The 71,727-nt window shown below is 32.9% G+C and overlaps 2 protein-coding genes, 1 long non-coding RNA gene, 1 other non-coding gene and 1 pseudogene across 10 annotated transcripts; 3 read left to right on the top strand and 2 right to left on the bottom strand.

The window, feature by feature from the left end:
* The first annotated feature begins 12,265 nt into the window (after nt 1-12,265).
* On the top strand, nt 12,266-24,723 carry LOC114175198 (dirigent protein 24-like; annotated as a pseudogene).
* A 2,169-nt stretch (nt 24,724-26,892) lies between these two features.
* TRNAT-UGU (transfer RNA threonine (anticodon UGU)) lies at nt 26,893-26,964 on the bottom strand. Its single transcript has one exon. It is a non-coding gene; the product is annotated as a tRNA-Thr (tRNA).
* A 2,362-nt stretch (nt 26,965-29,326) lies between these two features.
* On the top strand, nt 29,327-30,632 carry LOC114177187 (uncharacterized). 2 transcript variants are annotated; one of them, XR_014993601.1, is made up of 4 exons: nt 29,327-29,546; nt 30,164-30,248; nt 30,409-30,434; nt 30,565-30,632. It is a non-coding gene; the product is annotated as an uncharacterized LOC114177187 (long non-coding RNA). The 2 variants fall into 2 exon arrangements; XR_003603105.2 differs by having other exon boundaries at nt 30,127-30,248.
* A 6,292-nt stretch (nt 30,633-36,924) lies between these two features.
* LOC114177186 (uncharacterized) lies at nt 36,925-38,466 on the top strand. The gene is made up of 2 exons (XM_028062442.2): nt 36,925-38,020; nt 38,122-38,466. The coding sequence occupies exon 1, from the start codon at nt 37,610-37,612 to the stop codon at nt 38,009-38,011; it is 402 nt and encodes a 133-aa protein (XP_027918243.1). The 5' UTR covers nt 36,925-37,609; the 3' UTR covers nt 38,012-38,020; nt 38,122-38,466.
* Nucleotides 38,467-49,932: 11,466 nt separating this feature from the next.
* On the bottom strand, nt 49,933-62,504 carry ATG2 (autophagy 2). Of its 6 annotated transcripts, XM_085670748.1 has the most exons (16): nt 62,103-62,483; nt 60,167-61,248; nt 59,443-59,591; nt 59,027-59,199; nt 55,708-58,866; nt 55,494-55,606; nt 54,914-55,130; nt 54,504-54,617; nt 53,884-53,991; nt 53,662-53,794; nt 52,064-52,266; nt 51,523-51,719; nt 51,363-51,438; nt 51,124-51,224; nt 50,645-50,766; nt 49,933-50,326 (listed from the first exon to the last, which is right to left on the bottom strand). In XM_085670748.1, the coding sequence occupies exons 1-13, from the start codon at nt 62,307-62,309 to the stop codon at nt 51,369-51,371; spliced, it is 5,925 nt and encodes a 1,974-aa protein (XP_085526874.1). In that variant the 5' UTR covers nt 62,310-62,483; the 3' UTR covers nt 49,933-50,326; nt 50,645-50,766; nt 51,124-51,224; nt 51,363-51,368. The 6 variants fall into 6 exon arrangements, with proteins under 6 accessions (XP_085526874.1, XP_027920033.1, XP_027920032.1 ...); XM_028064232.2 differs by lacking the exon at nt 50,645-50,766 and having other exon boundaries at nt 51,124-51,172; nt 62,103-62,484; XM_028064231.2 differs by lacking the exon at nt 50,645-50,766.
* Between the last annotated feature and the right edge of the window lie 9,223 nt (nt 62,505-71,727).

Raw genomic sequence — 71,727 nt, 5'->3', positions numbered from 1 at the left:
TAAAATTTATTTTATTAATTTTAATTTGATCTATATTTTATATATTTTTTAATTGGATATCCATTATCTGAATCCAGATTTTTAAATATATATAATCCAAAATATCAATCCAAATTTTTAATCTAAATTTTTAGTTGGATTAGACTTAAGGTCAAGATGGGTTGACCTAAATTGAAGGTAGAGATCGGTACAGAGACGAATCGGCCTAGATGCAAGGTCAAATTAGGTTGGTCCAAGACGAAGGTCAAGTGGGCCAATCCAAGCTAAAGGTAGAGACAAGCTGGCCCTATCTAAAGCTCGACTAAAATTCGACTGAGTCAGCTTCGACCAAAATTTGGTTGTATTCAACCCCGGCTGAAATTCAGCCATATTCAGTAGAGTTGGTTCCGACCGAAATTCGGCCTAATTTGCTAGAGTCAACCTCAACTGAAATTCGGTCGACTTTGGTCTAGTTGACCCTGGTCGTATTTGGTCGAGTCAACCCCATCCGAAATTTGGCCGGATTCGAATGAGTCGCTCTGGCTAAAATTGGTTCGAGTTGGCTCCAAACGAAATTCAACCGTATTTGGTCGAGTCAGTCATAGTCGAAATTTGATTGAATTCAGTCGAGTTAGCCCCAATCAAAATTTTCCAAATTCGGTCAAGTCAGACCTGACATATAAATTTGATCGACTTAGAATTAGTCGACCCCGACCGAAATTCAACCTAATTGGTTTGGCCGAAAATGGGTTGAGTTAGTCCTTGCCAAACTTTTGCCAAGTCATCCCTAACCGAATGTCGGTCATAGTCAATCAAATTTTGTCAGCTAAAATTCGGTCGAATTAAATCGAATTGGTCTCAACTTCACAACTTTTAAAAAATTTAATTTAAATTCCTTTTATAAAAAATAATTCTGAATTTTGAATTTAATTCAAATATTTAGATATAGATTTAAATTTTGATATCAAAATATTTAAATCTAAATTTTAAATAAATTCAAACTAGTTTTATAACAACAATAAATTTGGATCCAATATTTATATCTAAATTGGATCTATAAAAATCCAATCTATGATGACCTGTTACATGATACATCTTGACTTGGAAATGGTCAAGAACATCATATTCATTTTGATAGAAGTGTGAATACAGAATAGTTTATCATTTGCTATGATGCAAGCTGAAGATTTAGGCACCAATGATTACTTGGCACTTGTATAACATACGGATCAAAACGAGTTGCAAGAAAAGGATAGTGATTTAAAATAAATAACAAGTCAATGCAATATAAATTATTTAACAACCAAAAATGTTATAGTATGCTCAACAACCCAAGGTTGTAATTTACAGTGTTTTATTTAAAAACCAAACGAAATTAAAATATGTGCAACATGTGGCAGAGGATAATTAAAAAGAGCAGGAAAAGAAAAACTAAAGATTGTCTTGAGAAGTGGGATTTGAACCCTGAAAAAAAAACTGAAAAAAAAACTAAAATTAAAACTGAAAAAATTATTTTAAACACTCTTGCATCTGTATTATTTTCTTTCTGGCCTTTTTAGTATATCTGCAACCACAGGAGCAGTTCACACATTGACTTCAATAAAGATTTGTAATAAATTATAATTGGTATGGAAAACCGTATACCGTAAAGTTTCAAACCCAGACATATATATTCAACTAGATTTCAAAAAGATTTCAAGTGATCATTTTTTAAGAAAATATTATCTTATTCAATCAAGATTTTTAGTTTTAAACATTAAAAATAAAATCTAATTATATTTAATCAAAGATTGTCATTAGAAACAACACAAATTTGATATATTTAGGTGATATAAAAAAAAATCGGATATCAAAACTATACAAATTTCAATACATTACTAAAAAAAATTCATGCCAATTTTGTTTTAATTTTGTTTAGGAAATACTTATAAATTTTATTATGAAAAAATATTTGCAGAAATTTTTTATCAATTTTTATTTTTTAAAATATTTTATATAAAACACTTCTCACAACAAATTTTGTAGAAAATACTTGCGAATTTTATAATTTTGTAGGAAATAATTACTCACAAAGGAATTACCTGTCAATAAAGATTCTTAGTAAAAATAGAAGAAAAAAGTATTTTCTTACAAAATTTTTAAATAAATTTGCAAGAAAAATTTCATGTAATATGAGAATTTTTAATAGTGATAGATTATTTTATTTATTGAATTCTTATGAATTTCACCTCATTTTTTATTTTGTATTTATAAATGTCATTTTCATTGAACAATCTTGCTTAATTTTTTTTGGGTTAAATATGTTTTTAATCCCTCAAGTTTCAGCGAAATTTGGAATTAGTCCCTCATCAAAACTTTTAACCAATTTAGTCCTTCATCTTTCAAAATGCATGAATTTAGTCCTTTTAACCAAATTTTGTTAAGTTTATCTGACGTTTCAAGCGCATTTCATGATAGTATTTAAATTATTTACACTATTTGACACATTTTTGCTTCAATGTTAACTTAAATACTATCATGAAATGTGCTTGAAACGTCATATAAACTTAATAAAATTTGGTTAAAATGACTAAATTCACGCATTTTGAAAGATGAAAGACTAAATTGGTATAAAATTTTAATGAGGGACTAATTCCAAAATTCACTAAAACTTGAGGGACCAAAAACATATTTAACCCATTTTTTTTTTTGTTACTTTTATTTGAACTTCTTTTTTTTCAATCTTAATTGTGATAACATTACATTTAAAAAAAGATTCTCTTTAAAAATAATCCTAACCTTTTTAGTTGCAATATCTTTTAGAAATAATCCTGACCTTTTTAGTTATAATGACTTTTGATAATCCATGCTACCTGTGTTGATATATGTTTAAAAATTACCCCAAGTTGTTTTTATATCCAAAGGTGGAGGTATATCCATATATTTTTAAAAACTACTGTAAAATATAAAAAAAATATCAACAAAATTATTTATAACTTTTGAACAAATAAGCATATGGCAAATATTATGTATATGTAGATTAAGAAATGTTAAAAGTAATCGTTTTGAGCATGCGAATATTATCCGGACCAATTAGATATGTTTAGAATTAGAAGTTAACAAATATTATAGCTTAAAATTTATTCTTTGACATAAGAGCGTGAAAAAAAAAAGTTAACATTATGAACAAGCACACATTATAAAAAAGTTAACATTCTCCAGAAAACCTATTATTAGGTTTTGATGATAATAAATATAATTATAATTTTATTATTACCTTATATCATAAAGACAGGATTTTGTTAAATAAATAGTATATAATAAAATGAAGGTTAAATTATACCTTTGATATATATTTTCGTAGCAAAATATTAATTTGGTTCCTCTATTTTTTTTATTTTAATTTGATCCCTATTTTGAGAAATTTGATGCAATTAAATCTTTTCCGTTAGTAGTATAGTAACAACGTTAAAAATGTATCAGATGTCAATTCTTGGAATTAAATTCAATGGAATTAAATTTAGAATTACAAAAAAATGGGATTTCAAAAATCAAGCAATTAGAAGCTAGGCATAACAAATATGCAAACCTTTAAGGCAAGCTCTTTTGTAGTTTGTATTGCCATGGAAACACTACGCTGCACAATACTAGTCATTATCTCTTTGATAGCTCTATCCATTGCAATGGGTACCACTTTATAATAAAAAATAGTATCCAAGTCATGCATAGATTCAAACAAGAAGAACATAGCGATATCACTATACCTCTGAAAATGCATTTACAAACCAAAACCATTGAATTTTAGATTAATAATAACATGTATCCCAATGTTAGGTATTTGTTATTTGTGATCGCATTTGTAACCACAAGAAGCAACAACTAGCGATGCTTGAAAATAACATGATATTAATCTATATATAGTCCATCAAAGAAGGGAAACAAAATTTTGGCTCCAAACTTGTCTAAGAGAAAATGGTGTTGGGAAAGAAGTTGCTTGAACAAAGGGAAATTGATCGGACAATCCCAAAGGAGTTACTTTTTCATCTTCCATCAATGCACCCTAGGACATATGAAGAGGACTTGGATATTATCCACCAAGAAATATTCAAAGAAATAGTTAGAAATCAACAGACCATAGCACTCTATAACATTGACGCACCTAAGGAAATCACAAACACACCATCTACACACACAACAACTATTTTTCACTTGTTGTAATAGCTTTAGGTTAAGTCAAGTAGCAAACTTGTGGAACAACTACGAACACATGAAGCAGTTGTCAAGCAACACGAACAACCAAACCTACAATGCATAAACCAAAGCCATTGAACCTACAATCGCACAATGCATAACAGATTTGATGAAAGAGGGAAAGTGAGAAATTAACATGAAACTGAAAATAAAAAATCGAAAGTCATTAATTACCAATTCGAAGTTGCGATTCACCAACGATTAAGATTAGAAAAAAGAAATCCATAGAAATTGGAAGGTTCGATTGAGAGAGGGCAAACGAAAGATCTTTCATTGAGATTGAAAGAGGGCAAACGAAAGTTTTTGAACTGAGATTAGATAAAAAGGATGTAACGTGGACTCTTAGGTTAGGCAAGAAGAGAATGATCATATTTCATGTTAGATCACATGAGCAACATAAATAAGTATTCAAAAGGTGAGAAAAAAGGTATTATGAAAAAGTAAGAAGGAAATGAATTTTTCTTGCGGTTTAGAAAAAAACCTCTAGCAATTACCTAGGGTTTAAGAAACTATATCTACATGTATGAACTACTTAAGTTTATTCTAACCTCTCCTAATAAACCTCCGTTAAAATTTAGAATTTTTGTAGTGATTCCTCTTAATAATACAATACTAATATAGAAAATTCTAATATATATATCAATATTAAAATGAAGTTTCAAGCTTAACAATCATATTCATTTAAGAAGAGGAAGAATGCATAAAAGAAAAACACAATGATCATATAGGCTTATATACATATTTTTTTCTCCAAGTTTCTTAGATTAGAGAATAAGTATTCTATAATCCCTCATTGTGCAAAATCGTTTGTTTATAAGGAGTGCTTATTGTATTATGTTTTTGTTGGGGAGTTGTCATTCAACTTTTTTTTTGTCTTATAAACTAGAAGTGACAATAATACTTATAATCCATTATCTTATGATAATGTTAGTACAAGAGAGGTGTACATTCTAAGTTGTAGTTTTCATGCATTTCTAATTTAATTTTAGAAAACTAGTCTACAAGATCTTAAAATCTATGATTCTCACACATTCGTAATCTTATGATAATGTTGGCACAAGAGAGGCATACATTGTAAGTTATACTTTTCATGCATTCCTAGTTTAATTTTAGAAAACTAATGTACAAGATCTTAAAATCTATGATTCTCACACATAAATTATAATAGGGAAATTTGATCCATGAGAGACCCAAGATATATTCTTCAATCTCCTTTTCCCAATTTATCTCTTGGTGTTTCTTTTCTTCACTCACTTTCTAATGGTTACGCTAGACAGATAACCTTAGATTCTTTTAATAACCAACTTCCATCAAGTTGGTTATTGTCAATTTTAACACTTTGGAATACTTGTCGTTCTTAGAAAAGAAGACTATTGCAAAATTATCATAATAAATTTTTAGCAGCTTGGCAATATTGTTGACTACTCCAAGTCCTAAAATAAAATTTTGCAACAAATTAGCTTGAATTGTGGCATAATACCAACTACAAAGCTAATATCTAGCAATGTTCATGTTTCATCTGTTTTTGTTTAAAATCATTCTTTGGATATTGCATAAGACTAAATTTGTCTCTTTTTGTGTATTGGAACGAGAGATGTTGAACATTTATCCATTGTAAATCTCTTTAAAATTTTATTTATATATGCTTTCTAAGATAAACCTAATAGTCCTTGTGATCTATGAAAAAAATATTTTTATTCTCGTTACATAATATGTCTTACTCATATCTTTCATTTCAAAGTTGCTAGAGAAAAACTTTGTAGTCTCACTTAATAGACCAATATCGTTAGTTGCAAGTAAGATATCATCAACTTACATGATAAAAAATATAAATTTTGTCCCACTAACCTTCTGATATATACTGATCAACATTGTTTTTCTTAAATTCAAAGGACACAATAATATCATTGAACCGTTGAGAAGTTTGTTTAAGTCCATATATTGACTTAAGTTTACACAACATGTGTTCTTTTTCTTCTTCAATGAACCCCAATGGTTGGTCTATATAAACATCTTCTTCCAAATTGTCATTCAAAAAGGAAGTTTTAACATCCATTTGATGTAACTCAAGATCACAATGAGCTACTAATGCCGTAATAATTCTAGAAGAATATTTATTAGAAACAAACGAAAATGTTTCCTTATAATCAATGTCATTTTCTTAAGTAAACCTTTGACAACAAGTCAAGTCTTATAACGTTCGATATTGTCACATTTAGTCTTAAAAACCCATCCACTCCTAACTCTTTTACATGCTTCTAGATATCAAAGTTCATCTTTCACGACATCTACCCACTTGTCATAATTAACACCATTAATGGCTTCTGAAAATGAAACTAGATACACTAACACAAAAATGCCTTATAATGTCACCTGTTTTATGTCAGCGTACTAGAAGCCCACGTAAAAAATGACTAGTGACATTTTTGTAATTAAGATATCAAACTCGGCGTCGGCCTATGAAAAATCTAACAACAGTGGACATCGGTCCTCATCATCTCTGACATCAGAGTAGATAATGACGTTGGCCCATCCAAATATGACTTCAATGAACTTCGGTCCAGCCCACGTCCGATGTCAATAAGCTTTTTAAATAGTGCCAACACATTTTCCCCTTCATTGTTCTTTTGCATGACCTTCGAACATTCATCAACAACGACAACGCCGAGATCCATATGTTAGTTTTGCTTCATTTACCACCATTGAACTTGTTGGGGTTTCATCTATGGATTCATTTTTGTGTTTTACACCAATTGATTTTCGTTCTCATCTTCATTTCATTGCGTGGTGCATTTGGAAGGAGTAAATGCATCGTCAATGACGCTTTAGTTAGCATTGCAACGACGACAATGAAGCTAAGGCCACATTCCACCAGTAGCGACGACTAGGGCCCTAAGGCCACCCTCCATCCAACTTCATTCTTGATTTCGCTACAAGATTATTTTTCATTTCCTCCCATTGCACTTTTTCTCTTGTTCATTGTATGTGGCATTGGTTATATTTTGTCTTTTCCATCATTGTTTTTATCTTAGGCAATTTTTTTAGTTAGTTCTTTTGGCATTTTTTGTTTTATTTTAAATTTTATAATATTTGTTACGAAATTTAGATTTATTATTAGATGTTGCATGTTTAAATAATTTTAATTTTATTGGATTTTTTAATATTATCAGTGCATTGTTATTCTACATATTAAGATATATTATAGTTTTAGTTAAACATCGAATGAACTTTATTTCCAGTTTGAGATTTAGTACAAATGATTAAAATTTAATTATTTTGTATTAAATATTCAATTTAATCAAATATGTCAAGACTTAGGCACAATACGTGATCATCTTCTCATCTACAATATAGTGATGAGTTATATAATTTGAAATTGGCATGGAGAAGTATTAAACAAGCCTACGACGTCAAGGGGAACATATTATGTAAATGAATTGATGAGTGATCCTTTAGAAGACATGGTACATGATGTTGGTGAAGAAAATTTTGGAAGGGCTCCTTTATATGATTCTCTTAAGTTTGATTCAGAGGAAAAGTTGTACCCTAGATGCGTTAACTTTACACGACTGTTGGCAATTTTGAAAATTTTCAATTTAAAAGAAAGTAATGGATGGACTGATAAAAGTTTCACAAAATTGTTGAAGTTGATGAAGGAGATGCTTCTAAAAAATATCATGTACCCTAACCGTAATTACGAAGCGAAGAAAATTCTATGTCTAATAGGTTTGGAATACCAAAAGATGCATGCATGCCCCCAATGATTTTGTATAGTACAAAGGCGAGTTTACTTCACTGAAGGCGAGTCCAACATGTGATTTATTGCGGTTTGAAAAGAAAATTGATGGAAATAGTGGTGATGATGACAAAGATGGTCCACCTGCTAAGTTTGTGTGGTACTTGGCTACAATACCTAGGTTGAAACGATTGTTTGCCATTAAAGAAGATGCGAAGAACCTAAAATGGCACGTGGAAGAAAGTGTGATAATATTCTTCGACACCCAGTTGATTCTCCACAATGGAAGAAGATTGATGAAACATGTCCAAAATTTGGTGTAGAACAAAGAAACTTAAGACTTGTACTTGCTACAGATGGTATGAATCTTTATGGGAACTTAAGTAGCAAACATAGTTCAAGGCTAGTTTTGTTGATGATTTGCAATCTCTCTCCTTTCTTGTGCAAGAAGACAAAATATATGACGTTGTTTATGATGATATTGGGTCCTAGGCAACTTGGAAATGACATTGATGTGTACCTGAAGTCGTTGATTGATTATTTGAAACTATTGTTGGAAGAAGGCGTTGATGTGTTGGACTCATATTGTCAAGAAATTTTTCGCTTACATGCGATGAATTTTTTTCACAAGAAATGATTTCCCAACATATGGAAATTTGAGTGGTTACAATGTTAAAAGGTCGTTGCATGTACCATTTGTGAATAAAACGCAAATTATATTCAATTGAATCATGGTCAAAAAATTGTGTATACAAGACATAAAAAATTCCTTCCTTGAAATCATTCTTACCGTAGAATGAAAAAAAAAATTAATAGAAGTCCAAAGGATGAAGTTATGTCAAGACCTTGCAATGGTGAAGAAGTATAAAAATAGGTGAAAAACATTGACGTTGTGTTCAGAAAACGTCAAAAGAAGAAGACCACTGAGAAAAACATTTGGAAGAAATGATCAGTATTCTTTAATCTTCCATATTGGTGTAAACTTGGTGTACGACATTGTATAAACATGATGCACGTTGAAAAAAAATGTATGTGATACTAACATCAAAACTTTAGTAAATATAAAAGGAAAGATAAAAGATGGAGTAAAATCACGACAAGATTTAGCTGACATGGGCATCCGTTCTAAGTTACATTTACAATCAATTGGAAGACACACTTACCTGCCCTAACTTGTCAGACCATTTCAAAAATGAAAAGCAAATTTTTTGTTAGTGTTTAAGTAGTTTTAAGGTTCCACAAGGTTACTCTTCAAATATTAGTAGTCTTGTTTCTATGCAAGATTCAAATTTAGTAGGTTTAAAGTCCCACGATTGTCATGTGCTGATGGAACAACTTTTACCAGTAGTTATTCGACTCATCTTACCTTCTTTTGCTAGAGGTATTTTAACATGTTTCAATATGTTCTTTAATGCCATATGGAAGAAAGTTATTGACCTTAGAATGTTATATGATTTGGAAAATGAGACCATCAGACTATTGTGTCAATTGAAAATGTATTTTCCACCCTCATTTTTCAATATCATGGTTCATTTGATAGTTCATCCTGTGAGGGAAATTCAATTATATAGGTCAGTTTTCTTGAGATGGAGGTACCAAGTTAAGAGATACATGAAGATCATAAAGTGATATGTCAAGAATCAATATAGATTACAATCTTCAATTATATAGCAATACATTGCAGAAGAAGCCACTAAATTCTTCTCAAGTTATATGCCAAGTTATAAACTAGTAGGAGTTTCTAAGAGTAGACATGAAGGTAAATATGAATGTAAGGGTACTTAAGGAGTGAAGATTGAAAGTGTTAATAGAAAAGAAGTTGATCAAGCTAATTTGTATGTCTTAAACAACACTATTGAAGTGATTCCTTATATTTCACAACACCCACGAATGAGTGAAAAAGAGACACTTAATGAACATAACAAAATTTTCTTACCATGGTTTAAAAAAAGGTTTACGTGATTCCAAATGTTTATGAAACTCTAATGAGGCTAGCTCGTGGGCCTAACACTAATGTGATCACATAGGAAATCTACTAGATAAATAATTACTATTTCTATTTAAAGATGGAAGATGACAAAAGTAGAGTTCAAAATAGTGGGGTTATACTTCAAGCTGAGGCTGTACATTTTGCCAGTTCTAAGGACAAAAATATAATTATGACATGTGTGAGTTATTTTAGAATAATACAAGAAATATAGGAAGTTGACTATATGCAAGTTTTAGAGTGTTAATTTTCAAGTGTAAATGTGTTGATAACAATTCCGTTGTGGGTACAAATGACCTCGACTTCACTTTGGTAGATATTAACAAGATGAGTTATATAGCTGAACCATTTACTATGGCTAGTCAAGTAGGACACATATTCTATGTCACTGATCTAGCCAATCAGAAATGGCCAGTCGTATATGAAGGAAGAAGCATGCACAAAAATCATGATGAAGACTCTCTAAATACATTAGAGATAACTTCTTTCTCATCAAGAACCATTCAAGACAAGGTCGATGGCATAACTGATGATATCCATGCCATTCAAAGTGAACACAATAAAGACATTTGGGAGAAATAAATACCTTAATAGGTGTTTATTTATTAATATTGCCATATTTACAATTTTTTATTTTTCTTATTCTAACCTTATAGAGCTAATATGTTATGTTTTTCTTATCTACATTTACTAACGATGTGTTTTCAGGTATGACGAACTATGGATTGTAAAAGAGCAGACCTGGTTGATCCTCGATCAGGTACATCTAAAGGCCCATATGTAGAAAAATTTCGTAGTTATTTGGAAATGTTGGCCGAAACACATGTCTCTATTGTGATTGCATCTTCGGATGTCCTCCCAAAGATAGAGAAGAGCCTCCTATAATAAGATATTCTAGTAACTTTACTTAAAACAAATATAGTGTTTAATATGTTTACTTAAAACAAAGATAGAAAGGAGCCTCCAAATTTTGGCATTCTTAGCATTGAGCAAATTAGGAAGAATATGTTATCTCACATAGTCATCAGATGGAGGGATTCAATACAAGACTCACACGTCTTTATGTGTTCGGAGAGAAGCAATATCACATTCCTTGTAGTAAGTACAAAATAACCGAGGAGGAGTGGATGTAGTGTTGTGCATCTAGAGAGTCTAGGGACTAGTATGTTTGTTTCTTAATTTTTTATATAGTCATACAATTCATACATTTATTAATTTATGTTATGTGTGACAAGAAAAAAGGATAGTGATAATGTCCATTTTTACCTATTTTTGTGCATCTATTCTCATGAATAAATCAACTTTTTCCTAGATTTTATCTTGTTTTAACCTCAAGTTAAAATTAGGGGTGGCAATGCGGGCCGACCCGCATAAGGCCCGCACAACGCGGGCTGGCCCGCCCCGCTCCACATACTTTATGCGGGATGAAAACACTGGCCCGCCCTGCATACTTCTTCGCCCGCGGGCTCGCAGGCCGGCCTGCTTTTTTTTTAACTTTTTTTAATTGTTTTTTAATTTTTATGATAAAACTTTCAATGTTTAAAAATTGGGAAACTTTAAGAAGTTCACAAAATTAAGTAAAGACTTTGGGGAATTAGATGATAAATTGATAATTCAACATTTTCATCATATTCATACTATGACATACACAATGTATTCTTTAAAATTTAGCAAATTAAAAATTACATAATACTTGTCTTTTCCACTTATAAAAGAATTTGAAACGTTAATGCAAGAGTCCATAAAAGAAGTAATTAATATACACAAGTGCAAGTTTTTTTTTTTAAATTTTACGCGGGCTTGCGGGTCGGCCCGTGCGGGCCTATGCGGGCCTGCGGGCTCACTATCCTGGCCTGCCCCGCATTTTTTCTACGGGCCAGGCCCTAATTGCCATCCCTATTTAAAATGTGTTTTGTATTGTTTTGTATTTTAGTTGTTTTATGCCTTTTTTACTTCTAATCTCTTTGTTTAAGTGCGTGGACTAAATGAATAGGGACAAATTCTAGTGGAGGAAAACAAGCAAGAACTCAAAGGATCATGTTTTGCACAAGAAAAGATCAATTTGAAGCAAATACCCACATCGACCGCCACTAGGATCACACCCAAAGCTTCAATTACAAAATATTGTAAAACTGATTAGGATAAAGCGCCAAATTTTTAGGGCTAAATGATGTAAAAGTGGCAATGAGCACCATTCAATTCGCAAAATATAGCGCTGAGCAATACTAAGATGGCGTTGAGCGATAAAGTCGTTGACATGTAAAGATTGGGTAGTTATTCATGTTTTCCTTGAGGTTTTGGGGCACTCTCTCCTTCAACACTTCATTATCCAAATGGAGCAACTAGGAGAGGACCTTGGAGGCTATTTGGAGTATTGGTAAGCAAATGTGAATAGGAAGTACAATTAGAGCATGGAACAACTGCCAAAAACCTTGGGAAAGGGATTGCTTCTACTCTTTGGTTCAAATTTCTTCCGTAACTCTTCAATTTTTTAAAACCCTAAGTTCTCCACCATGAAGAGCTAACCCTATTTGTTGATATTAGATGTAATGAATTGAGTTCTTGTGTAATTTGTGTTATTAATACATATGCTTTTACATTTCAATGTTAATATTTGATTTTCATGCTTAATGCTTACATGATTTGTGGTTCTTGAGGTGATGGAAAATGTCTTTTGAACATAGAATTGAAACTGAATACCTAATGAAGCTTGTATTTAGGGATAGAACATGATTCATTAGTAATCTTAAGTCTCTTGAACCTATTGCATGGCTGCTTGTTGAAGATTCAACGAATTGGAACTTGATGAGTTATTATAGGCTCAAAGTCACTAGGAATTGGATTTGAGTATTCTTGTGAGTTTATTTTGACATGAAATTGGAATTGAGATGTTTGTGAATGCATGAGAATGAAGTGAATGAAATCTAGTCTTGGCAATTGTAAAAACTCTGTGTTAAATTTCTGTTGAACACCAATTGTTTGATAAAATACCAAAACGAGTTTCTGAGTGTTTATGTGAAATTTGTTGTCTAATTGAGTTATGAATTGCGAGAGTTGTCATGTGTTGCATAAGTCCCTATGGAGAGAATGATGTTTATTACTTGCTACATGCGACCGATAGCAAGTTTTTGGTGTGTTGTCGGGAACTTGTGTTTCAACACAAGGCAATTTGAGCATTTTTTTTACCCTTTTAGACTTTGTTATGTGTTTTTTTTTGTTGTGCTTTCTTTTATGCAGTTTGTCTGCATATGTTTATGCTTTCCATTGGTTGGGTTTGTTCTTAATGCTTGTCTCTAGGTACGCCTTTGAGCTTGATCTTGTTCTTGGAAGGTCCTGAGGATGAGATTTCAACAGACAAACAAACCAAATATTACAAGTCACTAGGGATGAGAATGTGTGCTTAGCCCCCACTATTCTACTTCTTAATGCAAGCTTTGATCCACGCCTATGCCAAGGGATGGGGTAAGAAGTGTCAGGTTTAGAAAGACACAATAAGAGGAATATGCATGCTTTTACCTTAGAGAACAGGGAAAATAGTATTCATCATGTTATGAGAGTATTGAGTGATCTTGTAACAAGAGGGATCTTAGTAAGGTTATTTAGGAAGTCTATTCTAATCATTCTAAATATTGGAACTTTTGTTTCGTTGATGTACTTATGTTTTGTAAATTGTTTCTTTGTTTCTTTTTTTTTTTCACTTTTCTCTTTGTTGTTTTTATCATAATGTTTTTCAATTTTTAGGTCTCAAATATTAGTTTCTTAATAAAATTAGGCTAACGTGTTTGTTCAAGTTTTTTGGTGATCTTATGAGTGATAGGTATGAGTGTTGATTTTCATGCTTAACGCTTGCTTCCCTTTGGCCATCCTTGTATGATTTGTGGTTCTTGAGGTGTTGAAAAATGTCTTTTGAAACTAGAACTAAAATTGAATACCTGATGGAACTTGTATCTATGGATAGAACATGATTAATTAGTAATCTTAAGACTATTGAATTTAATGCATGGTTTCTTATTGAGGATTCAAGGAATTGGAACTTAATGAGTTATCACAAGCTCAAAGTCTCTAGGAATAGGATTTAAGTGTTCTTATGAGTTTTATTTGACATGAAATTGGGATTGAGATGTTTGTGAATGCATAACAATAAAGTGAACGAAATCTAGTCTTGAAAGTTGTAAATACATTATGTTAAATTTATATTGCACACCAAATGTTTGATAAAATACCAAATTCTTAGTGTTTTTGTGAACTTTGATGTCTAATTAAGATTTGAATTGTAAGAGTTGTTATGTGTTGCATAAGTCCCTATGTAGAGAACGATATTTATTACTTGCTACGTCCGACCGTGCACTTGCATTTTCCAATAACAGATAACAACTCAACAAAGACAAAAGCTTAACAATGCACCACATATACTTTCGTGAGGTGGCTATTGATAAAGATTTATTAACAATTAACTCCAACAAGTGCACTAGGGTGTTGAAGTACAATTCAAATGTGGTATCCACAAGGATTTGTTAAAGTTTACCAATATTTATACTACAAAAATACTATTATTGATTGATGTTTCAATTAAGAAAAACTAGTAAATGTGATAAAATTTAGTGACAAAGTTGAATGTTTTTGTCCTTCCCCAAATTATTTTTTAATTTCTCCTCTTTCACCTAAAGTGTATCAAGAATCATTTCTCTGGAAGTACTCTTTTGGGTAGATATAAATGCATCCCTGTAGTCTAGAACCAAGGGAAATTTAGACCCAAGGTGATTCCTCTACTCTTGGTAGAATAAATCCCTACTTTAGTGCTCAAGAATTTTTTTCCAGCATCCCCTTTAGCTACTAAATAAGCACTAGTATGGGTATATTGTTTGGACCACAATTCAAACTAGTTTCCCAACACAATTTGAACCATTTAAAATAACAACAAGAAATAAAACAATTCACAATCTAATGAATCAAACAACAATAGATGCATCAACAAATAAATTGCAACAAAAAAGGAGAAGTTCAATTACATCCAACTTTGCTTTGGAATTTAGCCACAATCTGAATTCACCCATTAATACACACGAATTCACCCAATCCTCCCTTTGTCTCTCCATAAACAATATTTCTAAAGAATTCACAATTGGAGGACGCTTATTCCATCCAGATATAGTGATCCGACCAGAAGAGAGGATATTGTTTTATAAGCTGAAATGGGCGATGCTTAGCTAAGTTTTCTAGGTTCAACCATAATAAGTCCCCTAACCTAGTACCTGCACCTCCTAGGTAAGAGATGTGGAAGGTTGTTTGGACTAAGTATGATGGGCACATGACATCACAATCAAGTCAAATGATATATGAAAAAATAGTAACTACAAACCCTAATCCCAAAATAGTTCATATGAAGTGCTTTATGATTAAACTTGACTATGGGGTGCATGATGAGTTAGTTGATCAAGAGACTCAATGTTTGTTTGTTGGATATGGTTAGGACGATATACTCACAAAAACCATTGGAAAACCAAAGCACCCAAGTTGCGAGCGTGGCTGTCGCAACCGAGATCGCGGCGAGACGGAAAAAATAATTTTAAAAGGTACAAAGGAGTCGCCACCATAGTTTATTATGGAAAACTATAGAAAAACCTTAAAAAGAATGGTCTTCGAAACCAAATTTGGATTCGGGAGTCGGTTATGTGTGGGGAAGGTATTAGCACCCCACACAATGCCCGTCTTAAGACGGTTCCCTCTTTAATTAAGTGTGCAAGGTAGAATGTTGATGTTTAGAATATTTATTATGCCCCAAAAAATCAAACAAAATAAAAAACACATACAAAAATATTAAAGATTAAAACAAAATTTATTTTTTTTTATTTTTTGGCCCGACGAGGATTGTACCTCACTCCTACGTATTTCCATTTTGGAAAATCAGGGATAACATTGTTCTTTATTAAAACATTTGTTGTTTGATATTATTATTTTGTTTTTTAATTTTTTAGACTTTAATATATATTTTTTTGTAATAACATAAAGAGAACCTGAGATTCTACTAGATAAAAGATTTAGTTATCAAGCAAATCCGAGATGTGACATGATATTTAAAATGATTTTATAATTTTTTATTTTTTTATTATTATTAATTAAAAAAAAATTAAAAGCCTACGCAATGGTGTTTTCATTATCAAGCAAGTCCAAGACTTGACATGATATTCAAAACTTATATAAAAGAAATAATATAATTTTTATTTTTTTAAAATTATTATTAGTATTTTTTAGAGAATTAAAGTCTACGAAAAAAAACACATTTTTAATTACCAAGATAAAAATAAAGGGAAAGAGAAAAGTTGAGCACATCTATGACAAATCCAAAATTATCTAACATGAGAACCACAAACACACTTAATCATACAACAATTCAAACGATCATATATTTGATGTTATACGAGAGTAATGAAAAGCATTAGGTACAAAGAGCATTTACCTTAAGGTGACTCCCTTTTGTGCGTGCTCTGGTAATAAAGAAGGAGAGGGGTTTTTCTAATTTTTTTTTCTGTGTTTTGCATTGAAGAAATTTTGCGCTTATATAGGGTCCTTGGGGTACCATTGAGGTCCTAGTCTTTAATTATAATAAAATATATGGGGAAGAAATTGATCTTATTAAATCGTTGCATAATATCCACGATATTGATTATAATTATTAACGAAATATTGTCCGTAATTACTAGAATCATATTTTCTGTCACATAAAGATCGATCGTGATCAAATCATAACATAATATTTATATAATTGATTCTAATTATTACCGGGAATATTTTCTTCTAAATATTAAAATCGTACCATTCTGTAAAAGCATTATTATCGGGAATATTTGCTTCTAATTAAAATAATACCTTCCTAGATTGACAACGCAAGAAGACACATAAGTGTAAATGCAAGATATTTATTCAAATTATTATAAAAAAATATTGCTCCTAATATTATACCCTTATCTCAAAACAGAAATTATGAAACGTCCTTTTTTGACAGTCATGTGGAGAGTGTAAATAGCAAACAGTAGGGTGAAAATATGTAAAACATTTGGGCTCATGAAAGGAGTGTGATAATTAAAAATAAATTAGATTCTCCTTCTCTTGGTTTTTTCTTTTCTCCTTTTTTTCTTTTTTCCCATGGTACAATTTAAAGTTAAAAAAACCTACCATCAATCAAAACATATTTATTTATTTATTATTATTATTATTATTATTATTATATTATATATTATTTTTATTATTATTTTTCTTTTATCAAACAAATACATTTACCCGGACGAAATTGGGTGTTGACAATTGCCCCTCTTTACTTAGATTTGACTAGATAATATGAAAGTGAAATTTTCATATTATCATAGTAAAAGATAAGTAAAGATAAAAACACTAATTTTGTTCGGGTTTCAAAAATGAAAAAAGAGAACTCAACCATGGCCAAAAGAAAACCTGCACTTGACCATTGCCTCGCAGAGGGCCGAGATACCAACAGAAAACCTGAACTCGACCATTGCCTCGTAGATGGCCGATATATCAAAAGAAAACATGGGCTCGACCATTGCCTCGCAGAGGGCCGAGATACCAAAAGAGAAATTGAACTCGACCATTGCCTAGCAGAGGGCCGAGATACCAAAAGAAAACCTAGGCTCGACCATTGCCTCGCAGAGGGTCGAGATACCAAAAGAAAACCTAGGCTCGACCATTGCCTCGCAGAGGGCCGAGATACCAAAAGAAAACCTGGGCTCGACCATTGCCTCGCAGAGGGTCGAGATACCAAAAGAAAACCTGGGCTCGACCATTGCTTCGTAGAGGGCCGAGATACCAAAAGAAAACCTGGGTTCGACCATTGCCTCGCAGAGGGCCGATATACCAAAAGAAAACCTAGGCTCGACCATTGCCTCGTAGAGGACTGAGATACCAAAAGAAAACTTGGGCTCGACCATTGCCTCGTAGAGGGCCAAGATACCAAAAGAAATCCTGGGTTTGACCATTGCCTCGCAGAGGGTCGATATACCAAAAGAAAACCTGGGCTCGACCATTGCTTCGCAGAGGGCCGATATTGAAATGAAAGTTTGTAACCATTCTGTGAAGAGGGTTCTAATATGTGAAAGTCGAATTGAATTTTATGAATGCATGAATGAATGAGAATCATATTTGTTCTTGACAAATCATGTGATAAGTGTATACTTGAATCTCTAGATGGACAAATAATATGAAACCCAAAATGTTGCCCCAGGTTATATACATGAAGCAAAATAGATGACTCAAATGAATTGGTTTGGGAAATAAAAATGTGTATAAAAATCGATGGCAATGTGTGAAAACTTTGACTAGCATAGAAATAATATGTAGAAACATTAGCAATGTGTGGAAACCTTGGCTGACTTAGAAACAAGGTGTAGAAACCTTGGTAAGGTGTAGAAACCTTGACTAATGTAGCTACAAGGTGTGGGAACCTTGGCAAGGTGTAGAAACCTTGACTAACACAGCTACAAGGTGTAGGAACCTTGGCAAGGTGTGGAAACCTTGACTTAGTTAGAAACAAGGTGTAGGAACCTTGGCAAGGTGTGAAAACCTTGACTCACATAGAAACAAGGTGTGGAATGGCAAGGTGTGGAAACCTTGACTCACTTAGAAACAAGGTGTAGAAACCTTGGCAAGATGTGAGAACCTTGACTCACATAGAAACAAGGTGTAGGAACTTTGGAAAGGTGTGGAAACCTTGACTTATATAGAAACAAGGTGTACGAACCTTGGCAAGGTGTGGAAACCTATACTCATATAGAAACAACGTGCGGGAACCTTGGCAAGGTGTGGAAACCTTGACTCGCATAGAAACAAGGTGTGGAAACCTTGGCAAGGTGTGGAAACCTTGACTGACACAAGAGAACCATGATGATTAAAATTAGGTATATTACTATTTTTTCATTTTTAGAAAGAAAGATTCAACAACCACTCATATGAATGAAGATGGTTTCGATTCGCAAGAGTGATAAGAATTTTTTCATTTCATGAAAAAGAACTATGATGCATGTACGTGATGCATGATGATTAAGACATGTTATGAAATTTTCTTTTTGAGCATTTAGATGATTTATGTATGCATGAATATGCTAATATGATATATGCATGAATATGTGGGCATGTGTGTGACTTTTTTCTTTTTGAACCAAATATATAGAACCTAATTTTTCTAACACATGTTTGGATATTTTTTGTTTGACAATTGATGTCATGTGTATGAATGCATGCAGATGCTAACACCTTGTATGAATTTTCTTTTTATGAATGCATGAGTATGTTGATGCTTATTATGACTTTTGTTTTAACATTTACATTATATGTGCATAAAAATGCTGACACATGCTATGTATGATTTTTTTTTAACATTGATTATGATGTGCGATAATGATGTTATGTTTATTTTGAGCATGCATGGTGAATGATAATGTTCACATGACTTGTGGATTTTCTTTTTGAACACTAACAATATTAGTTTATGATGCACATGTTATGATGTTTTTTTTTTTACATGAACAAAATTTGAAACTTTGATGTATGAATTGATGTATGAATGCATGATGAAAGTTCCTTTGTTTGTTTTTTTTTTTCACAAAAAGTGAATGATGTATGTATGATTAGATATGAATCTATGCATGAAGCATACCCTTGTGTATTTTTCACCTTTTACATTGTATCAAACTTATTTCAATTGATCCCCAATTTGTTGTTATTTTTAGATTTATGTTGTTTTGATTTTTTCCTTGAAAAATATTCTTTGATCTAATCAGTTTATTGAGAAACCCTTTTCTGTATCATTACTTTTTGAACACTATTTGAGTGACATACATGAAATTGCCAAATCTCTTGGAAGGGATTAGATAAGGTAATTGACTAAGGAGTTGCCCCAATTTGATAGTTAAGAGTTAACTTCAGGACATGAGGTGTGTTTGGGGTTGTCCCAGTTATTGATAAAAAAAAAAAGATGGAGACTTCAAAATTTGCCCCAATTTGAGGATATGGATTAGTCTTAGGGTGCAAAATGTGTTTGAGCTTGCACTAGTTGTTGATAGCATGAGAATGTTGAAAATAAAGGGAGACTTCATACTAGTTGCCCCAATGTAAGCCTGATAATCAAAGTCAATAATTGTCCAAATTCAAGATATCTGACTATAACGTAGGAACAACAAGTGAAACGTCTCCTCAATTAATTTCAAGGTGAGAATAATGAGTAATGGTAGGAGAAATGTAGATCAAAGTTTAGGCTCAAAGCAAGAAATATGATAGGAAACACATGAAGAATGAAAGAATGAAAGGGCATGACCTTGATTTAACTTGACTACTCGGGCTAATTTTGATCTCTATGGAAACATGTCAACCAAAAATAAATTGCCCCAGTGTTTGAAAGCAAATCTTTGAACACTTTTTCAATCTTTTTTTTTACAAACCTCTTAACATGACAAAATATTTTCCTCTAAATTTAAGTTCTGGAAAACCAACAACCAATAATTGATTTGTGTGGACTTTATTAGACTTGTATTGTGGCCAAGGCTAAGGGATATAAAAAAAATGGATAATGAAGGCTCAAAGTAAATGGTATAGAGGTTATTTAAAACAAGGGTCTTTATCTAAGGTTGCACCTAAAATTCATTTGACTACCTTTGTTCACCCCTTTTTTTCACTTTCCAACTCTTGTTTCTCTTTTCTTTTTTGCATAACCAATTTTTTTTGTCTTTCCAAACTTTTTTTATTTTTTTATCGGTGAATTACAAGTCAAATGAAATAGATTCAAACATCATGTTAACTTTAGTGGGAAGGTGACCCTTGTTCAGGGTAATTAAAAAGAAATTTTAATTTTTTTTATCGGCTCAAAATGGGTAACAAAGGAATATCATTTTTCTTGATAAAGAAATATGACCACACACAACTCATGATTGTTTTAATTTCAAAAGCTTTAATGCAAAAGGAAAAAAAGAATCAATCACATTAGAGGTTGCCCCTACTTTGCCCTTACTTTTTTTGTATTATTTTCTATTTTTTTGTTGTCTTACTTTTTGCCTAGACCGCCCTTTTGGGTTTTCAGTCTAGCGGACTTTTCTTCATTTTTTCCTTTTTTTTTGTGTTCAAAGACTTACTTCAATTTTAAATCATTTTAAGGCACATGCCCCTTTATTATTGGAAAAAGGTGATGGGAAATGGGATGGGAAATGAAGTGTATTTTAGCAATTCCATGTACACAAATTAGAGCAAAGTTTCAAAAGTGTGTCACTTCTCATAAAAGTTATCCATTTATTCAACAAACTGATTTGACTAAAGAATAATTTATTTTCTCTTTTTTTTCACTTTTCGCAGGATTCCATGAATTTAAAAAATTGGGAAACAATTAATTTTTAAAATTATTATAGTGCAACTTTTTTTCAAGATATGTTGATGCATGTTATGTGTTATGCAAAGTAACATGAAAATGCAAGATGCTACAAATTTGGAAACTACCTATACACATGCATGTGAGTGTATGTATGGTATGTACTATGCAAGGTGGCATGAAAAAACAATGGGATGAATATTATGCATTATACATTGTGACATGAATCCAAAGTGAATCTATGCTACGTGTCAAGTGAATGTAAAAATGTTAAAATCGTACCATTCTGTAAAAGCATTATTATCGGGAATATTTGCTTCTAATTAAAATAATACCTTCCTAGATTGACAATGCAAAAAGACACATAAGTGTAAATGCAAAATATTTATTCAAATTATTATAAAAAAAATATTGCTCCTAATATTATACCCTTATCTCAAAACAGAAATTATGAAACGTCCTTTTTTGACATGTCATGTGGAGAGTGTAAATAGCAAACAGTGGGGTGAAAATATGTAAAACATTTGGGCTCATGAGAGGAGTGTGATAATTAAAAATAAATTAGATTTTCCTGCTCTTGGTTTTTTCTTTTTTCCTTTTTTTCTTTTTTCCCATGGTAGAATTAAAGTTGAAAAAACCTACTATTAATCAAAACATTTTATTTATTTATTTATTTATTTATTATTATTATTATATTATATATTATTATTATTATTATTATTATTTTTACCAAATAAATGCATTTACCTGGACAAAATTGGGTGTTGACAGTGGCATTGGAGGTGCAATTAGTCTTCAAGATTACTTTTATCCTCCATAAGGAACTAAAAATCCTTGAGTTAGGAGGCCTTGAGGAAGATGGAGCTCCAAATGAATGAAAAAATCAATTAACACATGGTAGTTATGGAGAAATGCTTCATGGAAAGTTCAACAACAACAACAAATATAAAGAGCACTTGAACAAAAGCTTCAGTTTATGTAGCAACAAATAATGGAGTTACCCACTTAAGCTCCAACAGGACGTCGTGTGAGCATAGAAGGTTCATGCTCTACTCCATATCATACTAACTACACAAATCAATATGAGTTATTGGTTGTTGGAGATCCTACGTGCGTAGTGGCTGTAGGACGACAGGTTGAAAGAGGCCAAACTATCCATGGTGCTTCTCTACTAGCCCAAAACTCGCATGTGACGATTGATGAAGTTCGAGATCCCCATGCTCGAGTGCTTGTTCCAACTTCAGAAATCCAATTCATGGGTGAGGCCTTAGACACATTTATTTTTTGGCCTCAAACATTGATCATGCCATACTTTGACCCACCACATGTACTATAATTTTATTCTTAGTATTTTTGTCTTACAGTTTACAAATAAATGATTCATACCTTTGAAAATCTTCATTTCAGTTCTCTCGTCCTAAAAGGCAGGTCATCTATGAACCTGTTATTCATGAAGATGATGACATGGTAGAAGCAAAAGGTGATCCTTTAGGAAAGCTCATGACGAAATTAAACAAGTTGAATAGTAAACCGCTAGTGTTATAGTGGAATTAGGAGTATTTGGCCTCCAATGTCACGTCCCATTGTACATTAATCTAAATGATGCACTAGAGATCATTGGGGGAGATAGTATGATAGAGGACTATCTCCTGAACATATATAAGAAGAACTTGAGGAAGAACATTTGCAATTTAAAGGATCTATGACAAGATCAAAGATTAAAACACGTCTCCTTGAATCTTTAAATGTTCCATGAACAAGGGAAGTTAAAAAACATGAAGATCATGAACATAATTGAAGAATAACTTAGGAAATTAAATAAATTATGATTTTATTTTTATTTTATAGAATTTTAAATCCGTTGGGTGAATGAATCTCGCTAGATGAGCAAGTTTGTGTTTGTTGGACGAGCGAGCCTCACTAGGCGAAAGTTAGCATTTGTAATTTTTTAGGGCTTTGGGATTTCTCTTAGGGTTTCTAGGTTTTTCTTAAACTTTCATGCCTATATAAAGAGATACCAAAAGCTGATGTAAATACTTTTTAGTCACATAATATGCATTTACATTCTTTAAGAGATTATTCTCTTAGTTCTTTGATTAGAACTCTAATTCTTATCAAAGATTAACTTTTTTGTGGTAAATCTTCACTTGACTTATAAATCTACTAGATTGTGGCGTCCTCCATCCTTGTCTTATTCCACGTTCTTCTCTCTTCTAGATTGTGACGTCCCCCATACATGTCTTATAACACGTTCTTCTCTAATTTCTTTTTGTACCTCTTGGAAATGATTGTATCACAGGATGTTAAATATTTCAATGATACAATTTTTGTGTTCTTCTCTAATTTCTTTTTGTACCTCTTGGAAATGATTGTATCACAGGATGTTAAATATTTCAATGATACAATTTTTGTGCACAAATACCACATTTCTCAAAGAACTTTTCAATTGGACTAGGTTGTTATTCACTTTCATCATATCATCCATAATACTTACCACTTTTATTTGACCAGACAATTTTCACCTTTTGTCTAATTGTCTTTCTACTTCATTTATATAAACTTCCAAGGTGTTAAATGCTTGAGATTTCTTATGCGGAAAATAGACAATACCCATAACGTGAAAAATCATCAATAAGTTGAGTACTTCTTGTGGTTTGTTTCTTTGTGTATTTTATTTTTTTGCTTTTAATACAATTTAGGTTAAATTATTCATCTGGTCCCAATTTTCGTAAGTAAATTTGAATTTGGTCCCTTAATTTTTAAAAGTGTTATCTAGGTCCCTAATTTTGATTTTTTGTATCAATGAAGCCCCTTCCATTAAAATGGCAGAAACGAAATTAAGAACACAGTGACGTGGAGATATGAAACTAAACTGAACAGTGAAATAGCACATGGCACACTAATGTGGTCACTGAGGTGCATGCTCCAGCCCCTACAATAACTTTCTTTATGCATGACATCGTTGGTGGATCAGCCCCTTCAGAAAGAATCGTTGTTGGCACCATTGTAGACACTCAAACAGCTAAACTTCCCTTCTCGAAACCCAACAACAGGATCTTCCCCTTTAAAGGTGCCATACCATTAGTTGATACAAACACTGTCACTAATCCTACACACTCAAGCACCACCATGCTCATAAAAAACATTGACAAAAACAAGGTTGTTATCGATAGGAATCCACTAGGAGCATCACTAGATAAGTTTTTGTTCGGAAGAATAACAGTTATTGACGATGAAATTACGTAGGGGCACGAGTTTGGGTCAGAGGTTATTGGTAAAGCACAGGGATTTCATTTGACTAGCTCATTGGATGGAAGTAGCCAAACCATGGCATTTACGGTTGTGTTTGGTGGTGAAGGTGATGATGAGGAGGATGCTGTTAGTTTCTCTTCGTCAATCTCATTATCAGTAAACCATTTGAAATAATTGCACCCACCACATTGATCACTTCCACTTTGTTCCAAAATAACAAATTATGTTAGCTTCAATATTTGAACAATGCAGAATGTTTTGGAAAAAAATAAAGAAACATAATACCATCAACTTCTTCATACCAAAGTTTCCATGTAACTCACCTTATACTTAGGGCAGCCCTAAAATGTTTTGCCCTTGTTCTTCAATGTTCTCACAGTTCTTAAAGTTGTTTTCTCTCCACAATAGCACATCACTCTTACACCCATATCTATAGAGCCACTTCCACCATAGAACGATGCACTTAGGTTTTGATTTCCCCAACATTGCAGGATGAACATTGCCCAGACGATATTTCTACCCCCACGCAGAATGATGAACAATGGGGTATTTATGGATGATTCATTAATCATTTATATTGAAAATTTTTAACTGTTTTCAAATGAATTTAAATATAAATGACACGTTTCAGTCTCATATTTCCACATCATTGTGTTCTTAACGTCGTTTCTGCTATTTTAACGGAAGGGGCTTCATTGATACAAAATATCAAAATTAGGGACCTAGGTAATACTTTTAAAAATTAAGGGACCAAATTCAAATTTACTTACAAAAGTTGGGACCAAATGAATAATTTAACCTACAATTTACATATACATAGCCAAATAACTTATTTTAATTCTCTATATCTTATGCTCAAAACTCAATAATATCTTTACTCACTTAATAAGTCATTTATACAAAGAAAGTCTCACAACTCTCAACAAAATAACTTACTTTGACTTGTACAAAGCCTTATTATCTTTTTGATTGAATGACAATACGTGTTTATCACCACCAAATTAATAATTGTGGAGACTAAACATTATATCTAAAAACTATTTAAGAACTTGAAGAAATTGATAAAATCATTTTAAATGACATAATTGGCCATCACTACATTTTTATATTTGAAAATCATTTAAATGTGATACAAAAACATGAATAATGGAAAGGAAATATTAAAATTACATATAATTATAAAATTTCATATTTAAAAAAAATATATATTAAATTATGAAATTATACAAAATTATTCAATTCTATATAAAATTGTATAAAATTATAAAATTATATTTCATTAAACATTATATAAAATATATAAATTATAGTTTGTTTATGGTCTATCAATGACATCATATGTTTGTTTTCATATTGTTCATGCAGAAACAATAAAAGAGTATCAGGGAGCACAAACCATATCTTACCCCAATCGTAGACTTCTCGGACTAGTTACTCCTTGGTTTAGGTATGTCCTCTTTTAGTGTTGGCGGATTGGACCCTTAGGGGGTTACCTGCGGAAAGGACTCCAACGATGAAGTCAACAAAGGCTCTCCAAAGTCAAATCACATATCAGTGAATTAATGAAAGCGTACCTCTAATTGGTTGGGGTCCACTTGTATTTATAGAGATATTAACTATGTCTTTCCCCCCTTTATAGGCTGGGTCCCTCTTTATTACGTTGGGCTAATGTTCAGGCTTTGACTAGGCTTAGGCTACGCCCAAGTTCCATGTTTGTGATCTGACATTAGAAACCCCACTATGATTTCCTAAGTTTGGAGTTGACGGCTTTTACTTGTGTGTTATTCTTTGGGGTAGACGGCGTTAGCCGTTATGTATGTGTCGTTATTTTGTGCAGTTAACTAACCATCTATTCTCTTTATGATAGGACTAGTCGTAGGCGGTTCGATCCAGGTAGTCCTCCATATCGATCTTGACTGCCTAAGTATAGTACACATATTAAGCAATCTTCAAGATAAAAGCTAAAATAGTCCTTTCACTGAACTAAGAAATGATGCTCATGTTTTTTTATAATATTTAGATAAAGAAAAGCAATCAATCTACTAAAAACAAATTCAGGATTTAGAATGAAAATATTTATATGTATTTCAACTCCACAAACAATATCTTAAAAGAAATCCAGAAAGTCAATAACAACGATGACACTAATAATATGCAAGCAAAAATGTAAAACTACAATGATCTCAAATCTATAACATAATGTGTCACCTATCTCCACCAGTTTTGTATAAGTAATTTTGCACTCAAGATTAATTATCCTAAGAGTATATGTAAAAATGCAAGTAAAAATTTTGCACTCAAGATTAATTATCCTAAGAGTATATGTAAATATGCAAGTAAAAATGCCTTCATGCAGGATCGAACTACAGACCTTCAGTTTACAAGACTGATGCTCTACCACTGAGCTATAAAGGCTTAATAGTTCTTTTTATCCAAATTACATTATTTATTGTTAAATTATGTCATTGGTTTTTCCAATTGCACGAGCTTTTGTGGGAAGAGTTGCCATAAATTTGAAGATTTATAAGGGATATATTGTAATAAATTAGGCCACATAAATTATATTGAAAAAAAGAAGATTTTTTTTTGGAAAGAAGTGTAGAAGGTTCTCATGATAAATATAACATTTTTATATGGATGAATTCACACAACAACAAAAGTTATATTTAATAGAGGTTATTTATCGAAAGTTAGTATAATCTTTGAAATGGATTTAAGTAACATGGTTTTCAAAATCCTTGTTAAGTGTTAAAGGTTTATTTGTAAACTCCAATAAATGTATATAATTAAACAATATTTAAATATTTTTATAATTAAATAATTAAAAGAAAAAATTATTATAATTTTTTGCCTCTCTTTTTCTCTTCCCTCCCTCTCTTCTTTTGATCCTCTTAGGCTTAGGTTTACCTCTCACGGGATTGTGATATAGGAAAATTAATAAGGAAACTACATATTAATAAGGAAGTTGCATCACAATCAATTTAATTCTGATTGATAATCCAAATTTTTTATTATTTCATTAGCATTTTTATTTATGACATTGTATTTCTATATTTCCATAAATAAGCCAAATCTAAGTAGAGTAGAGGCACGAATGAAATAGTTGGCAGATAAAAACTGAAGTGATAGATCCTATGAGGTTGGTGCTCTTGTGTATGTCAAGCTCTATCCCTACAAATAAATTTCAGTAGCATTTCGAGCTAATATCAAGTTAGCACCTAAGTACTTTGGATCGTTTCTTATCACCGATAAGATTGGAGCGGTAGCTTATAAGCTACAACTACCACAAGGGTATAAAATTCATGATGTCTTTCATGTATCACAACTTAAAAGGCATATTGGTGTGAGGCAATAATAGCAAGTTCTCTTCCAACTAATTCAAATGGTGCTATGAGGGGCAAAGAACCAGAGATAATCTTAGATACAACAACTATCAAGTGAGGCAACAAAGTTGTCACCAAGGCGCTAGTCAAGTGGAAACATTAATTACTAGGAGATGCCACGTGGGACTTCTTCTATAATCTGAAGAAAAAGTATCCAGGTCTTAATCCTTGAGGGCAATGATTTTTTGAAGGCCAAAGAATTGATAAAGGAAGATTAATAAGGAAATTGCATACTAATAAGGAAGCTGCATCACAACCAATCAATTTAATTCTGATTGATAATAAAAATTAACACTAATGCAAGAAAGGGATTGGTCGCAATTATTTTTGACATTTTGTCTCAGTTCCAAAACCGATGCATATATGACCGAAGCCAAAAAAGGTTAGTATTTGGCCTCGGGTGTGTGAACCGAAGCAGAAATACAACCCGTAGATTTCAAACCCTAGCGACCATCTTCTTCACGCTACTGCCACATGCAGACTTGTCGACTACCGCAACCTTGCTGGAGCACCGCAAACACGAACAACGCACAATACCTTCTTCCTTGCGAAATGTGCAGAGCTTCGCACCACCATGGCAGCGCCACTACATCGTGAGCTCACATCCTAATATTGCATTTCGATTGTAGTTCATCCTCACACCAGTCCATTCAACCACCATGGAATCAACCAACTTGTAGTAGAACAAGATCGACAATAGACCTCAATTGTAGACGTGAACGTCGCGACACACCACCTTTACAACACGAGCAGATCGAAAATCGTCGTCGTAAGAACAAATGTGCCAACGCTTGCACCGCGAGAACGAACGTCAGAAAACGCGAATCTACAATAGGAATGTGCGATGGAGATGTTGTGGTGGTTCTGAATCGTGCAATAGAGGTTCGTTTTGGGACGAAGAGGAATAGTGTTACAATTCACGATTTGGAGACCTAAATAAGATATATGGCCTCTGTTCAATTAATAACCGAGGCCTAAAGTGGATATTGCCTCGGTCCTGTTCCACTCGAGGCCAAAAACTTTGTTGCCAATGACATTTTTGAAATTTTGAGGTACTCTGATGCCTTATAGGCTTCGGTCTCCTTGTGATCGAAATAGAAAACTTTTTACTGCTTCGATTGTGAAGTGAACTGAGACAAAAAAAATTGAAATAATTACAAAAATGTCACTGCATTCTTATAGACTTCGATTTCGCGGTAACCGAAGTCTATAAGTCAATATAAAATCATAAAATTGCACTAGTGTAATTTTGATTATTCCATTAACATTTTTATTCATGTCATTGTATTTTTATACTTCCATAAATAAGTCAACTATATACAGAGTATAGCCACGTCAATCTTGAATAATAATATTGTAATACTTCTTCGATTCAAAATATTCTACGGATTCTATTCATCGAGTGGAATCCCATAGTTTTGTAGTTCTTCAAAAAGTTTTATTCCTAGTTATACCTACATTATATTTTGAAGTTCAACTAGAAGTTCAATTCGCAAATCGCAAATCAACCTCCATGGTCACATTGCATTGCACTGAAGTTGCACCGCATCGCTGAACCTCCGCTGCACCTGCGTTGCATCGTTAAACCCAATAACTACGGAGCCAAACTGAAAGGTTAGGTTTTCTTTTCCATTTCATTTTCATGAATTGTCTAGATTGGTTATTCTCTTTTTAAATTTGTTGAGTTAGGGATTGTATTGTACAGTTTTATTTCTCACTGAAAATACGTAATGAGTTTTTGATTTCGCATCAATATTATCCAGTTTTTTTGGAATTGTCTATTGTTGCGTTTTCCTGTGTTTTGGAGGTAAGATTGATACCAGTGGCTTCATTTTTGAGGGAGGGCTTGTGTCCTTCTTCTGATTATCACAGAATACCAGTGGTCTTTTTTGGAGCTTCCTCTTGTTCGTTTTGTTAAGTAGCTGGTTTTTTATGTGGTTCTTCTGAATTATTTCATTTGGAGAGAAGCTAGTGGACATGAGTTTCAAACTTTTTTTAATAGATTTGAGGAAATTCATGATGCATCTTTTTGCCCAGCATTCTAATGTAATTTTTCAGTTTCCTTCTTTTTTTTGTTTTAATTTATATTTGTTTCAAGGTATTTTCGCTCTTTTGTCTGTTGCCAATTACAACTTTCTTCTACTTGTACAACCCTGTTTTTTAACAATTGGATGTTTTAATAATGGAAAAATAGATTATTGGAAAAGTAAACCATCCTCTGCGAATAACAGGACTAGGAGATTCAAAGGTTGATCTGGGATCACTGATACTCTGTAGATGTTTATTCATCGAGTGAGAAAAACATGTTATCCTAAAGTAAGCTTGTATACTCGATTTTTCTGGTTAAGTTTCTTGTTTTTTGGACATTATTTTGTTTCTTAACTTCATCTCTATATCTTTTAGTTTTCTTCATTAATTTAAATAATTTTACAACTTCAAAACTTAGATCCTTAGTGCAACGTGTCATTTGTTGCAGCTTCTGCAGTTCCAGATATATTCAAGGTACATATACTAAATATTTTCGTTATCAATTTGTTCTCTCTTTTCTAGGTTGGAAGACTTTAGGTCTACATTTGTGTTCTTTTTATATGAAAATTTCTGAAGTTTCCATTTTTGGCTGCTTTCCTGAAAGATCGTTACTGCTGCAAGATCCCTAGTTATTCAAAGCTATTGCCATTTCAGCGAGAAGGTGTTCGGTATGTAGTAACTTACTCAATTTTTTCTTTCTCACTATTTTCATTGTTAGTGACATACATGCTAGATGACTGAATAGTCTCAATAAAATACGTGCATAGAAATCAATTTTCTGTTGCTTCAGTGACTCAATATGACTGTAGCAGGTTCAGCGAAAAATGTCTATGTGACATAGAGAAGAAGTATAATTTGGTTTTAGAAATTATTCTTTTATAAAATTTTCTAGAACGGGTGGCAACTTGCATATGTTCTGCAAAGCCTGGCTTATCATGTGGGGGACTGTAATAACAATTAGTACTACAAACGATTTTAATCATTTAAAAACGATGTAATGAAAGAAAAGAAAAATGTGTGATTTGAAATGCTTAGACACCCGAAAGTTATAATTTTGATGGGGGGTTTGAGAGGCAAATTTCATAAGGAGATCTTTTAGAAGATCATAATGGGCATTTGAAATAGGAGACATAATCCACTTGCCTCTGCATTATCTTAAAAACCAGCATTTCCACATCTAATCCTTCAACAGACAACTAATTGACAAGAAAGAGCAGTTGTTAGAATTCATAATTTCATGATACTTAACCATGTTTGCTTGGTATTATTTGAACTAACTTGTTAATGGGAGATATTAAATTAATATACATGAAACTGTAGAAATAGTTGTAACCACTTGTGGAAGTTTATTGTTGTAGTGTAGTGTGGGTCCAGAGTATGTACTCTGACTTGGGAGGGAGGACCTTCTCCTGAGCGTCTTCTGTAACACTCCATGTAATTAAGTACGCGAAATTAAAGGAAGCGTTACAAGAAAGATAACATAAAAATGCAGTCTGAGAGTTTTAAACTCGACTCCATACAATCCATGACACACCACGATGCCCAAAAGGAAACTAGATGAAGAGTTAACCAAAGTACATAAATCTAAGGACGAATAATTTCGTGGGTCGTAGCCCTAGATAAACTCATACGGAAATATAAACTAGTCCACGCGGACTATGCAGCGAAATCTCCACCCCCTGTTGCCTACGGGTGTTCCTCGCATCTGCTCACACCAACGAGTTGATGATCATCGCAAAAGAGAGTACCACACAGCAGATCACACAACAAAGAAAGTAGGGTAAGCTAGAGCACAAAAGATTTCATCCATCAAATCAGATATAATTCCACAATACCATACATTCAAATCAACCAAGCATGTTATGACTGTTCAGGCAATACACTACGACACGACTCGACTCATCTGGATACATATAACCATGGTCGAATTCAGCAGACGCTTGCACTTGTGGTGGATACCTCTGCTCACCCTCGAGCTATGTGTTACAAGTGTTTCAATGAATCAATTTCCCTCACCACAAGGTTAGCCCTTAATAAATTTCAGGCCTCCTGCTACGCTCACCACAAGAGTCAGTCCGCTCTAAGTGAGACTAGCTGACTCCTTAGAGTGTCAGGATGCAATCTTTACCTTGAATCCTTACCTACTTATACAGATGGGGCACCACCATGGACACCCACTAGCAGGGGTCATGGAATTACGTCCCGACCACTGAAGCGCGACCCTGAAAGTCTCACCTAGAGACTCCAAGGAATTATGCACTGACACAGATCAACCATATTCACACAGCCAAAGAATATTCACCATGCATAGATATACATTAATCGTACCAACCTTTAAAGCCAACGCCTTTCATGTTCCAGGCCCAACCCATTTCAACTCATCTTAAACCATTCACGCATAAAGGATTTCTAACTTATCTCATTGTCATGCCTCTTTGATATCAACCATTTCATTAAAATATGATGCTAAACTCATATCAACCCATTATTCACAATTCATGACTTGCACCACTCATTTATACTCATTCATCTCACATGTTCAGCACAATACTTAAAACCAAGCAAGCATTTTCCATACAAAGCCAAGAAAATAATTTCATCTCGCACTGCCTCGCCCAGCACCTCGCTCAGGCTGAAGGGTCTCGCTCAGGCAAGACGTGCTCGCTCAGGCGAGCCCCCTTCGCCTAGGCGAGGGCTAGAAAAAGCATCAAGAGAACAACGCGGGATCTCGCTTAGGCGAGCCCGACTCGCCTGGGCGAGATTAACAACTCTCGCCCTGATTCACCTACAATAGATGTGTTTTCCAAATCCAACCAAACATACCAAGCACTCCACGCACCAAAACAATGATTTATCCATACATACAACAGGCAAGCTCAAGAACAAGCCACAAACAACATAACTCGAAACCCTAACTTCCCGTACCTGGAAAAAGGGTTATCAGAACCTTGACAGCACGACCGCGAGCACGCTCTAGGAACGAACTAATGAGCTAAAAACAGAAGGTACACGGAACAAAAGGGGCGGATTAATACGAAACCCTAACATTGAAATACAAAGGAAAGCAATGGAACTCATACGATCTAGAAAGGGGCACTTACGTGGAGTAGGAACTGGTTCTGAGCTAGTTCGAGAAGGCTTAGGGCAAAACCCTAGCAGAGCGTCCTGTGAGAGCACGGGAGGGGATGACGGCTGGTTTCTGTGGAATAAAGAGTGTGAGTGTGTTAAGGCAGGTTAGGGTTTGATTTTATCGTTTGGGCCAACCCTAGGCCCAATTACAAGGGACAGCCCTTTACTTTAGGGCAGAAATAGTAAAGCAAATTTTTAATGGGCCTTACATCTTCTCTTGTACTCATCCCTTAATTTTAAAAATGCAAATACATTATATTAATAGAAATTCTTGTAAAATAATTACTTTTATCATATTTCACAAAATATAATCACTTATTAACCAAAAAAGTTCATATTTTTTTGTTTACATTTCTTTTATTTTGTAGAGTTTATATTTCTAATTATGATTCATATTTATATCGCAAGTTTTTATTAAGGAATTGTGCCAACTAATACAACAAATTCTAGACATAAAGAAAATTATGTGATAATTGAAGAATATAATCGATCAGGTCAAACACGGATAATGTCTACCCATTACTTGCTCGTTTACTCATCGGATACTCGTAGATAGCTGCATACCCACAAATATTTAAAAAAGATATATATTTTAAAAAAATTTAAATAAAATTATAAAATAAATAAAATATAATATAAATTAAATTTTAATTTTAATTAAATACTCGCAAGTACGGTACTCGCATTCAATCTATTTATAAACGGGTATTAAAATACACGCTACTTATAGGTACTACCTATCCACCGCAGATGCGATTAAGTACAATATTAGTTAACTAAAATTTGCAAAAGTTGTCATGAAGTACTACAAGTGCATATTGATTATACTTTGATATACATTTAGTTATCTATAAATAACTTGTCAGTGTTATGTCTATTTATGCATAACTTCATCAAATATAGATAAAAAAATATATAATAAATGTAAATAATTGTGGTTGAAGAAAAATATATATGAATACATAAATGATGAATAAGTAAAAATAAAATATTAATAATTTAAAAAATCTATGATACTTTACGGAAGTTTTGAAACTATAAAAGTTCTAAAAATAATTATTTTACGAAGGTTTTGAAACTTATGATATTCCGAAGATTTCAAAAATCACATTAGTTAACCGGAGTTTTAAATCTACATAACTTAACAGATGTTTTAAAACCTCTATTAAATACAAGAGGATAACAAAACCTGGTTATTGATCGACATTTTTGGAAGTTTGTAAAAATCCCGACAAACATATTTCTCAGTAATGGTTTAGTGGAAAAATTCGAGACTCCGGGTAAATAACTTGGTGGAGGTTTTAATTATGAGTAATATAAAAACAAACTTCCTTTAAAACCATTTGTTTAGTGGTGTCTCACATTGTTATGAACATGGCGATGATAAAGTTTATGCTAATTGAGTTTATTGGAAAAACTGTAATTGTCTAAAAGCAATGAAATGATGAAAAATTCATGAGTATGTATATTGATGTGGATAGGTAATAAATTTTGGATATGAGTTAATATATGCAAGTAGTTTTGAAGTGTATATTTATAAGGGGTACAGTGTAATAAATTAGGCCACATAAATTATATACTAAAAAAACATGATATTTTTTTGAAAGAAGTATACAAGGTCTCATGATAAATATAATATTTTTGTATGGCTGAATTCAATGAATGAGTTGACCATGCTCAATATCACATCATCATGAATATGACGATGACAAAGTTTATGGTAATTGAGTTTATTGGAAAAAGCAATTGCCTAAATGCAATGAAATCATGCAAAATTCATGAGTATGTAGGTGGGGATATAGGTGACAAATTTTGGATGAGTTATTATATATGCAAGTAGTTTTGATGATTACACAAGAGAAGTGAGGTGGGTGATTGGGAGTAAATACTCAATATGCATGTGAGAGCGATGATTTTGAACTACATGTAAATTTTGACTTCTTCTATATATGGATTGTTCGTTGTTATTTTTTTTTTTTTTAATGTTATGGTACTACAGGTAAGGATAGCAAATAAACATGTTCCCCAAATATTATTCGAATTTATCTCCGTGAGTGTTCTTAATTTTTTGAATCAAATAATTTTTGAATTACATAATTGGTTATCTTTTTACTTGCTTTTAATATTTTTATTTATTATTTATTTTTGTTAAGAAGACTTGATTTTAAATTGTACTTATTCAATTGCATAAATCCTTAATTAATTAGGTAATTTAAAGAAATCTAATCTAACCTAAAAAGGAACTAAAGAAGAAAACAACCTAATTAATTACTCTATTTAAGTTGGAGAGGAAGGTTGTCCATTGTTCTATATTAACCTAAACAATTACAGTATCTACAGTATCGATTTCAAAAACAAAAACCACTAACATTATTGAAGAATACTAAATCACAGTCCTATTGGAAAAAAAAAAGACCTTCTCCATGCAGAAACCACTCACAAAGATGAAAAAGATTGCCGTCTCGGTCACCAATAGAAAGAAACGAGTTCGTCAGAGCCATTGCTAGAGAAGAGAGAATGAAAGCTCCAAAATCACAAAGAAAAAGTGAGCAAGAAAAAGTTACGTACAAAAATCATAAAGACATTTATGTGGAACATCCTAGGATTTGACATAAATTTCAAAATTTATGTCAAACTAGAGCCCAATCAGAAAAATTTTAAAATTTACGTTGAATCCTAGAACTTCCTACATAAAAAAGTTTTTAAATACAACACTAGAATTTTTTTACGTTAAATCCTTCATAGTTCGACGTTAAATCTGTGATGGAAATAACTTGTTTTCTAAATCTCTTTGGTTAACCATTGAAATTAAGTTGGCAAAAGAAGTCATAAAGATGAGTTAACTAGGGTTGAAGATTTTCTCGCCAACCTAATGAAGGCTATAAAGTATCGATTCTCTTTTAAAATGTTGAGATTCGAATGTCTCGAGAAAACTCGGGTAGATTCTCCTCTAAGAGTGACCTTAATTACGAAACCGTGATCACTTGTGCTAGGGTTTCAACAACTACCAACATCCGTTCACACGATAATAATCTTAGCCCAAAGATAAAAAATCCTCCTTAGAGATCAGCAAAATAAGGTGGATAAACTTGGGAAAGGAAGGTCGATGGGTTGAAGCTAAAGTACAAGTTTTTCACTTCACAACTTTGTTAAATAATCAAGTTCTAACTGCACTGTATATCATTGTTTACCGTTTTTGTCATGTAATGTTTGATGTCTGATTTATTTCAACCTCTACTATCATGTCATGTTCCCAAAAAAAACATAGTGTTAAAAAAACCAGTATGTCGTGGTATGACATGGTGCTGTATGACTCTTTCTTGTATATTTTACCAAACATGATCTGAGTTGGATACGTTCTGTATTGATTTTTAAATGAAGTTGCTATAGACTAAACTCATAAAGTAAGCAATAAGGAAAAAAGAGGCATATTTGGCAGGATTAAATAAAGCAATTAAAAGTTTACACGTCCCTTTAGCAGGATAATCCAAAGAGATTACTGTGTTACGTTTTGCGCAAGATTCATGCATGCCATGCCACAAAAAATAAATTAGAGGGTTTGTGATCTGACATAGTAAAATGAGCCTCGAGCATTGAGTGTGTGTATATATGATATTGGATTGGATTAGAATAATGAGGACTAAAGCTTCGTTGATTGGATGGTATTAGAATAGAATAATAAGGACTAAAAGCATCATTTATCGGATTACAAGAGACAAATTTTGCTAACACGATGGGAGACAAAAAGGGGGACAGGCTCTCAGGCCTAACTTTTCTCCCACCAACATGCCTATCTTCTGCTTTTCATTAATCTTCTGCTAAGAACAAACATCAATCTACGATGCAGGATGCGACCATTTGTCCTAAGCTCAATTGCCAACCAATATATAAAACCTAGTCCACACTTAGGTTGTTCATTTCATGTGAACAACACTTGGCAAAAACAAACACGTGAAGCTCAATACTTCAACTCAAAGATTCTTTGCCTACTGAATTATTAGTCTTGCATCTATATATTCTTTGTTTCCTTCTTGTGCTTACAACTAGCTTTTCCAATATTTGACAAAACAGACATGCTAAACAATCTGACTTAACCCACATGATCCTGGGAATTCATATCATCAAAATGTTAAACAATTTCCTTTCTCTATTAGATAGATAAAGGAACACATTTTTTTAAAGATTTTTTCTGCAATTGGTCAATAGTATATATCATTTGGAGAAAGTGTACACTCATATTCACGGTGCCGAATTGCTCAGGCAACAGTTAAACACTTAAAAGTGAAGAAGACCCGCATTCCTAGCATAAAAAGACAAATCTAAATAACATGTTATGTCCACTAAACACACACACATAATAGAATCCCCATCATTATAAAAGGGCAAGCACCTGCATTAGGAAATTAACCCTTCAGACTGAACCAACACAGAAGATATAATAATATATATAAGTTTTTCCCACATTTGTCCCTGCTCTATAATCTCAAAGTTCTGTAGTAGTTAGTGCATGAGCTTCAATCATGGACCCCAGAATCTCCTTCTCCTATGATTTTGTGGTTTCCCAGCAGGCAATGAAGCATGAAAATATATACACGGAAGATCCTGTCTCTTCGGATTTTGAATTCTCTGTGAAGAACAATTCTATGATATCAGCAGATGAAGCTTTTTTCCAGGGCGTGCTGTTGCCTCTGAAGAGCAGTGACTGCTCCAGGAAGGTGACTTTGAGGGATGAGTTGCTTGCAAACGATGAGTATGAAGAGGAGTTACCAAGATTACCAAAGAGTTCAAGTCGGTGGAAGGAGCGGTTAGGCCTGAGGAGGGTTTCATCTAAGAAAGATAAGAACAAGAATGATGGGTTTCCGCAGAGAGTTGGTACTGAAAAAGGGTTTACTTCTGGACAAGGAGACAAGACTGTTACCTAAGACAAAACGGTAAGATAATGTTCATTTTTTAGCACTTAACCTTTGCTACTAAATATCCTTGTTTGCATTTATACAGTTTGAATCTTATAGTGAGTAAAATCCCATGACAGGAAATGTTTTATGAAGGTGGTGTAAGTTGTAGGAGCACATAGAAGAAGCATTCATTTGTGAAAGGAGGGGATGGCATTGCTAGAATTTTGGTCTGACTTCCTTCTCAACCCTTTAGTTAAATTTAACCTAAGTTATGTTCCCCACCTATGTAGTAGAAAGACAGTAGTACCTCCAGCATTTTAATCTTTGTACAAAAAATTGCAGTTGAAGAACTTCCATGTGTCAATTAATGAGTATTTTTCTTTGTGTAGTAAATCCAGTAGAAGTGGCTTTTGTTTGATAGATAGTAACTTGCTAGTTGTTATTAGTGCCAGTACGTAATCAAGCATCTTCTTCTCCTTCTACTTTCAAGCAAGTTCTCTATATTTATATTTAAGTTTACAAGCTTTAGTTTGAATAAAACTTAAAGTTGCAAACTGAGTTGACTATAACTCAGTTCTATTACTTTTACCAAACTCAAATTTTATATACAATTTTAATGCGCGATATTAAATAACCTTAGTGTTTTTTTAAATAGTTTCGGGTGCAAAAATGTGACATCTCATTTAATAAAAAAATTTATAAATAAAATATCACATATTATAATAAAATAGAGTATGCAAAGAATTAACCATTATAGTTATTTAAGATATACTGGAACAGAAATATCATGGACATATAACAATGTCATAAATATGTCTAAAAGAAAACGTAAAACAGTTTAACAAAATATTGCTCAACATAACAATGAAATACATAACATCAGTTTTCCAAAATATGCTCGAAAGAGCAGTAGCTAATACGTTTAAACTAAACAACAACATCTCCATTGTCTTGAAGATCACAAGAGATCTCCACATTTGTTCACACCAACATGGTGATCATTGCGAAAAGGAAAACACCAGAAGAAAACATAGCACAAACAGGAAAAAGGTAAGCTAGAGAAAAATAATTTTAACAGATAAATAAGTAAGCAAGTTATTAAACACAAGCAACATGTCATAGCAAACCATGACAAACCCTCCAACTCAATTATCTGGATACATGTAATGAAATTGGATTCACTGTTACTTGCGCTTGTGGTGGCCTCTACTACTCTAGAGAGTCATTGTCAATGAGTTTCATCCTACCACACACAAGGTTAGTTCATGATCATCTAAGGTCATTATCCTGTCAGAGACTAGAACCTCATACTATTTTCACCATACAAATCAGTATACTATGTGTGTGTGAGTTTGACTGATTCATTAGATTGTCAAGATGCAACCTTACTTGAATCCTTAAGTCACTACACAAACTACTTTATCATCAAAAGGGATTTCTCCATGAAATTCTCACACATAGTCCACAGGTTATCTCGAAACATTATAATCTCATGCCAATCATATGAAATACAATCCCAAAACACCACATCATACATGCATAACATCATATGTCATACTCTTTGAGAAGTAAAACAGCCAATCATAGACAAAATCAAGTCATGAAACACTTCCCTGCACCAGTCTCGCTCAAGCTAGTAGCCTTCGCTGAACTAAGAAAAGTTTTCTCGCTTAAGCTAGGCATTCTCGCTTGGGCAAGAGCTCAAACAATGGGTACTAAGATTTTGCGAGTTCTAGCTTAAGCTAGATTGTCTCGCTTGGACGAGAATTCTCGCTTGAGCGACAACTCGTGCAAAAGCAAATGGGGGTTTGTAAGACCTGGAAAAATTAAATAATTAAATAAATAATTATTTAATATAGTCCTCTTCTCGTTTATCATTTTCTTTTACTACATTAGAGAGAACCTATCCTAGCAGCCGTTTGGGAAGCTAGAGAGGTAAGGGCTGAATAGTGACCTGACATGAAACCACAAGTTAATGTCCTTAATGATCATTTTCGTTTTTGGCAATCAATGGACTTAATTCTTAGGTTAAGAATTGGTTAGAGAGAGAAAGTGTATGGTTGGTGAGTGCCAATTCGTGGGGATGTTGGTCTCTTGGCAAGCGTACCAAAAGTCAATTGTAGTATAATGCTTTAAAGTAGGAGTGTTGAACCCACGAGGAACGAAGTCAGTTGAAATAAATAATTATCTCGATCAGCATATATATACAGAAATTTTTATTTGATTTGACATTAACTATTGCATAAAATGAATACAGTAAAAGCAGAAAATTAGATAAAAGATCGATAAGAAAAACTGGGATTGAATTTCATTTATTTCCCTTGTCTATAATCTGGATGAATATAATATATAACATCTGAAAATACCAATAATGATGCACACTCAAAAATCATTTATACCGATCCCTCGCGTATAAAATTCATAAGATTAGTTCCCTGAATATTGATTCCTCACATATTCAACAAACTATCCAGCATTACGGTCGAGTGTTAAAAGCAATTGATATATTGAGATCTATTCCTAGCATCACAGTATATCAAGTATCATCGTTCAAATCAGATTTTCAAAAATACTTTCCAGTCAGATCTAAAAATCAAAATCAAAATATCTATTGATGAGATAGAATTAAGCATTAAGAGTAAAACAGTAATACCAATATTGAGTAAAACATAATGCTATATATAAATATCACCATATTACATCCAAGTTCGAGTAGATTACATTCAATCCCAAAGGAGAAGATTAGCCACTCATGGCAGCCATCAAAACCTATGAATTAAAGAAGAAGAAGAAGAAAATATGACTGTGTTTTGCTCCTGGTCGCAGCTCTGCAGCAAGTCTGTATTCTTCTCCCAAAATCTCCAGCTAAACTGCAGTTCTGAACCTCCACAATATATATACAACACGAACTCTCGCTTGGGCTACTGAATCTCGCTTGGGCGAGATAGAGTACTTCAGCATGAAGGAAGGGTCTCGCTTGGGCCACTCATTCTCGCTTAGTCAAGATAGAGTTCTTCAGGTTGAAGAAAGGTCTCGCTTGGGCGACCATGTTCTTGCTTAGGCGAGAATTGCAAAACTGCTCATGGCTTCTTCACGAAATCTCGCTTAAGCGAGCTCAATCTCGCTTGAGCGAGAAAGGCGGCAAGTGTCTCGCTTAGGCGAGAAGACCTTAGCTTGGGCGAGTCTGTCGTAGCTTGAGTGAAACACCTTAGCTCTGAGCGACCTGTTGCAGACTTTTCTCCTTTTCTTCTCTATTTCTTGCTTTCTCCTTCATTCTTCTTGAGTTCTCTTTAATCTTTCCTGAAAAACACACAAAATAGGATCAAATGATTTCTATAAATCAAAACTTGGAAGCATGTGATTGAAACTCATTTGTCTTAAATTTAGGGAGAATCAATATGAAATGAACACAAATTAAAAGCATAAGTGCCAGACTTTGCTATGAATCTTTACTGAATTTTGGCACTTATCAAGGGACTGCTAGGGAGGGTTTTCAGAGCACAAAAATGTGATCAAAGGAGACTTCTACAAAGGATAGGAGGGGTCTTGAAGTCAGAGCAACTTTTGGTTCCAGATGGAATCCTTAGAGTGCTTTGGAGCGAGATTTCTAGGTAAAGGGAGTTGCACCTTTATGTTAATTCGTGTTTAATGAAATGTTGATGTAACTTGTATATTTTCTCTACATTAGTGACATATCGTTATTTGAATTAACATTAGTATTAGTAGTAGTAATATTATTCATAACAGTAGGACTGATAATAATAATAATATTATTATTATTATTATTATTATTATTATTATTATTAGTAATATTAATATATATATATATATATATATATATATATATATATATATATATATATATATATATATATATATATATATATATATATATATATATATATATATATATACTTTGAGAATATTTGTATGTATTCTATATGACGTGAAATTAGAGTGTTGAAATTATCTTTAAATGAATCTCGATTAAAGTATTTTCTTAATAATAATCAAGAAGGAAATGAAATGTCTTAAATAAATTATGTTATATCTTTATTTTAGTTTTTCAGGTGTTAGATAAATAAAATAGATTTATTTTAGTATTAGGTAACAATATATTTAAATTTTTATATTTGACTAATCTTATATTCATTTTGAATATAGAAATTTTAATTTCCAACATTTTGAAGATTATATGTATTGAAGTGGTCGTCTCAGCACTACATAAGGTGAAATTTACAGGAGTGGTGGTATAAATGAGACACCGGATGATTGAAGCGGAACAATAGCCAAGTTCAGGCTTTAGAAGAGCAGGCGAGAAAACTACGAATGAATATCATTCAATCAATCAGATGATAAGAGTTTCTCTCACAGATCTAAGATACAAAAGAGTAAATAATCAGTAACTAACAAATTGCCCTTGTAAGAGAAACCTATACACAAATACACTATAACAGTATGACTAAGAATAAAATTTTAAAAGTTTTTTTATTAAAAGATATTAATAAGATTAAAACACGAAATATATTCTAATTTCAGTTTATTTTTATTTTATAAATTATTAACTATAGAATATTTATTAAAAAAAGAAAAACCTGCCCTCCCTTTGTTAACCCTTAAACCTCAACTTTCAAACATTTCAAACATGAGTTTAGTGTTTTTTCGTAAAAAAAATCCTGTGCATATCAGGGAAAGATGTAGAGTTTTTTATTGGTGTTTTCTTTTACATATATATATATAGATATAACATGAAAAGTAGTTTGATACTTAATTTATTTTTGTATATGGATTAAAACCATCTATGTGCTTTAATTATAATATTTTTTCGTTGATAAAAAGTAAACAAAAATGTTTTTAAAAATTATATTAAATTTTTACATTTAAGTAAAGATATAATATTGTAATGTATTCTTTAGCTAATTCAAATTTGATTTTAAAAATAATTTGTTTAAATTCAATCATTCCTTTTCAGTTTTCAGCTTCACTATCTCTCAGAACATTTAACTTAAAGAGGTTGAAAAATATTCACAGAAGTTACTAAAACAAACAAATCAAGAAGGATCAAACGCAATATCAACAATCTACTAAGTTTATAATTAGTCACGGATAGAGAAAGGTTAAGATAGTCACACTGGTAGAGTACACCATTGAGACCCCACCCATAGCCCTTCAGTAACTTGACACGAAATGTATTCTTTTAGCAAGATACTTTATTTGACACGGAAGTATATTTAATAATTAGCAAAGTAAATTTCCTTTCCAGCTAATAGGGGTGCAAAAAGAAAATAATATTCATTCCAATGTTGCACACAACAGTTGTAACTTAATCAATCATAATCTTAAGTATTAAATTCCACACATAACTCTCTTTTTTACCATGGGAACACAATAGTGATCTTCAACTACCCATACTTATGAACTGCCCATGCCCATACTTATCAACTGCCCATACTTTTAGCATCTTCTCACAAATTGGTCATATTGTCAACTGCCATATTCAGTTATACAAGAGTGACCTCTACAAAAAGTTCACAATTCCTATATTCACCTTTTTTAATTAGTATTCAGTCCATTATCAACTATCATATGGAGAGAAGAAGAGTTACCTTTTTTCCTTTGTCCATTCAAAGAGTTTTAGATTTCAAATTCATCTTCTCAAATTCATCTTCTCTACCATTGTGAATTACAAAAATCAAAGAAAATTTGGGTAAGCATTTTTTTCTCTCTTTGTTCACAACAACAATTTCAAATTTTAGTTGTCAATCAACACTGAATTATAAATTTATAATGCAAATATAACAATTTCAGACATTTTCAACACTCTATGGACGCCAGAAATAACATCAAGAGGCAATTATCTGCAAAGGCGAGGTTGAAAAGAAAGAATATTCTAATTGAACAGAAAAATACAATTAAGAATGCGACAAAGTGTTCCAAACAACAAAAAATGAAATCAATACCATTGTTAGAAACTACTTTGAATTTTCTCAATCAACAATCAGACGGAATAATTAATTTGGACAGATCTCCTACAGAAAATGCATCTCAAGAAACAAAAACATAAAACACTACAACATTTATTGGAGAAAGTCAGTCAAATGCTTTTAATGGATTAGATGAAGTTCATAAATTTCAAAATTATCTTACTCCAATTGTCAGTGCTCAATCCCAAGGTACCTTACTCATATACATTAATTGTCATATGCATTATTGTTTCTATGATTACATTTATTATATATGTATAATTCTATCTCATGGTGATGTTTTCACATATGAATAGATGAGACATTTGACAATAATTTTGGTGATGATGATGAAGAAATACTTTCAAGAGAACAAATACATAGCATAACAAATTCAAGTAAAAAATAAATCATTGGTTCATTACTTTGAAGTTAAGATATTCAATCTTTTAATATAATTATCTAAAACAAATTTCAAATCCTTTGAAGGTTATTCAGATATAGGCAATCCTATTTTCCAATGTCATCATTGCAAGGCCTATATGTGGTACTAGGAAAGAATAATGAAACAAAGAAATGTTGATAATCCAAAGTTTCAAGTATGTTGTGGTAATGGCAAAGTTCAACTCCCATTCTTTAAAAGAACCTCCATCTCTACTTCAACATCTTCTTTTTAGTAGTAACTTTGGAATAGCAAGAATTACCAGCAAAACATCTGAGCATACAACATGATGTTTGCATTCACTTCCCTTGGGGCAAAGCTTGATAACTCATTCAACAATGGAAAAGGACCTCCAAATTTGAGAATACAAGGACAATCATGTCACAAAATAGGAAGCTTATTACGATTGCCAGGACAACTACCTAAGTTTGCTCAACTATACATAAATGACACTAAGAATGAAATACATAACAGAATGAAATTTTTAAGGTAAAATGCTCTTTTTAGTTCTATACTTCTTCTAACCATTTCTCACTTTGTACATTATATGGTTAACACATAATGGTAAACAAAATAAAAGCATTAACTTTCTTCATAGTATGGTTGTTAACTATTTTTTTATTTATGAATTCATATGTGTAATGGCAGGAATGAAAACAAGGTTGATGTTGAAATTGTAAGAAAGTTAAGAGATATGTTGGATGTTCATAATGTACATACAAAATCATTTCGGATGGCCAGATATAGATATAAAGATCAACCATATCAAGATTTGAAACTAAGATTGATATCTAACAGGGCTAAAGATGGTCGTATATATAATATACCAAAGGTTTCGGAAGTAGTTGCACTGATAGTAGGTGATGTTGATACAACATCTCCTAGGGATATAATACTAGAAAATAGAAGTGGCAAGCTTCAAAGAATAAACGAATTGCACCCAAGTTACTTAGGATATCAATATCCCTTATTGTTTTCCTATGGAGGAGATGGCTATAGAGAAGATGTTGCACATCGTGACCGCACACATAAAAAAGGAAATTGACTCACTATAAGAGAATGGTTTTGTTTTCGAATTCAAACTAGACAATTAGAGGCAAACACTGTGTTAAGATCTAAAAGGTTATTCCAACAATTTGTGGTAGATGGATATATAATGGTAGAATCTAAGAGACTATCATTTGTCAGAAACAATCAATCTAAGTTGAGGGTCGATAAATATATTAATCTTTCACAACCAATAACCAGTTCACATAATGAAGGAGCGGACAAAGGAAAAAGGGTTGTGCTTCCATCAACTTTTGTTGGTAGTAGAAGATTTATGGACCAACTGTATTTCAATGGAATGGCAATTTGTAGCCATGTTGGTTTTCCATATTTATTTCTAGCTTTTACTTGCAATCCAAATTAGCCAGAAATAACAAGATTATTGGAGGAATTGACTTTGACACCATCAGACCGTCTAGATATAATATCTAGAATTTTCAAAATTAAGTTTGATAAATTTCTGGAAGATTTGACTAAAAAACACGTGATGGGTAGAGTTATAGCATGTAAGTTTCAATGTTATATGTTATTCAAAGTAATTTTTGTAATGCATAATGTTTCTAACTAGAGCGTGTAATTTTCTTTGCAGACATGTATACCATTGAGTTCCAAAAACGTGGATTACCATATGCTCATCTACTCATTTGTTTTTGCATCCATCTAGCAAATATCCAAATGCAGAGGACATAGATAAAGTGATATCAGCTGAAATATCATGTTCCATGCAAAATCCCCAGTTGTATAATTGTGTGAAAGATCATATGCTTCACAAACCTTGTGGTATGTCTAATAAATCATCACCTTGCATGAAAAACGGAACAAGTTCTCAATTTTTTCCAAAAAAATTTCAAGAAATGACCATCATAAATCAAGATGGTTTTGTTCATTATAGAAAAAGAGACAATGGTTGTAACATTGTTAAGAATGATATCACATTAGACAATCGTTTTGTCGTTCCTTATAATCTCATGTTGTTACTAAAGTACCAAGCACACATTAATGTTGAATGGTGTAATCAAAGTACTTCAATCAACTACTTATTCAAATATATCAACAAAGGATATGACAGGATAACAGTTGTTATTGTTCCTAATAACACTCAAGCCAACTCATTATCTCAACCATTAGATGAGATCAAACAATATTTAGATTGTAGATACTTCTCTCCATGTGAAGCATGTTGGCGAATATTTTCTTTTCCTATTCATGGAAGAAATCCAACAGTGAAAAGACTTTTTTTCCATCTTGAAGGTGAACACGGTGTATATTTTAAAGATGAAGATGACATTGATGACATAATTTTTAAACCAAGTGTTTCACAATCAATGTTTACAGCTTGGATGGAGTGCAACAAAACATTCCAAGACGCAAGAAATTTAGCATATACACAATTTGCTTCCAAGTTTGTTTATGTCAAGAAGAATAGATGTTGGAAACCTAGACAAAGAGGAAATATAATAGGAAGACTTATTTGGGTACCACCAAGTACTGGGAAGCTTTTTTATTTACGGAGAAAGCTAACAGTCGTAAAGGGACCTTCGTCCTATGATGACATCAAAACTGTTGATAACATAGCATATCCCACATTTAGAGAAGCTTGCTTTGCATTAGGATTCTTAGCCGATGATAGAGAATATATTGAAGCTATTAAAGAAGCAAAGGACTGGGGTTCAGGACATTATCTTAGAAAGTTGTTTGTAACTATATTATTGTCTAATTGTGTCAATAATCCACAACTATTCTGGCAAAAGACTTGGGAATGGCTTTTCAGATGACATTCAATATAATCAAAGAAAAATAGCCAGATTGCCAAGTACAAAAAATCTTACACTCTAGAGTTAAACATTTTTATATATTCTATATACTAACCTATAACTTTTTTCTTTTATGTAGAATTGCATCTAACAGTTGACTAGCTACAAAATTTAATGTTGTTGGAGATAGAAAACCTTCTCCAAATAAACAGAAAGAGCTTGAAGGACTTGATTATAAGTCATTTAGGAAATAGATTAATTTATGTTGAACTTGATTATAACATTGAGGATTAAAAACATCAATTTCAATCAAACTTCAACTTGCTTACTGGTAATAATATTACATTGTAAATATCCTATATTACCTACTAAATTACTTTATTATAGTAATATAAACTAATATTAATTTACTTTTCACAAACTATATAGATGAGCAACGACAAATTTTTAAGAAGGTAATGCATGCAATGACAAGTAAAGAAAAGAGCTATGTTCTTCCTATATGGCTATAGTGGGACAGAAAAAACATTCATGTGGAAAACATTGGCTTAAGCTTTATGTAGTCAACGAAATATTGTCTTAAATCGTATCAAGTGGAATTGCATCTCTATTGTTACCTAGAGGAAGAATGACGCATTCAAAATTTAAAATTCCAGTACCAACACTAGATAACTCAGTTTGTAATATCCAACAAGGAAGTGAGGTTTCTGAATTATTATAGTATGTTGAGTTAATTATATGGGATGAAGCACCAATGACACATAAATTCTGTTTCGAAGCACTAGACAGAACATTGAATGATATAATGAGAAAAGAAAATAAATCTAACTCTGTGTTTGGTGGAAATGTAATAGTTTTTAGAGGTGATTTCAGGCAAATTCTACCTATTATTCCTAGAGGAAACAGATCAAATATTGTTCATGCAACAATTAATGCTTCCTATCTTTGGGACCAATGTCAGATATTAACACTGACATAGAATATGCGTTTATTGCAAAATGGGTTACAAAAATCCGATGCAAGACAAATTCAAGAATTCTCTAAGTGGATAGTGAAACTCGAAGATGGTAAATTATTTGAACCTAATGATGGTATAGCTGAAATACAAATCCCGCCAGAATTGCTAATCATAAACTTTGTTGATCCTGTTGAAGCTATAGTTGCAAGTACTTATCCAAGATTAATTGAAAACTTTAGAGATCACCATGGCCTTTTAAACTTATTAGAAGACAATTTCCTATCATGGTATCATATGCTATGACAATAAATAAATCTCAAGGTCAATCTTTAGCTTCAGTGGGACTATATTTACCAACACCAGTTTTTAGCCACGGACAACTGTATGTTGTTGGGTCTAGGATTCAAAGCAAATATGGATTAAAGATTCTTATTCATGACAACAACAAAAAGAGCTTTGGACTCTACAACTAATGTGATTTTCAAAGAAGTTCTCCAAAATTTATAGCAAGTAAGTATACACCAATAATTAAACTAATCTTGCATAGTCTAACACTAATATAACTTGATTGACAATTTATGTTCTACAGGTACAAAATTTTAAACAACTTCAACATTTACCAACATCCAATAAACATTACAAGGTGCTCTTCTATTCAACCTCAAGTTATTTTATTCACAACATTAGACTATTTATGGCGGTCTTTCAAATCCCTTGTTCATAAATCTTTGTTTGGTTTACGTATCTTATCATTTATCATGTCTTATGCCTATACGAACTCAAAGATTCCCTTATTCTAATATGTATAAAAATATTAAATAAAAATTAATATAATTACTGTCAATAAAATAATAGTAATATAATAATAATAATAAAAATTAAAATTAAAATAAAATATATTAATAAGTGAAAATTATGTTTTCTATAGCTACCAACATCTTAATATTTCTTGAAAATTTGGAAAAAGTAGATTGATCGAAGCAAGTTAAAAATATATGAAAAGAACTTTACTAAAAAAACGACGAGAAGAATGAATAAATCAAAAATCAAAACCTAAGAATCCACTATAATAGACTTGCTTCCATTTATGATGCGTTTCCAATTGCTGAAATCCGAATTTTTTTGTTTAAGTGATTCCCGAATTTTTTGATTTAAGTGATTCTTTGAGCAACATTTATTCTTGAAGTGCAAGATGGAAGGGAGATGTTTTGCTTTTTACCTTTTTGAAGGAAGATCAAAGGAGATATGTAATTGTTGAATCTATTCAATTATAATAATGAGATTTTATATTTGTTTATATATATATATATATATATATATATATATATATATTTTAAAATTACTATTTCACTTTTTATACAATTACTTTTATATACCTATACACTTAAATGTTTTATTACCATGCTTATTTTTATACACTTCCAAATTATAATTCTAAATGTAAGATAAACTAAATTTAAAATTATAACTCTAAATGTAAGATAAACTAAATTTAACAGTGTAATATAAATTTTGATATGTAAAATAATTATTTTTAAAATTACTATATCATTAGTTATTCAATTAAGGTTTTTTAAGCAATATGAAGATTATTATGTCACATATTATTATTTATTTTTTTAGTTCTTTCCAAAATCTCATTTAATAAAATATATATTATAAATAGAATTTAATATAATACAATACAAATTTTAATATAAATAATTATTTCTAAAATTACAAATACCAAATTAATATTATTAAATTATAACAAATATTTACTATTAATATCAACTAAATTACTCTTAACAAAAATATCTTAATAATTATATATAAAATATTTAAACAAAATCAATAAATAAAACATGAATAATATAAAATATTCAAAACTAGTTTATTAAAAAAAGAAAAACCTGCCCTCCCTTTGTTAACCCTTAAACCTCAAGTTTCAAACATTTCAGAATCTAAATCCCCACCTGTACACCATATAGCATGGATCTGTATCCAGTTCGATTATATTAATTTCACGTTTCCCAACATGGAACAAGTTCACCAAGGCACACAGCTCTTTAGCGCAGACCTTTCTAGCAAAACCATGATTTTTGTTGTAAAGAATTTGAAACCAAAGATCAAACTAGGCCTTCTTCTACCATCGTCAAGAGCCAACAAGATATAATAGAAATCTGACACTTGTAGTACCTATTCAGAATAAAATATTCACGGTAAACAACATCAATTAATTTACACTAACCAGCAATTATAATAAATAAACATTTCTCTACTGTATTACATGGGAAAAACATTGCCACAAGCATTGGCAACACAAAATTGCCACATTATTGAGAGACTGCATTATCAACAGCTCCGGTACTAACCGCAGTAAGATAAGGGACTGGACAAAGCTGGGTTTCAAACACGATACACTATTTACAACGAATAAAGGCATTATACATAAATATCAATTTTTGCAAAGAATGATATTATGTACATCTAACTACATCAATTGGGTCATTGTACCTATAATGACAACCGTTTGAATAAGAATAAGATAAACAAGCACCATCCATATTTACAGCATATACAGTTACTCAGAATCTCTGATAGAAAAGAATCATCTGACTGGTTCCGTAACTCTACATCTGCAGCCAATGCACATATTTAGAACTGGAAAATGAAACGCGAGAAAGACTATACGCATAAATAAGTGCTCAATTTACAGCATATAAGACAGAGAAATCAGATTCACAGATGATTTTATTAAACAAAGTGCTATTTCAAAAAACAACGTTCAGGAATCAATGCTTATTATCAAAAGGTATCTCTTTTACTGAAGTCCATACACAGTGAGAATAGTATGAAGAAGTGTTAGTTTCATAGCACCCATCTAGAGATAATATTCAAAATTAACAAGCCACCAACAATTCCTTTTTAAGCCATACTTCAATTGATAGAGTACATTTTTCTTATCTTTTACCAGGAACGGAAGCTCAACTCACCTGATATACGAGAGACTACCCAGCAAATTAAAGAAAAGCACTTCTGAATCTGCTTGGTAAGGGAAGCAACAGTATCAATTAATCAATCCTCACGTAATAATCTGCAGAGTTAAATATATATATATATATATATATATATATATATATATATATATATATATATATACATACATATATATTAAACGTTAAAATTGTAATGTCAATTTAGTACGAAGACAAAGTAATGTCAGTAATGGCACCATTAATCAGTCTTCTTCCCAGGGTTGTGCTGGACAATATTTCTCCATGGACTCCTTTTTACGTTCTGGATCTAGACTGTAAAGGGGGAAGGGAAAGGTTATATTCAATTTTGGAAAAGTCAAGGAGTGACATTAAAGTCAAGTCAGCTTTATCACAGACCTATTTCTGAATCCAAGAAGAGCACAGTGTACAGCACTTGCACAAGCTGACGCGGGGGCTATGGCAGCAGCAGGAACAGCTCGGACAGCAGCAGCCAAAGCAGGTCCAGCACCTGAACCTCGCTGAAACTTTTTTAAGGGACTCTGAACTAACACAGCAGCAGATTTTCCCAAACCATCACTAAGACTCTCGTAAGCCTATAAAATCAAGAAAAATAACCTTAATGTAGCCAAGGAAAAAATGAACGCAATGAACTTTTGTGATTTGTACAAGCATCCATGATCCCCAAGGGAATGAGTAAATAAATCTAAACATAGATTATGTGATGCAAGCAATTAATCCAAATGGTTTCAATAAGTCTAATGATATTTAAGAAAATAAATTGAGTACTAATTTTGCTACAGGCAATTCCAGATCAGATTACTGATATTGTGTTTACAAAAGACGCATTCTATTCTCTGTCCTTTTACTTAAGACGTGTTGAAGAAGTCAAACATAGACCAAGACCAACATTTCATTCTCAATAATTTTGACATTTCACCTGTTGAATTCCTTCTTGGGCATCTTTAGGTTGATTGGATCGAACATCTGTTTTTGGTTTGTCTTTTACAGGCAGTGGAACTGGAGAAGGTATGCTTGAAAGAATATATTCTGCTTGGAGTAGAATGTCATGGGCTCCCGCAGCTAGATGAACTCCAAGTCCAACAGCTTCAAGGGAAATGCTTCGAAGAAATGCAATTGTACCTACAAAGATTTTTTAATATTACAATGAAAACTGAACCAGAGTAGAGCAACGTAGCATTAGAATTTAGTGCTCCAGAAAACTAAAAAAAAAATCTATAATCATTCAAATGGATTTAGAAAACTGAATTCACTAACGGAAGCTTCATAAGTGTCAACTGCCAACATATGGAACACCAAAACTGATGGTATAAGTTGTTGCAACTGGACACTATTTACTAGTGAAAGATTATGTACAAATACAGGGCCTAACATGCCCTGCAACACCAAAGAAAACTTTTACAAACAAACAAACAAACAAGAGTAAATTATGCGAAATATTATTTAAGAATAAATGGGGTTCTTAGCAACAATATTTATAGTTTGGCAACGACCAATCAACTAGTTAATAAGTAATTGATGTATGGTTAATGAGAAACCACTTGTTATCTTATGAATCAAAATAATTAAACTTTAAACTTCTTAAAATGTAAATAAAAAACTTTTTAGATAACCTATGCAATCAGGAAATCCTACTGCAATTAAAAAATGTGCAAAACATTTATAATGAAACTCAAATTAATAAACATGTAAATTAGCCTTAGTCAAACAACAAACTCCAAAACTAATTAAAAAATCATGTTCAACCAATCCCTAATTCTGATGCGGGGGATTGGCATCAATATTCAAAAACTAACTAAAACCAGGATAAGGACCTCCATTCAACTATAACATTCAATCCATGTCAGATTCAGTGAAACCGAAGTCTGTTGTACACATATGAAGAAAACAGTTTTATCAAGGATCTCAAATTAGGATATTGCGAATCAGCCTTAAGTGTAAATAGAATCCAATTGCAATGTATAGGTCTTGAGTCACGCATTGAATGTATGGAAAATAGGTTTCACAAGACCTCAAGCTCTACAACTACAATGGTTAGCTTTTATAGTATGGTTATCCCAAGGTTATTATCAGTTTGTACCAGAGTTCTCCACCATCTCTCTCAATTGCAATTGAGTAGCACAGGAGTTAACACCAGTATTGCAGGGTTCACTTGGGATTATAGTCAAATGGCGGGTATACAACCACACCTTTGGGCAGGAAATGTGATCCTATGTTAAGATCTAATTGCAAGATATAAAATTGGAGTCCAAGAGTAGAAGTAAGGGCAAGGGTGATGTTTATAGAACTGTGGCTCTCCAACTACAACAGCTAGCTTTTGTGGTGTGATTCTTCTATGGTTAGTATCATGTTCAATATCCAAATAAATACTTTGCAGAAATGTTAGTACTACCTACAGATCACTAATAAATATTTTGACAAATCATACCGCTGTAGCTGCTTATTTTTTTATTATCTTCTGCAAAATTCTAAATTATACAGATAAAACTAGCAGAAAAATGTCTACCAACAACCTACCTCTCTGCACACCCTTGAGCACTCTCCGCTCCTTCTTGTAGCTCTCTACTGGTGATGAAACCAGTTTAGCAGCACCAGCCCCAACTGCAATCAATGACCGTACAGTAGGAAGCCCCCGGAGTATTTTATGAATCTACATATTGAACAATGTAAATACTATAAATGAAGAGAGCTAAAAGGTAAACCTGACATTTCCAAGGAATATAATCCAAGTTAGCTTACCTGATTTTGAGATATATCTTCCAACCAATCCCCTACAGTAGTTTCACAAACACTGGCCCAACCGTAGACACCAGATGCATGAACATGTTTCAGGTTTAGCTCAACCCCCTGGGATAACATACAAAAATCTTTATATTTACTTTTTGCAACAAATAGTTTCTTTTTTCCATTAGTTATTGAAGATTAAAAGGGTCAACAATGCTTTTTATTCAATTTTCAGGGTGCAAAACCAGGAGTGTCATTGCAGCACCAAATAATATTCCTATATGAGTCGACAAAAGCGTCAAACTCAGTTTAAAAGATAATGGTCTTTAATTTGAAGAATATCTTGAAACAGAGTTGTCATGTACATTCTTTGTGGAATATTATGAGAAATATTATTTAAGAATAAAAGGGGTTCTTAGGAACAATATTTATAGTTTGGCAACAACCACTAGAATAGCAAGCATCGATGCTATACTGTTTAACAATGAGCCCATCAGGTGATAATATAGGTAACTATAAAACTAAATATGGAAACGAAAGAGGACAACCTGGGGTATAAAGCTGGGCTGGACTTTTTATCTAAATTTAATCAACAATAAGAAAGAAACAGAATTAAAAAATTGAAGAAATTTTACCTTCCAAGGTACAAGATTTACAAGCTCTACATACTTTCCATGCCTTAAGGCTGCTAGATCTACATGATTCGGACTGTAATCCACCCGAACAAGAATAGGCCATATATCTAGCTTCTGAAACCAAAAAGTATATATGAATACTGTAATATTACCAGGTAGAAGAAAAGCTTATCAATTAATGTCTTAAATATGCTTTAAGACAGGGATTAGACCACAACAAGTGTTTCTTCAACTTGACGGGAGCAAATGTGCAATTCCATGCAACACACTTTCACCAAAGTGAGGAAAACGTATTGATTGGTATAGTAATTGGGATTTCCATATTTCTTAAACACTTTATGTTGCCCTACAGAACTATGTACAGTCCAAAAATATGGCAAAACAAGAAATTATTATAGAATACAACTTGCCTGGAAGTAGGGAAGCAGCGCCTCTGGTGCAACTGAATGAAATACATGATCTTTATCTTTCTCAGTCTTCTCAGGCAATGGTTTTGAACCCTCCAAATCTTGAGAACTATTAGGAAACTGATCCTTCAATGTGTTTTTTCTCCCAAAGAAGTCAACAAAAAAATCAAGCTGGCACTGATGGAGATGTAACAGCAGAGGTAAAATAGTAACATTTAACCTGAAAAGGAGAAAGAAAAGCATGTAATATAAGACATACTTCATGAGTAATATTTCCTATATATTATTTTAAAAGTTCTAGGAATGCCGTAATTAAGTGGACTTTAATTGTGAAAAAAGACCAGGATATTTAATATCCCTGTGTATATTTATTAACATAAATACATAGCCATGAAAATTGTGAAAAACACGATGTAACTGCCATGCCATTAAAGCTATGAGGAAACTAGAAGTCGAGACTTTTCCTGATAGTTGAAGAAAGTTTAAACAATTCCTAAACCAATCAGCCTATTTCACTCAACAATTGGTAAGGTTTACAAAGGTGATATCATCTTCAAAAAAAACACTCAGAATGGCACTTTACCTGTACTCCTCGAGGGGAGTAAGAGGATCTGGTCTAACTGCATCCAAGTCCAATTTAAATGCTTTCGAAAATGATTCCCTAGGATGACCTTTTGAGTGATAATATCCTAATACCTTTCAATTTAAAAATAGAAATATTAAAACCTATAACTGTAAGTTTAAAGATGTTTGAAGTAAAATCATGTAATTTAAAGCAACCAAAGTTTCAAAGTTACCAGTTTCCAAGGTGCATCATGGCTTCTGTCATACAGATAAAAATCTTTAACAGACACAGACATCTTAGATACATGTAGTCCACCAACTGGATATATGTCATACTGAAATTTCATCCCAGACAATGCAAGTTCCAAGCAAATAGATGTGTCTCTCCCAGAATGCTGCCCACTTTTCTCAAAATCAATCCAGTCAGAACCACCATACATTCTCCATCTTATATCAATTTTCTTAAGAATTACACGTCCACAAATCTCACCATGTGATGAATTGTCATCAGATGAAAGCATGCCTCGATGATCTACAGCCTTTTTCATTCCAGGTTTGCTTTCCTCTGCAATGTGGTTTTCTAATACTTTCAGAGAGGTGCCTCCATACCATCTACCACTTCCTCTTTCAATCTCTTTATGTTCCACATTCCTGTGTCTAGAAAGCTCATTACAATGAATACCTAAAGATAGCTCTGACAGAGGGCGTAAGTCAGACAAACAATAGCTTTCTATAATCTCTGGAAAACAACCCTCTTGCAGAAATGAAGTATCACTACCTTCTGGTCCAGGAACACTCACTGGCTCAGTCAAAGTCAACTCATGAGAGAGAATTTCGGGCTTATGCAAATTCATCTGACCAACCTCAATTAAGCTTCCGTCAATTGGAATCCCTGATTCAAAAGGATAAGATTGTGTATTATTGTTGTTTACTTTAAATGCATCTTCACATATTTCATCCATCCAGCCAGCTATGCTAGATCCATCCGTTGAAAATGTATGAGGGGAGCATTGTTCAGAAATTGCAGACATCGAGTCAACTCTGAGATTCTTATTTTCAACATTAAAGTCGTTCCTTTGCTGTGCCTTTTGAACATTATGCCACCTATTCTGCAAATGCACGATAGATTCCTCCACATCAGGAGCAAATAGTTGCTGAAGTTGGGCAGCCAAACGAATCAGACCAGCAGTTGTGTCATAGCAAGTTTCCAAATTAATGTGAGATTTAGATAATTCCAGTTCCCAGAGAAGACTGCTTGTACAGTTTGTTTTCAAAATCGCCTCCATAAAAGCCTCATGAGCAACTTTAACATAACCAGTTTTTTGAAGATGTTCAACACTATAAATTTCAGACTGAGAATTCAGTTCGGAAATTAAATGAAGTAGAAGCCCCAAGTCATGCACTCGGATATGGAAAACACTTTCAACTGTGTCCGCTGAAGATGAATTTGAAAGAGTTAAGCTGGATGCAGCCAACAAACAAGAAACACATTGTTCACTCATATCTTCTTTGATAAATGAACAGCTAGACTCTGACTTCAGTTCACTCTGAACTGCAGGATTCTTCATATAAGGCTCATAGCTCAAAGCAATATCAATCAAGCACAGAACAAAATAAGTTGAGTAAGAGATATTATGTTCCTTCTTTGAAACACTAGTATCTCCTACACCTTCGGTATTAGAAGCAGGCAAACAGAAAAAGGATAAAATTGCATTAAACCAATCCAAACGACCACCTGCAGCAATAACCGTACCACAGCTGACTGTAATGGATGTTACAGCGTTAGAAATCTCAGGGTCAGAGAGACAAATGACTTCAGAACCAGCACATTTGGAAGATAATGTATTTGAACCTCCTCCATCACCTCTTTTCACAGAGGAGTTACTACAAGAAATCAGAAGAAACTCATGATCAGGAAGTCCAGTGACAAACCCCCCCAACTTGCCTTCACCATGAGCTAACCGGAAGAAACTTGCAGCCTTAATGCCGCCAGTATTGGTGACCAATAGCACCTCAAACTTTTGAACCTTCAGCCTGAACTGATACCAAATTCCAGGAAGTTCACTCTTGATTGAACTTTTGGTACTATCAGATGTATCCCTATTAATAAGAATTTCAAGAGAATCACATTCCAAAAATACTGATGATTGTGACACAGAAGATTCCTTTTCAACATTGGCTTCCTTAGAAGCCACACATGTCAATGCATTTAGTGTCTGATGTAGAAGATGATGTATGCCTTTATATTGAGAATAATTCATATTAATCACAAGTTGAGATAGATGGACATGTATGAGAAAGGATGAGCTTAAAATCATCTCTTGTTGGGTTTGAGATTTCCAATCTTCTAGATCTTTCACTGTTGATACAGACACAAACTCGTGCCCCCTTCTTCCAATGTCCTCTTTGCCCCTAGTTTGCTCTGAATTAGCAAATAATCTGGCTTTCTTAGCAATCCAAGGACCAGTAACTTTACCCCCTTGCCAAACAACACGAAAAACAGAGAAACATCCTCTTCTATGAAAAATAGAAAAGAAGCAGCTAGCAGAAAATTTCTCTTTCTGCACATCGTAGGAGATGATTCCACCATTCTCATTACTTGATGTGATCAAGTAGATGTCAAGATCAGAGAAACTCAACTGAAGAGATTGAGCAGATACTGAAGGAAATCGTTTCTTCGAACTTGCATTTGAGCTTTGACTATAATCTGGAGTGCATCCATTGTTCAAAGATGATGATGAAGTAAAATCAAGAGCAATGAACTGTTCCCAGGTAAATGAATTGCTATGATCCCCATCCCTTTCGAAAGGAAAACACAATATCACTCTTGCATTAGATATTGATATATCACCATACAAGCATTGTGTTGGGGAGAAAGATGTCACACAGGGACCAGAACCTTCCTTCATATTACTCTGAGATGGTCCAGACTTGTTATCTAAAGCTTCAAATAGAATTTCCTTTTCTTTGTTATGCATCCCAAGTGATTTCTCAACTTCCTTTAGCAGATTCATGAGCATATTAATTACTGAAAAGATTACCCACAAACTAAATGGGGGCAAGCTCAGTGAGAATGATGTGTTTCCAATCAGACAACCATCAGATGAACTTGATTGCACTGAGAATTTGCAATTCATGACACCAGAAGTTCTAAACAGTGTAACTTTCAATAAACAATCATCCTTTCCAAATGGAAAATCTGTCGCAACAGACCCAATTAATGAATGTGAATCTACATTGTAACAGGTAGAAGAAGGGAGAGCATCAAGGACCTTAGCTTGTAGGTGTTGAACCGAAGCAGTTCGATTTTTAGCATCAATTCCAATGTTCAAAAAATTAGCAACTTCTACATGCTTCACCTTTGCATCTAGAGTCATGCCTTGAGGGCATACCTATCGGGATTACAATGCATTTTAAGTTAGAGGAGGAACTTATTCAAAAACAAGTATCAGACTAGATACAGGTAAATCGGTCTCTCAAAGCAAAAGCACGAAGCCATGGGTAAAGATTTTGCAAAGGGGTTTGGGGAGAAAGCATAGAAGCAAAATTTACCTGCAAAGCAAAATCGATGTCATTGCACTCTGCACCAAGATAGTCAATTTGTAACCCAACCTTGTGACCAATTTCGGTATCACAAAATTTCTTCTGTTCATCAACACTGCAAGACAAAACAACAGATACTCCAGCAAAAGTTGCCCTGAAATTGGTTTCCATATGTTGCTGTTCTGTTTATTAATATCATAAAAAACATTAGTGATAACAAACTATCAAAAGGAAACAGCATATATTTTGTGTGCCTATTTGTTCAGCACAAACATTATAAATAGTAGTTTAGCTCCCGTATGTTTACTTGTATACAGACATGAAAAAATGCAATATGCAGGAGTGAACTGCATATAAAATGTTTAAACCAAACACATTGAAGATATAAAGTTTCCATAACAAATAATAGGTTGAAATTTAAGTACCAGATGGAATATGCAAAGATCCAGAAGCAAGGCTGGATGCAGCAGTAATAGCACTAAAAACTGAATATGTCCAATTCCACATTCCACTGTTTCCTAAAGCTGATTGAGAATTTCTCATTCCATCAAAACATTCAAAAAACTGGTCCACACTGCAGAATTCCCATAACAAAATTATCAACAGATTAAGAGTCAATAAAGGTAGGGAAGACCTATAAGCTGCTAAAAATACTCAGTTGATTTAGCTATCATGTACATAATAGTTTCCTAAGGAAGTGATATTTCTTTACGTTGTTAACATTAGGTAAAATTGCACAAAGTATACAAGTTATAAGGTTTAGTAACCAAAAAGTTTAATCGATAACACAATGAACACAAATTATACTTTCATTTTAAAGTTTTTAGACTCATCTGTAACACATACATCCAATAGAGATGTTTGAATGAATTTCAAAATTTTCTACCGGAGAGCTTAGTTTTCTCTTTGAGAGAGGAGGATCAATTGATGACAAATATTTAATCAAAAAGTAGCATAAGAAATTTTTCTATTCAACAACATGGAGCAAAAGGAAAAATGTGAGATTGTCATGTTGTGAAGTTAATTGGTCAAACTAAATAAGATTTTCGGAATTGCCATTTGTCAAGGTATCCAGAGAGTCTAGCAATTTATTCAATTAGATAATTCTCTAATAATGATAACATTTAAAAGGGAGAAAGAAGGACCTACCTTGCCCCAAAATCAAGTTCTTGAATCCCATCCTTATTATGACATGTATGAGTAGATAATGGTACCCAATCAGATATAAGATTAGCCGCAGGAAGTAAATCTTCAGCAAGGGTTTCAGGTTGGATCAAAGAAGCGTATTCAGCTGACAAACTACCATTGGCAGTTACAATCTCACTGGGAGCGTTGTTAATAGAAACTGAAGTTAATGAAGGACGTAACAGTGTAGAATTTAACTGGGCAGATCCTCTTACATTGTGATTTGTGCAACCTTTGCCATCCTTGTTCAGATTCTTAAGAGTTTCCCATGATTGCAGTAGCCATTTAATAGAGCTAGGCTGAAATCTTAACACTATGGGATCAACGTGAGCATCAACATCCACCTTGCAAATGTCCAAGGAGCCATTCTTCCAAGGAATATTTAATTTTATACTTCCACTAAATCCACCTTTATTCCCGGTCATGACTGGACATGTGGCTATATTTGACCCCAAAACAGGTTCATCGCATCCTGCACTTGATTCATGCTGAAAGTAAATATCCTCATTATCTATTTGGAGAAGTTCAATAACTGCTCCGTGAAACTTTACAAAGTTTGTTAACTGGCTTATGCCAAGGACATCAACATTCAAATCAGCATCTTCAGACAGACTAGTTCCACATTGTATTTCAGAAATCTGAAGAACTAAGGTATGACGACAATTTGTCTTGTTTTCTACATTATCTACAAATGGATCAAATGCAACAATTACATTTGTAACTGTAACATGGAAGCTTGTGAGCAACCACTTTATCATTTTTGCAATGGTTTTCACACCTTCGTGAACATCCATTGAAGCCAACTTCTCAGCATCATCTGATATTTCGTGCTCAGTCCTCGTTGAGCTGTATCCATGTTGATGATTATCACTATTATCCATGCCATAAGTTTCATCTTCACTTGTTGACATTTTATTGAAGCATGGAGAAACTACTAATTCAAGCCCATTCACTTCAACCTCACAACCTTTACCACTCCAAGGCATTTTAATCAACAGGTAGCCAATTGAACCTTCTTTGATCATTATGGATGATGTCTTACCAAACTGTTAAAACATTTGCAGAGGAAGGCAAAAGTCAACAAAAAAATAAATAAATAAATACTCTAGATGCTTTTCAGCTGAGAACACCTCCCAATTCTATAAAAGCAATCTTAAGAGTTTACTTTGTGATAAAACTTAAACCCTACATTAAGAATTCACATTTTTCCTATAACAAAAACTATTTGACGTACTTAGGTCCCATTTGAAAGAGCTTATGATCTGGCTGTCCATAAACTGTTTTCAGCTTATTCCAATAAGCTCTCAAGGATAGTTTATGAAAACAGCCTATATCTTATATAAAACAATTATATGAGTACCTACTCAGTCAGACCTTAATTAAGTTATTTGACCAACAGGATCCATAGTCGTTGGGAGAGAGGTGATGCATATATGAGGAGTGTATCAAGTGACATCACTATATTATCACAAGAGATCAACGGAAAACCATTTTTTGAGCCTCGAGGCCTTGCCTGACCCTACCGAAACGCAACTCATGTAAAACTTTAATTTATCATCAAAAAAGGAAAAAGAACAAATTGACAGAACCAGAGTCGACCGTTAAATCTCAGCTAGCCGGCCAAAACTATAAGTTACAGAAAAGCACATGACTTTACATCCTAACCTTGACCATACATACACGACCGAATGAAAAGAATTTAATCCCCTTCCTTATATATACACGACCGAATGAAAAGAATTTAATCCCCTTCCTTATATGTGTGTATTAATAAACAACTAATTCAAGTTAGGCTTCCTTCTGGGGCGTCGGCAACACACTATTTGTTACAATTTCATACCTTCTTTCAATACTACCAACCAAACCATGAAAGAAAAGGCGGCGAGAATAGCACGAATACCTTGGTGTTGACGAAATCGACATTGAGAGCGAGATCGGAGAGCTGAATGGTTCCCTCGGAGAGTTGGACGTCGAGCTGGTCGAGGTCGAGGTCGCCGAGAATGAACTGGCCAAGTTTCTTCTTGAGGAAGAACTTGCAAACCCTCTTGAGGGCCCACCGCGAGAAGGTGGCCTCGGCGGATTTTGCAAAGTTCCGCCAGGGGAACATGGCTGCGGGAAGGAGAATTGGGCGAATTAGGGTTGGGATAGAGAATCAGGAGGGAAAATCGGAGGGAGGGATGTTGGGAGGTGGCGGCGACGAACCATAAAGCTCCATAAGATTGGCACGCAACCACGAGAATGTGGGAGGAAAAGGAAGGATGGTTTTAAATTAAATCAAAAAATAAAATTCTACTTCTACTTTTTCGTCTTTTCCTCCCCTTTTCTCCTCCTCTTCCATGCAAAATTACTTTATCCCGTTCAAAATCAGTTACTTCGCATTACAAATTCTAAATTCTGTTACCAATGACAACTAACGAATCATAAATACAACTATTAATGAATTAAGAATTCGCATACTATTTTATTTTCATCTAAATTATTTACACTCATAAGAATAATATATATTTTGAGAAACTAACCATTATATCATAAATACATTTTTATTTTTAATATTGGTAATATATTATAATGATTTATTTTACATTTAAATATATCACTTTTAACTTATTTGTGTTATGTGATAGGTAGATATTATTATTAATTTATATATATATATCGTCATATTTACTCTTTTAAGTAATTTTTTTAAAATTAAAATAATTTCTTCGTCAATTTTATCTTTTAAATGATTATTTCTTACTTTGATCAATTTTAAACTTAATTGCTTTTTTAAATAAAATAGTTATCTATACTAATAAGTTACTTATAAAATAAATAAAAACGGTTACAAACAAATAAACATAAACATAAGGTAAGCTAACATGAATAATAATGCATACAGACAATTCATAACCATATAGTTTTTAACACATTTAACATTCAACAATGCATAAGTATCCGTCTATTATGCATTCCATATATGATATTATGACCTACTTCCCAAAGATTGTGTGTGCATTGAATCAAGTCTCCGAGATTCCGCATGTATCATACAGCCATCTTCATCTTCAAGTGTGTTACATTGCGTTGTAGAGTTAAAGTCCCTCAAGACCAACTTCTCTTTATATGATAGGATAAATTTTTACAATTCTACTATACTCTTTTTCATACCATGATCCATCAACTCTCACTTTCTAATTATATTTTTCTATGTAAATCCAATAACTAGTAGAGTTTTGATAATTTCTTTACTTGAGACTACCGATTCAAATACACTTATGGTACACATTAATAATGATTTTCCTACTTGGAAAACATTATACCAATTAACATGTTATTGCATTCAACTTCATAGTTTGGACTTTACTTAGTCTCACACATACAGACAATTAATATGTGTGTGTGATTAATAATATGGAATCCTGGCCTCAATGCCTTAGCTCTTCTTGGTCTAACACATTAAGTTATATGCTTATTACCTTGGCTATACTCAACAGATTTTCCTACACAATAGATTCATACCATATGCCCTGACTCTACTCAACTTCATGTGTGTGTGTGTATATATATATATATATATATATATATATATATATATATATATATATATATATATTTGTATCCATAATAGGTCGTGTCCTCTTGTGAAGACTCTATTCATCTTCACACTTGTCATTATTCTAACTCATTATAGAAGAATATGTCATTTATCAAAAGTGTTTCTCTTTTTCATTCAATAAACTGATATACTCATTTAATAAATTATCTTCTAATGAATATATTACATAATGAATACACTCCACTAGACAACTTAACACTTAAAAGAAAATGACTCATTAGATCACTAACACAAAAAAACCTTTTAACGTCCGACATTTTCGATCTTTGACGTCTGCCCAAACACCGACGTCGTATCGGGTGACGTCAAAATAACATCGAAAAAATAGCAGACGTCACTTGACGTTGGTCCTTTAAGAGTTCGACGTTATCCAACGTCGGGGCCAGTAACAGCAGACGTCAATTTTCGCGCTGAAAAGAGGAAAAACTTGAGCAATTTAACGTCTGTTAGAGCCCGTCAAACGTTAAATAACGTCGGTCCTGGTACAATCAGACGTTAAATAACGTCTGTCAGGGCACACCAGACGTCAAACTGCTACATTTTTTTAAAAAAAAATTGACTGTTTTTACAACATCCACACACCTGAAAATCAGAAAATTCCCAGAACAATTTCATAATACTTTCAGCACAATTCTAGAGTTACAGTTATATATAATAGAACTTAAGTTTCAACATATATTCTAAACTAATATAAATAACAACAAACTAAAAGTTTCAACATGAAATTCTTGTACAATAAAGTTTTTAAAACGAGTTCTAATTCATGTAGTATCAACTCCATCTCTCCAATAGATATGCTGCCCATTCCTGTCTTAGTGTGTGGATAATGTCATCTGGAAGAGGTGAAGGATTCTTGAATCGCTAAAAAAGTAATACAATTTCATTATGTATGAATATCATTCTTTAAAGTTTGATATGATATATAATATGTGAAAGATATATATAATTACCTCTATCCATTCATCTTTAATTGCAGCTCGAATGATTGTTCTTATCCAAGACATGACATAATATCCACATTCCCATGAATCTTCTTGCTTGTTACACTGAACATTACAAATAAAATAAACACATCAAAGTCATAAGTTGACATACAGAAATTCATGCACAACAAAGGAGATAAATTGTAAATCATCAGTAAAACTGGCCATGAATTATGTTTGCTACATAAGTTCCCATAAGGATTCATACCATCTATAGCAAGTCCAAGTCTTAAGTTTCTTGGCTTAGCACCAAATTCTAGAAATGTTTCATCAATCTTCTTCCATTGTGGAGAATCAGTTGGGTGTCGAAGAAGATTACCACACTTTCTTCCATCAACGTGCCATTTCAGGTTTTTTTGCATCTTCTTTAATGGAAAATAGTCGTTTGAATCTAGGTATTATAGGAAGGTACCACATCACCTTAGCAGGTGGACCATCTTTGTCTTCATCGCCACTATTTCCATCAATTTTCTTTTTAAACCACGATAAACCACATGTTGGACACGCCTTCAGTGAAGCAAACTCGTCTCTGTATAAAACACAATCATTTGGGCATGCATGTATCTTTTGATATTCCAAGCCCATTGGACATAAAACTTTCTTCGCCTCATAATTATGGATAGGTAACGTGTTATTTTCTGGAAGCATCTCCTTTAACAACTCTAATAATTCTGTGAAACTTGTATCTGTCCATCCATGCCTTGCTTTTAAACTGAATAATTTCAAAGTTGCTGACAGTCGCGTAAAGTTAGTGCATCCTGGGTACAATTCTTCCTTTGAATCGGACTTAAGAGAATCATATAAATGAACTTTTCTAAAATTCTCCTCCCCAACATCATGTACCATATCTTCTAAATAATCATTCATCCAGTCGTCTACTTAATCTGTTCCTCGTGACGTCGTAGGCTTGTCTAATACTTCTCCATGCCAAGTCCAAAGTGTATAACTTCTCATTATACCAAAGATGAATAGATGATCACGCATTGTTCCCAAGTCATGACATATTTGATTAAGACAACGAACACAAGGACAAAAATATGTCTCGTTACTTGAGATTGCGTGTTCTTGAACATATTGCAAAAACTCAGAAACCCCTTTTTCATACTCTTCACTTATGCGACGCTCATTCATCCAGCTTCGATCCATACTATGTTCGTAAAAAACTCGATCAATCTCAAACTTTTAACTCTCACAAGGTGAAGCCTTACCCATTCGAAAAAATTATTTTTCATAATTTGCTAACACATATACAAATAAGTCAAACATCATAAATTTCACCAAATTTCGACAGCATTTCGCATTGGTCTCTGAAGTACACGAAATGAAAGTGATTAATCATGATCGCAATCAAGTATGCATCTAAAGAACAACACAAATTAGCCTCAATCGAAATTTTGTGAAATTTATACATAAACCTCAATGTATGCGTTATAACAAATTATGAAAAATAATTCTTCCAAACTGTCCGATCGGACACTTCAAGATTTAATACAAACGATTAAAAATTTAATCATTTGTACTAAATCTTAAACGGGAACTAAGGTTCGCTCAGTATTTAATTAAAATTATAATAAATCTTCATATATAAAACAACAATGCAACCATAGTATTAAAAAATCAAATAAAATTGAAAATATTTTAAATAAAAGAAATCTAACAATAAACATAAATTTCTTTCAAAATTATGTAAATATTAATACAAAAATTCAAAATAAAAAAGTAGACCCCAAAAACTAACTAAAAAATATTCAAAATGTTAAACTACAACGGTAAAAAAAAATTCAATTTCATACATACAATATGAATACACTAACAAAATGCAAAAATAAGGATAAGTAAAGCTAACCTCTTGTTGCAAAACCAAAATCGAAGTTGGAGGAGAGTGGTCTTAGGGGCCGAACGTGCTACTGGCTGGCCAAATATGGGAAAGAAAAACACTACCAAATGGGAACGAAAACGATAAATATTGGGCTCAAAACTCAAAACCAATCCACAAAGCAAAATCCAACCACTTTCAGTTGTGGAAAATGAAAAAACGTACCTGCAATGGCGTCGTCGCCGACATGGAGGGGAGAATGTGCGAGGCCAATATTCCGTTTCACACACCACGGAGACGAAGAATAACACTACAAAATGGGGACGAAAGCGAAAAATATTCGGTTCAAAACTCCTAAATCAATCCACAAATCAAAACCCAACAACTTTCAGTGGTGGAAAACGAAGAAACTGACCTGCAATGGTGGCTTTCGCTGTCGCCCACACGGATGAGAAGAACGCGCAACGTAACAGAGGGGAGGAGAGGGGTTCGCGTTGGTTTTAGGAAAAAATTGACGTCTGTGTTGTGCTAGGCTGACGTAATTTAACGTTGGGGAGCTCTGGGGCCGACGTAATTTGACGTCGGGAAGCTCTAGGGCTGACGTCCTTTTGAAGATGATGTCAGGGCGCTGGTGGGCCGACGTTACTTGACGTCGAGGCGCTGATGGGCAGACGTTAAATTTGTCTAGTTATTTACAAAACTGCCACCGGTCATTTTTTACGTTGGTGTTCTTTTGAGCAGACGTTAAACATGTGACGTTGAAGGCCTTTTTTGTGTTAGTGGATGAGTGTGTGGTCTGCTCATCTCATAAACTTATTAGTATCTCACTTTGACATGACTAGCTTCTACTTAGAATTTCTCTTTCAACTTTTTCATAATCATATTGTTTGATCCTTAGAACCATTAAATTTAAGCCAAATAATCTCAAACCACACAATAATACTCTATTGTAGATGATTGTATGACACTTTCTCCATTAACTACAAAGTAGTCTCCAACTATATCTGCTGACTCATTCTATTTGGTTTCTACGAAAACTATATTTTTGAAATAAAGATTTTTCCTACCGTTGAATAGATTTTCATATATTGTCACCACTTTACTCAACTAATATAATGGAAACTCAAGCTTTCCTTATTCCTTACAATCTCATACAAAATAAATATAATCAAGATTTACTCAATTACAAACACCATACAAAAGCAAACATTTCATTATATTAATCACATCATCAAAACTTCTAATAATGAAACAAACAACCAAAGATGAAATGTCATGATGAATATCACTCTTAAAGGGCTTTTAGCATGGCCAATGGTTTGGCCCAATTTAGTTTTTATGCCTTTAAACACTTAGATAATTGTATAGGGTTAGTAATGTGTGGTGTAACTAGCATATTTGGTTGGGCTTCTATTTTAGGCCCAAGTTTTAAGTGTTCTTTTATTTTTTTTTTCTTGTATTTGATTAAGCCCTGAACATTTTACAAGCCCAATATCAAACCATGTGGACAAATGCTTTAGCGAATACATATGGATCATGCACTACTTTGGATTCAGATATCTTTCCTCCAACATTCTCCATGCGTGGCCATTCCTTGTTCCAACGTATATGAAGACGCGTGCACGCAACGTGGGCCTCAAAGTGAAGCTACAACGGAGCCAAATTCATTAATGACAATGAAGCCAATGTTCATTTGGAGTCAGCAAATCAGCTCTAAATACTTATCCTCATTGGTAGTCTGCTAGGGTTTCTCTTTACCCTTAACACGCGTTTCTTCATCCTTTCTCCTTAATGCATTTCTATCCAATGCACCCAATGCATCACAAGCATTTAAAGTTTAGAAAGCCTTTTATTTTTAGTTCACGTTTTCTTTGCTTGCTTTGGTTGTCGTTCTTATATATAGGCAGCCATTGTATGTAAGAAAGGAGCTTTGATGAATGAGAGTGGTTATTTTCCCCTTTCGTCTTAGCTCACCTTCTAGAGAGGTATTCACCTTCTTAGAGTTCTGATTGAGTGAGTGTCGTGAGTTTCCCCACTAGAACTCGTTCAAAATAGAGTCGATCGTTCCCATCTGAGAGATCTCAGTCTTCTGTTGCATGTTTGGTGGATTTTCGCCGAACAAATTGACGATTGGAAGGTTTTTGCTGAAGATCTACGACTTCCCGTCCATCATGTCATCATAATGAAGCATTCCAAACTCACAAATATCATACAAAATACTACCAAAAAGAATATATATTGTGGCGATTTTAATATAGTGGTTCGTTAAAACCATTGTTTCTTACGTTATAATATAACAATTAGAAAACTACCACATTCTACATGTATGGTGTTTTAACTACCATTTTTAAATTACCATATTTTACATGTGAAATATGACATTTTTAATCATCATTTTTGAATAAATTTCAAAATAACTTTCCCTCTCATTTTTTCACGTTTCCTTTCCCACCTTTGCGTTTTATTCTCCTATAGCGCGAACCTCACTCTTCAAAAGTACTCACCTTTCTTTTTATCTATAACCTTATTCCTAATATGAAAGAAGTCATTATCTAGTAAAAACTTCTTCTTTTTCAATATCAATATTAATCCTAAAAATTTCAATATCATTTTCCTTAAATTTTTTGTGGTATGCACTCATGTGTTCCTGAACCTTGTTTAGGAAGCAAGATATTCCGCTTGTCCCGCCTAACATTCTTTTCATTGTCTACCTATAAAGATCTTAAGATTGTCGAACCAACATTAACAACTTGACCCAAATTCAAGTTTAGATTAACCTAATCAACATCGTTTTAGGGTGGCGTCATCCAGTGTTCCAATGTCGTAATCTATCAACCTCGCCAATGATGGATTCCTTTGTCATGCATCCACCACCCAAGGTAGGGTTATTCTCCTTAATCTATTATTGTAGCTTAAGTGCTTGTGGAAATGTCATTTAGAAAAAGGTTGAATTTGTAATTGTAGTGAAAATGTCATTTATACTACATAGTATCCACTACTAATAATTGAATTGAGCGTCACAGTATCTGTGCAAACTCCCCCATCGAGGTCATCTAACTATTACCAGCAAAAAACATATTAACATCACTGTTAGAGGACACATCGACCTTAAAAGCGAGATGCAGAATGGACTTGTGTGCTTCTAGGTACATCTCGGCCTATCAAGAATAAATACCATTCAGTTACAACCATTTTTTTCTCAATATATAATTTATTTGAGTATTTTATTTTTATAAAATTTGGTTCAATAAAATCTTATTATATCTTTTACAATGTCTAACTTCTTTTAGATCATGTGGTAGAATACATGTATGTCATATTACCAATCATTAACAAACTCAATATTGCTTAGAATTTAATGGCTATTGAGCATTAGGTGAAGTCACCAATCTAAATGAAATTTTTACCCAAAAGTGGGAGTGATTATGTATGTGATTACTTTACATGTTTAGACATGTTTTATGAGAGTTTTGTGTGTGTGTGTGTGTTTGTGTCTTTTTGTGTGTGTATATGTGTTTGTGTGTGTTCATTCGATTCCTTTTTTGTTTTTCATTCTTTTATCTTCTATTAATCATTTGTGGCGTCTTCTCTATTATTATATCTACATTTGTGTTTGTAGACAGCCTTGCGGTGAATTTTTTTCATTTTTTCCACAACACTTTTATTACGAAGGACCATTTTCCAAACATGTTAGTTTGTACATACATGCTCTTATATATTTTTTTTTCTTCTTTTAAATTTGTATTGTTTTGTTATTTTATACATAGGTTTAACTTAATAAAGGAAAGTGAAATAAGTAATTTAAACTTGGAAAGAAAAACAAGATAAGTTAGGTGGGTCCTTTTAGTGTTTCATCTTTCATTGTTTGATTTGTAGAAAAAATGGTTATCTAGTTAAATATAAGTAACATGTTTGTTCAATTTGGAAGACACTTGACTTGCACCTTCTTTCATTTCTTTAGTTCATTTTCTAACCAAATTAATAGAAAATGGTGATGCAATGAACTTTTGGTACATGATATATTAAGTATTATAGAACTTTACTTTCATAATCTCTAATTCTTTTTATTGAGTAAGTTTAGTGAATTAGTTCATCCAAGTTTTAGTTCTATGTTCCATCTAGTTATATGTCGATATTTAAGGTCAATGTTCATTCATTTTCAAATTCAATTTTTTCCTAATGCTTGTCAATGTTTTGTTTTTTTTTTTTTTTGTATTTTGTGTTAGAAATTTTGGGTCACATATATATTATTTAAATATGTTAGGGTCATTATCTGGTTAGCTAAAATTATAAAATAGTATGTTAATATTAGGTTTATGACTAAGGGCATAATTGTCATGGAAGGTTATTATATAAATACTCTAAAGTAATATTCTGATTATATAAGGGGCCAAATTAGAATTATTAAAATCTGTAATATGACATACAAAAGTTACAAGATGGTTTATGATCCCCATTTGTAGATAAGGTAGCATTACATATTGTATTAAAGGTTTTATTTTCTCTCTATCACTGTTAAGAGAGAAAAGAAAAGATATCCTCGTCAGGAGAGAAAACAAAAATGATACCTAAGGTCCTCTACATTTGAAAGATCACATATCGATTGTTGTTGATATCATTATCTATATCACTCCCACGGGCAAATTCATATATATTTCCACAATCATGAATTAGTGTATGGGTTCATTAAAGATTAACATATGATTGTGTTATGCATTTGGATGGTACAAGTATGCGGTTAGGCATAATTATCATTTGTTAGAAAACCCCTTCAATGGGTACCAAAGCAAGTCAGACCAAAGCATGTGGTTTCTTACACATATTGACATTATGAATATGTATAAAGCGTTGCTTAAAATTGGTGGTTTCCAAATTCATGATGAAACTCATTATTGCATAAACTCATTATCTATGCAATGTCATGGGACATCAATGATCCAATTTTGCTTTATGCTTGTATATTTTGTACAAAATTTTGACATTTTAAATGAGCTAATTAAACCAAGAGGTCACCAAAGTGACCTCTTTTGGGTAGATTATTCGTAAGAAATGTTAAATATTTGTATTTGTGTTTATTTATGTGAGTATTAGTTGGCCCAAAGAAATATTAATACTTGGCCAGATTGCA

This window comes from Vigna unguiculata, chromosome 3, assembly GCF_037176805.1.
Source record: "Vigna unguiculata cultivar grain cowpea cultivar isolate G323 ecotype 2 chromosome 3, ASM3717680v1, whole genome shotgun sequence".
Lineage (NCBI taxonomy): Eukaryota > Viridiplantae > Streptophyta > Magnoliopsida > Fabales > Fabaceae > Vigna > Vigna unguiculata.
Note: the sequence above shows the minus strand (reverse complement) of the source record. Positions and strands in the feature narration are given on the sequence as shown.

What these genes read in the sequence shown, in the direction of transcription:
- LOC114177186 (XM_028062442.2), top strand. Translation starts at nt 37,610, where the DNA reads ATGGACCCCAGAATCTCCTTCTCCTATGATTTTGTGGTTTCCCAGCAG.
- ATG2 (XM_028064232.2), bottom strand. Translation starts at nt 62,309, where the DNA reads ATGTTCCCCTGGCGGAACTTTGCAAAATCCGCCGAGGCCACCTTCTCG. An exon ending in ACATCGATTTTGCTTTGCAG is followed by an intron (nt 58,867 to 59,026) that starts GTAAATTTTGCT and finishes TAATCCCGATAG; the next exon opens with GTATGCCCTCAAGGCATGAC. An exon ending in CTTCTTGGATTCAGAAATAG is followed by an intron (nt 51,439 to 51,522) that starts GTCTGTGATAAA and finishes CCCCCTTTACAG; the next exon opens with TCTAGATCCAGAACGTAAAA.